The sequence below is a fragment of the Vicia villosa genome, linkage group LG5, assembly GCF_029867415.1.
Source record: "Vicia villosa cultivar HV-30 ecotype Madison, WI linkage group LG5, Vvil1.0, whole genome shotgun sequence".
Taxonomy (NCBI): domain Eukaryota; kingdom Viridiplantae; phylum Streptophyta; class Magnoliopsida; order Fabales; family Fabaceae; genus Vicia; species Vicia villosa.
Window position 1 is genome coordinate 154633851 of NC_081184.1, and position 72089 is coordinate 154705939.

At 35.1% G+C, this 72089-nt stretch overlaps 2 protein-coding genes, 2 long non-coding RNA genes, 5 other non-coding genes and 2 pseudogenes across 9 annotated transcripts; 6 read left to right on the forward strand and 5 right to left on the reverse strand.

Moving 5' to 3' along the window:
- Window positions 1-3548: 3548 nt before the first annotated feature.
- Window positions 3549-4284, reverse strand: LOC131603332 (uncharacterized). Its single transcript, XR_009284304.1, has 2 exons — window positions 4087-4284; window positions 3549-4002 (listed from the first exon to the last, which is right to left on the reverse strand). It is a non-coding gene; the product is annotated as an uncharacterized LOC131603332 (long non-coding RNA).
- Window positions 4285-4530: 246 nt separating this feature from the next.
- Window positions 4531-4691, forward strand: LOC131608527 (U1 spliceosomal RNA). The gene has a single exon (XR_009285780.1). It is a non-coding gene; the product is annotated as a U1 spliceosomal RNA (small nuclear RNA).
- Window positions 4692-5808: 1117 nt separating this feature from the next.
- On the forward strand, window positions 5809-6004 carry LOC131608273 (U2 spliceosomal RNA). Its single transcript, XR_009285549.1, has one exon. It is a non-coding gene; the product is annotated as a U2 spliceosomal RNA (small nuclear RNA).
- A 1313-nt stretch (window positions 6005-7317) lies between these two features.
- TRNAL-UAG (transfer RNA leucine (anticodon UAG)) lies at window positions 7318-7397 on the reverse strand. The gene has a single exon. It is a non-coding gene; the product is annotated as a tRNA-Leu (tRNA).
- A 1247-nt stretch (window positions 7398-8644) lies between these two features.
- Window positions 8645-8839, forward strand: LOC131608291 (U2 spliceosomal RNA). Its single transcript, XR_009285566.1, has one exon. It is a non-coding gene; the product is annotated as a U2 spliceosomal RNA (small nuclear RNA).
- Window positions 8840-10306: 1467 nt separating this feature from the next.
- LOC131608295 (U2 spliceosomal RNA) lies at window positions 10307-10490 on the forward strand (annotated as a pseudogene).
- A 1317-nt stretch (window positions 10491-11807) lies between these two features.
- On the reverse strand, window positions 11808-14828 carry LOC131603331 (uncharacterized). The gene is made up of 3 exons (XR_009284303.1): window positions 14605-14828; window positions 14001-14121; window positions 11808-11822 (listed from the first exon to the last, which is right to left on the reverse strand). It is a non-coding gene; the product is annotated as an uncharacterized LOC131603331 (long non-coding RNA).
- Window positions 14829-28740: 13912 nt separating this feature from the next.
- On the forward strand, window positions 28741-30657 carry LOC131605782 (DNA polymerase kappa-like; annotated as a pseudogene).
- A 5172-nt stretch (window positions 30658-35829) lies between these two features.
- On the forward strand, window positions 35830-35990 carry LOC131608522 (U1 spliceosomal RNA). Its single transcript, XR_009285775.1, has one exon. It is a non-coding gene; the product is annotated as a U1 spliceosomal RNA (small nuclear RNA).
- Window positions 35991-40201: 4211 nt separating this feature from the next.
- Window positions 40202-43671, reverse strand: LOC131603329 (protein MET1, chloroplastic). Its single transcript, XM_058875624.1, has 7 exons — window positions 43137-43671; window positions 42529-42635; window positions 42343-42437; window positions 42109-42185; window positions 41623-41743; window positions 40633-40692; window positions 40202-40556 (listed from the first exon to the last, which is right to left on the reverse strand). The coding sequence occupies exons 1-7, from the start codon at window positions 43535-43537 to the stop codon at window positions 40413-40415; spliced, it is 1005 nt and encodes a 334-aa protein (XP_058731607.1). The 5' UTR covers window positions 43538-43671; the 3' UTR covers window positions 40202-40412.
- A 2789-nt stretch (window positions 43672-46460) lies between these two features.
- LOC131603328 (probable serine/threonine-protein kinase PBL16) lies at window positions 46461-50316 on the reverse strand. Its single transcript, XM_058875623.1, has 6 exons — window positions 49946-50316; window positions 48518-48822; window positions 48282-48417; window positions 47526-47662; window positions 47311-47434; window positions 46461-47121 (listed from the first exon to the last, which is right to left on the reverse strand). The coding sequence occupies exons 1-6, from the start codon at window positions 50004-50006 to the stop codon at window positions 46736-46738; spliced, it is 1149 nt and encodes a 382-aa protein (XP_058731606.1). The 5' UTR covers window positions 50007-50316; the 3' UTR covers window positions 46461-46735.
- Between the last annotated feature and the right edge of the window lie 21773 nt (window positions 50317-72089).

Genomic DNA, 72089 nt, shown 5'->3' on the forward strand with positions numbered 1-72089 from the left:
ACGCACCTCCGATATTTCCGCTCAGGAAACCTGGCAGTCTCCTAGTTGGGCTTGGGGATCCAACCCAATAGCGAGATCATGGCCCAGCGCTGGGGGCTATATATACCCTCTTTGATTAGAGGGTCAGGTATTCAATTCTTACTCACTTTTAGCTAGTACTTGCGCTCCTTTGCTCGTCAACTTACTTTGGCATTGGAGTACCTTGCAGGTACACCCCCCCTTCTCCTTCCTAGAAGATCCAGTCCGAGCAGCCTACGACGATTCTTCTGATCAGGTACGATCACCACCCTTTATGTACTTTAGAGACTTTTCTTATTTATTTTTATTTTAGATATTGCGACGTGGTTTTAACGTCACAACGTGCCTTTTAAAAAATTATTCTCTGACTCCCCTTGCGTTATCTTAGTTTTGATTATTATATATTAAAAAAATATAGTGATGTGTTATCCACGTCGCAACAACAATATTTTTGCCACATGCTTCCCACGTCATAATATTATGTCGCTGGGGACACGTTTTCTTGTAGTGCTAATTGCATTCAATTCAAAACCAATAGTACTATACTGGAGGTGTTCATGGTTCATAAACTGCACTAAATCCAACCACATTTATGGTTCAGTTCAGTTTGCAAGAACCACTTAAATAACAATTCAGTTATCTACTAAAATGATTTAAATTCAATTTAAAACCAATTTATATTTATAAACTAGTTTATAACCTGTTCGCAATTTTAAACCAATGTGATATTTTCAACTCTTTTAAAACGAATTCTTTTAATTTTATAAAAAAAATTCTGAAAAGATAATTTGTTTCAAACTTTTTTTCTTTCTGTTTCTGGAAAAAAATATTTTTTGGAAGAAAATATATATTTTTTATTTTAGGAATTTTTTTTTAAGGAAAATAAATATATTTTTTATTTTAAGAAAAATATATATTTTTTATTTTCAATTTTTTTTCTTCTAGAACAGAGAAATCTGTTTCTGGATTTAAAACAAGTAAACTTGCACGCAACTATTCTATACTATCTTCATCTCTTTTTTAATTCATTCAAACAAATTATTTTCAATATAATATCATTTTAGATTTTTCTGTTTCACTTGGATTCAACATGAAAGAATCTGAATAATGTTAGGGGTGTACGTGAGTTGGGTTAGACTGAGTTTGGCCTAATCCGTTATTCAACCCGTTCAAACTTTAATGGGTTGGTTCACTATCCAACCCGCAATTTCATTATCAAAACTAACCTGTGCATTTATGCGTTGGGTTGAGTTCGTGGGTTGTATTTTAATTAAAATAATAATAAATTTTTTCAATTTAAACATATTGTAACACAATTCGATACATTTATACTCATTTCTAACACACAAAATGGATGAAGCACATCATATATATAATATCTAATAATATTTATCAACATGACATAACACTAGATAATAGTATAAAATTTCACAAGACACATTATTTTTATAAAATGCGTAAGTTGAAAATGATACAAAAGAAAATAAGAAATAAAATTTAGTCTTAGAATTACGTAAACTCATTTATTTAATAATAGTATTGATGGCGAATAAAACTTTTTTAGAAAAATTATGGTTAGTACTGAGATAATAATTTATATTTTTATTTAAAATAATAATAAAAAATAAGAAATTACTAATATGTGACATCAATGGGTTGAGTCAACGGATTTACGGGTTGCAAAACTCAAACCCGATACTCGAACCTAAATTATATGGGTTGTTGTGGGTTGGGTTGGATATACCCGTAAATGAACGGCTTCGAATAATTTATGGGTTGGTTCAGTTTGGGTTAGCGGGTTCGTAGGTCGACCCGCACCCAAGAACACCCCTAAATAATGTTATTAGTTATTACTTACCTAACAATATTCACATGCATGCTTTTTGAGAAAATCTGTAGCATGAATTTTGAGAAAAATCAAGATAAATATTAAAAATTGTTATTCTCAGTATTAGTAATTTTATGAAATATGTTTCTCCTATTTCAATATTACTTCACGAATTTTTTATTTTAACAAAATTAATAACACATCGAAGAGTGGACTAAACTCTAGCAATGATAAAGAGCTGACTCACTATATATTTGGTGTACATTTTTTCGGTTTCTTTTAGTTTTTTGCATTATATCGTATGCTTTTCAAAATTGTATATCTTTAGAATGTCATTTAGATTTGATCTTGCTTATAGTGTTTTATAATATAAGTTTAAGTCTGCCATATATCTAATTTTGTGACTATTTGGTATCTTGATTAAAATTGTAATAACTCTAAATTTAGATTAATCAATCATTATATCTCAATTTTGAGGTAATGACCAAAATTGTATTATAATCAATATTGAATTGCTTATTAAGGCTACTTCTTTTATCTTAGTTTGTTTCAATTTTGATTGAATTGTGCTTGTTAGGAGAAAGGAAACATATAATCCTTGAATCCACCCGCTTTATCTTGCTTCCGTTTATCACGTTTACTTTTGTTCACTTAATTCTGATTTTGCACAAGAAAAAGTTTTTGAAAATAGTTTAAGGAGATTGATCTATTCAACCTCCTCCCCTTCTAGACCGATTAATCTCCATATTATCGCCCAATACATATCATATGATTAATGGTGCCAAAATCAGTGACCAAATTCCGAGAAGTAAATGATAAACATGCAGTAGGATTATTTGTTTGTACAAACGTGGATATGAAGGAATATGTAAATGGCTGTTGTGAAAGCTGAAACTTTGTGTATATGTTAAATTCTTCATCACCAATAACTATCTAAAGCCATTCATTTTCTGGATTGAAAGTAACAGGTTGAGAAAGGGTATTAGGGCACCACAACCTTCATTAACAGGACTACAATCATAACCATCACGAGCTCCTCTACCTCTATTATAAAAACCACCATGATCTTCAAATTGGACAGTTAAAGTTGTGCAATCAGAGGAAACACTTATTTGTAACATGATTCTACAAAGAGGACTGCATAACTCAAAAGAATACATTAGTAAGATTATCCACTTTACTAAACAAAATCTGAGTTTCTTTAAAATCTTTTCGACATATTTACTTGCTAGAAGTGTGGTCATCTCCTCACAACATTTCTTAAACTCCAAGTAATAATCCATCAACTTACACTTATCTTGTTTGAGGCGTAAAATCTCTTAAAAAAGAGTATAAATGCGATTCAAATTATAAGCTTACCATAAATAATTTTTTTAGAAAATCCCACACATCTTCACAGTCTTAGTGAGTAATAATATACCGAGTTCACCTATAAATGTACTTATATAATTTTGACGCTGCAGGCCAGGCAATCTATAGAAAATGAGAGCCGCTACTCATCTTTTTTAAGCATAAAATAAATGTGAAGTATACAATCTCCCTCTTGGTTTGGTCTATGTTACATAAGACCAAGCAACATCATACTTGTGTTCACAGGAACTCTAATTCAAATGATATCATAATATCCAAGGGTGCCAGATCTTAGCTTTGGTAAAGAAATGACATTACAAGCACCTCCAAGAAACTACTCAAAAACAAATACTGATCAAAAATAGCAAAACAACAGTGCTATATGGTTCAGAAAGATTGTATCAGTAGTTCAGTACACTCCAAGACTTGCACCAGCTAATCATATTCATGATTACATCTTTTACGAGAAAAAACCATATTAAATCCATTCAAAAAAATGATCCCGAATTCCTAGTCTCAAATTTGTTTACTAATGTTCTAAAATCCTCCATTTCTATACAATCCTATAGATATGAAAAGATTTTATGAGAGAGGGTAACCATTCATTACATATCCATAGCCAAAAAGCTAATGCCAACTATGCATTGGACATATCCTCACTCTTTGCAAGCATTACTGTTAAGATGAGAGAAACCATTGCAGAGCACACAAATGCTTAAGTGTGTGACCACTGACAATATGATAAGTTGCTGCATAAATCAATCTATCAGCAGCAGTCTCTTGCAGCATAGCTAGAGGATAAAATCCTGCCGAGATTTAATTTGAAATTAAGGAGCCATTTAAAGGAATGTTGAATAAAACAGGTTACATGTCATACAAAAAGTACAAACCTGCAGCCCATAGCCATTATATTGAATTTGTGTACATTGGAGGCAATGGATGATACAGTTTGGACCAGAAGATATGGACGGACGTCACCATAAAACCTGCAATAAAAGGTTATGGCAATGCATAATACTCTGTTGTTTCATGGTTACTACTGCTATTGAATGGAAACCATTGATCCAAGGAGAATACTAGATTCAAAGAAACACCTTTCATAGTGCATGTAATATGTGACAGATTTTCTCTCCAGTGTTCCTACACGTGCTCTGCTGTCTCCAACTCCAAGTTACACCGCCAACAATCAGTACCAGCGTGCACCCTTTTGTCGATCAATCTCACACAAGTTGGGAAATATATTGCCTACTGATAGTTGAGTCCCACATCGAAAGAAGGGGAAAGGTATTGAGAGAAGCAAGAGTATAGAGGAACTTGAATAGCTCCATTGCAACATACTTACCTGGATGGGGTCAATGGTTGATCATGAAGGACCATGGCCTAGGAGAGTGACCTCCATTGCACTTAGGAGGGGTGCTACCCTAAGGTCTACCCAAGTGGTGGAACCTACATCATAATTTGTTGCTGTGGTGGCCTGCGTTCGCGCGGCCCCCTCCTATTCTAATATCAATTTTTTATTTTTACATGATTAGTAGATTGCTCACTGTTCCATGCATATACTTCTAAGACCTAGTTAAACCCTGAAATAGCTTAAAAATCTCAGATCCATTTCCAGTCACTCTGGAGTATTTTCAATAAGGTATATTGAGTATTGACTTGGTAAGTACATAGAATGACATGATCCTCTTTTGAGAAGAATAACAGATCATGTTCTAAATATGTAGTCTGTTTTTCAAATAATGTGACTCATAACTTACCATGCTGAACACGTGTGTTTTGATCTTACTCACAATTGCAGCTCACAACAGTTAGTGTTGTATCAACTGTATGCATTGTATTTTACCATATTATTAAGACCCTCGGCTAATTCAGGAGCAATTAGATCCAATCCATCTATAAACAAGCATGCTTTCTTAAGATGAAGTATTTCCCTCCACTGTCTTAAGATCCATAAGCAGAGGCTGAAAATGTTATGGCTTTCATAGCAAATAAATAACCAAATGATGTCCTTCTATGACCGTGGGTGTTTTACTTGCACACTACATTTGCAACTGATATATGTAGTACCTGTGATGCTGTCAGGTAGGCAAATGGAAGTGACCAGAATGACTTATTGATGTAATTATGATAGAAAAATTGTTTTTCTTAAATACACTATGATGAAAATTTCTGTTATAGATAGAAAAGAAGAGGGATGTGATAATTGGAATCATTATAGAATAGAACCTAAAATCTATATCTGGACAAAGTTGGTTGTGCTTGCAGCTTACTACAATACATGCTTGTTTTTTGAGTAATGTTTCAACCAACTCTACAAATACTTGTACACCTAGCCATTAATATCAAAACCTCTAAAACTCCTCAACTTGTCCTTTGCATTAAGGATGTTTGACTCACCATTTAATTGTTTACCCCTAGAACTAGACATAACGAGAATTGCATAAAATATTTAGAATCAATAGAGAGATCTCGGACTTGCGTTGTGATTTGTTATGAAAGGAAAGGGAAATGTAGTCTCCAAGTTGCTGCATAAGAGTACCACCTCGGTTAGTGAAGGAAGAAGCATAACAGATGTCAGATATAAAAAACACAACAAGCATAGATTTCAACTCATACCTTTCTCGGCCTTTTGGCTAAGATCAAGTGTAGTATCTGTTCTTATCAGTTTAATATCTGATATGTGGGCCAATGGTCCACACGATATTAAATTTATTTCTTGAGGGGGAGAGTCCACCACAATAGCTTGCTATTGGGTCTCTCATGTGTCGCTTTTGCGTTGCACTATTGCAATAGCCTGGCACACCCCACCAAAACTATTTCTAACTTTTTGTCCTAGCTACCACACTATAATAATGATAATACAAATTTACTTTTCTTATACAATGTTAAGTTACTTCTATACAATTTTACTTTTCTTATACGAATGTTAAGTTACTTCTGCAGAGTGCAGGTGCAAGAAATTGGTGAACTATCATACCTTTGAAGCCATAAGATAAAATAATCTTCATTTGAGTGGACAAATTCAAGCTTTTCATAACCAACCCTTTTGGCACCCGCATGCTATGAAAACCAACATGACCAATTCCAACCCAATAAGTTATCATTCAATAAATATTCCAACCCCATAAGTTATCATTCAATATATATATGAAGTATATTCATAAATTATCATTTCACCCACAATTGGAAAGAAATGAAACACTACTACAAAAATAAATGTGACATAAGCATACTGCTAAACTGTATGCTTTATTGTGCCTAACTTTGAAATTTTTAAACGGGTCGAAAGTGCATCTTAAAACTCAGTCTGTATGCTTTATTGTGCCTAACTTTGAAATTTTTAAACGGGTCGAAAGTGCATCTTAAAACTCAGTCTGTATGCTTTATTGTGCCTAACTTTGAAATTTTTAAACGGGTCGAAAGTGCATCTTAAAACCCAGTCAGAAATTCATTATTACTTTACTATATGTATTTTGTAGATAAACAAATGCCATTGTATCTTAGTATTTTATCCAACGCCCGATTTTGAACACGGGTCTTCTAACTCCTTTCAACTCTTAACTCAAACATATTTGAGGTAAACAATTCTCTCTACTATATTGAAAATGCTTAATTGTTAACCAATGGCTTTCCATTTCTTTAGATTATAATTTAAGGTGTTTGCTACATTTAAATAAATTGATTATCAATAATAGCATTAGCAACCTTAAGCAATAAATTTTACCGGTGCCTAACCTTGACATAAGATATATGAGTGGCAAGACATTGATTAAAGTATATATTTTCCAAGATAGCCTGCATCTGTCGACTGTCTGCTTCCTCCGCCCCAACTTACTTACTGAGACACTGTATGGACAAATGATTTTGTGTTGTTATAAAATTTTAGTCACGTCAACTATTATGTTGAATGTATTTTATATACCGCGTTCATGTATTTGGAGAAATTGTGATGTTCAAATAATACTACTCAATCTTAAGTCAAAATGAATCATTTCCCGCTAGAGAGAGAATGTTATAACACTAAGAATGTTAAGCAAAGTTGAATCCTACTTTCTATGCTCCAAGTACTAAGACCACACCTTAAATTAATCACTTTCTTTGCTTTTAAAAAAAAAGAGAAATGACAGCTGTGGGATTTGAACCCACGCCCTTTCGGACCAGAGCCTAAATCTGGCGCCTTAGACCACTCGGCCAAACTGTCTTGATATAAGTAAATTGTCTTGATATATCAAAACACCACTTAGTCTAACATTTTTATTGAGTACTTTGAAGGACCTTCAAACTTTAAAGGAATGATTGGAAAAAGACTATACTTAAGATTGTCAGGAAGATGCCATTAATTCTTTGGTCCTAATCTACATTACAATTTCATATGGCAAATGTTATTTGTCTTACATCTCTATCTAATTTTTACAAGAAAAAGGTCACCAATCCTATATTCCTTATTTCAATATTGTGGACTAGAGATGCAACATCCTGTGTTCCCTCCACTCTCAGGAGTAGGAGGTGTCTGCTGCTATGTGAAACCAGCCTCACACGGTACCCTCGCAGCTCTTAATAAATTTGTAAATCTCCATTATTAATAAAGTATTTTATAAGATATGTCAAAACATGCATTAAACAACTTATAGACATGTGATATGTTGTTTCCATCAATCCTTCTAAACAGTCTCATCCAAATAAATACGCTTAAATCCACAATCTAAACAAACCCTAAACCTTCAATTCACAAGCTGGCGCTACTCAGCTCGGTAAACATGTGAGATATTCTAGCCAATGCAGAATTTAATGGATATAAATTTGCATAGTATTAAGTTGGCACATGATTTCTTGAATGCCATACTTTGTACCAAGCACTCCAAAACTAGTTTTGACATGTTAAAACACTAATCCAAAAATGCTACAGCCGATATTGCAACCATATTAGGCATGCAAGGATTCAATCAAGTAGCAGTTTACTTCAGTAGAATGCAAGGGAAAGAAAGTAATTTGGAACCATACCCTTGAACCCTCCTTCATTCTGGTGTCTGCAAAGCCAATTCAAGTTTTTCATAACCAATCCTTTTGGCACACTATCACTCCATCACAATACAATAGAACCTAAAATATATATCTGGACAAAGTTATAGAATAGAACCTAAAATCTATATCTGGACAAAGTTGGTTGTGCTTGCAGCTTACTACAATACATGCTTGTTTTTTGAGTAATGTTTCAACCAACTCTACAAATACTTGTACACCTAGCCATTAATATCAAAACCTCTAAAACTCCTCAACTTGTCCTTTGCATTAAGGATGTTTGACTCACCATTTAATTGTTTACCCCTAGAACTAGACATATCGAGAATTGCATAAAATATTTAGAATCAATAGAGAGATCTTAGACTTACGTTGTGATTCGTTATGAAAGGAAAGGGAAATATGTAGTCTCCAAGTTGGTGCATAAGAGTCCCACCTCGGCCTTTTGGCTAAGATCAAGTGTAGTATCTGTTCTTATCAGTTTAATATCTGATATGTGGGCCAATGGTCGACACGATATTAAATTTATTTCTTGAGGGGGAGAGTCCACCACAATAGCTTGCTATTGGGTCTCTCATGTGTCGCTTTTGTGTTGCACTATTGCAATAGCCTGGCACACCCCACCAAAACTAGTTCAATTTCTTTATGATTTTTGTTGACTTTTTACATATTTACATACTTCTACCCTTATGTGTTGTGGGCTGGAGGTAGTGTGTTAAGTTTGATGTTACTATACATGAAATGCAGCACAAGTGTTGCTGTTGATGTTACAATACATTTATAACCACTTAGAAGTGTTGATGTTGCAATATATTGATAACCACTTAGAAGTTTAGCTTAGAGTAACAACTTGTAATCAGGAAGATACCATCAATTATTATTATTACTTTTTTTATCTTCGTAATTGAAGCATTTTTTCCTCTCAAACTAGGTGTTGCAGATTATAATTTCTTATGGAAAATCTATTGTTTCTGCCATGCTTATGTTGTTTTTACTAGGACAAAGTCACCAATCCTATAATCCTTATTTTAGTAAGCAAATAAGTAATTAAGGAATAGATTAACTAAATCCAGCACAATGATTTTTGTATGTATGCATGTTTATATGTTGCAAATGCAAAACTAAATTTCATAAAATGCACAATAATGACATATGTGAAATGGCAATTCTAGAGAAGAAATTGCACTTAATCTCTATTTCAAGTTGAAGAATATACTGCCACTCTTAAATGCACAGTAATGACATGTCAAGGGCAAGATAAAAGAAGGAAAATTGTTCAGAAAAATGAAAAAAGGACATAGAAAACAATTGAGTCTGGTAGTTTTACTTGTATAATAAGGACTTCTCAAATCATTTTCCCGACGCTCTGTCAATTCATTTTTCCTTAGACAGTTTTGCATCCGAAAATTTTATCATATCTCAAGCATTTTATTCTTCCATATTCTGCAACTGGCCAAATTTTGTTCCCAAAAACAGCACTGTTGATGTTACACATTATGACTTAATCATTATGGATGAAACAAAAGTACATGTTTACTTTTCAAAAAAAGATTTTGAAGTTTATATTAACAAAATGACAGACACCTCATGTAATATACACATGACAATAATTTGATCATTCAACCTCTAAGAGTACCAAAGCCATTTTCAAAATTGAGATTATTCATCATTATATGAAAACTTTCCAAAACGTAGCAGATTTTGTTTAAATAATTGATAAACCCACGGATATAAACATGGTGTTCACTTCAACCGAACTACCAATTAGGAACATTATTAGTATAGAAAACATTATAAGCCAACAAGCTAATATACAAAGTAGTTTTGCTGTCAAACATGAGTAATATCTTGATGTTGAATCCTAAGTCAAAATATTTAGAATCAAGAGGAAGAAAATGAGAGTGTAGAGATCTTCATCTTGTATTCTGATATAATAGCAAGTCTGCAGTTATGAAACTTAATGTCTTTCTAAGTGAAGGAGAGGGAAATGTAGTCTCCAAGTTGTTGTATAAGAGTCCCATCTCGGTTAGTGAAGGAAGAAACATAATAGATGTGAGATATAAAATACAAAGCTAGCATATATTTCAACTCATACCTTTCTCGGCCTTTTGGCTAAGATCAAGTGTAGTATCTATTCTTATTAGTTTAATATCTGATATGTGGGCCAATGGTCCACACGATATTAAAGGGGGAGAGTCCACCACAATAGCTTGCTATGGGGTCTCTCAAGTGTCGCTTTTGCGTTGCACTGTTGCAATAGCCTGGCACACCCCACCAAATCTAGTTCAAAAAATCTTGCTTTGATTTATTCATGTTTTAATTGAGTATATAATGTTTTCATGTTGTACATGTTGCTAAATTTAATTGAATGGTTGAATATCTTTAGTATGAGTTTGGGTTCTCCATTTGTTTCTATGTAAATTTTGAACCAATTGCTAAATATATGGAAAATTCAGTAAAAACTCTAGTAACTATGAAAATTTAATGAAGGTTTTTAATATTGTTTGTTTTTCATTTATGAAGAACATTGCAAAACTTGAATGAAATGATGCAAATAAAACTGTAAGTGAAATTCAGTTTTAGAAATTTAATCTAAATATATTCATTTAGTCATGTATTCAATGAACCCCACTACCAAAACTTGAATACAAATAAAACTGTAAGTGAAATTCAGTTTAAGAAATTTAAGCTAAATATATTTATTCATGTACCCTCCTACCACTACCAAAACTAGATGGTTCAAGGGGCTAGGCTCACCAGGTGTTGTGGGCTAGAAGTGCAGCGGCCCGTGATCCTTCCACTGCCAAGAGTAGGAAGTGTTCGCTGCTCTGTGAAACCAGCCTCACGCTGTACCACTACCAAAACTAGATGGTTCAAGGGGCTAGGCTCACCAGGTGTTGTGGGCTAGAAGTGCAGCGGCCCGTGATCCTTCCACTGCCAAGAGTAGGAAGTGTTCGCTGCTCTGTGAAACCAGCCTCACGCTGTACCCTCCTGTCTAAGACACACATGACCCATGCCTTCGTACAAGTCCCATGGGTCAACTCGCAACTTGGAGCGGGCAGGCCAGCATGGTGCAACAACCAGACCAACCTGTTGAGCCTTAGCCATGTTCCATCAACTTAATGCCCCCACATGGGTCACAAGCTAACGCTACTCAGCTCGGCGAACTAACTAGCATGTAAGACATTTATAAACACTTGCTTATGTGATGTTCTATCCAACGTGGGACTGAAATGATCCCAAATGGAACATGCTTAAATGTTATAACACTCAAAAATGTTTTGGTTGATGTTATAATGCATATAGGGATTATTGAACCGAATTACTCACAACATATATAAAAGGATTAAATCTATTAAGAAAGTTATACGCAGACTAAATACATTCAGCAAAATGATCCAAAACCAATGAAATAGTGAAATGCATACCTGGTTTAGCTTAGAGTATCGACAAGCAACATTATAACTTGTGAATGCTGCTTCTTCAACTTCTGGCTTTGTTCCCAAAACAGAATCAAATTTCTCTACTGCTTCCTCGTACTTAGCATCCCATCAGCATTTGAACATTAAGATTATTGCCCATTTGCCCTTAATTCTCTTGTCCTAATCTATATCACAACATCATATGGAAAATGTGTAAGACATGAGATACTTTTGAAACTAAAAAAACAGTATATTGAAATTTCTTGTTGAAAGCAATATCAAAACATATCTGGAGCAATATAACCATGTGTGTCAACAAAAAAGCTATAACCCATCTGAGATTTTTCAGAAACACCAAAATCAATAAATTTTGACTCATAATCTTCATCAAGTGAGATGCTGGTAGATTTTATATCCCTATGAATAACAGGTTGAGAACAATCATGGTGCAAATAGCAAATCCCTTTTGCACCTCCCAATGCAATTTTATACCTCTGATTCCAATCCCAAGCAACCTTCTCATCTTTTATATTTCTATCAAGTTCTTCAAAAAGATTACCATTTGGCATATACTCAAAAACAAAAAGATTGGTTCCTCCATTAAAAAAAAAGCATAAGTTTAAGCATACTTCTCTAAAATCTACACTTCAGCGGCTAAAATTCTTCCTATTGACATTTTTGTAACTTTTTTGCTCTTCGAATCATGAATCTTCTACACGTCAAAACCACGGCGATGAAGATAAGAACAATGACCAAGAGCATTACATATTTATAACCAAAGAGAATTCTTCTATGACCATGATTTTTATCACATATCTTCAAATCAAAATTTATTGAACTTTTTTGGAAATTTTTTAACTTTTGTTTCCAACAAAAACAGCACTGTGGATGTTGAACATTTTGATTCAGTCATATCAAACATTATGGATCATACATAAAGTACACTGTTTTACTTACCAAAAAAGAATTTTGCAGTTCTTATATACAAAATGACACCTCATGAAATGTATAATAACTTGATCATACATTCTTCACTAAATTAGGCCTCCAATTACCTGCTTTGAGCATGATATGATATCACTAGTCTCAAAGTACTTAAAGTCCTATATATATTCAAAGAGGTTATTATTCTTCTCAAAAATATTAACGCAATATCAAACTCCACAATCATAAGCTCAAAGAGAGAATAAGAAATTACAATCCCGTGTCATTACATAAATAAGCATCACACAAACAAAAAATAATACAAGGAAAAGAATATAACATGCTCAAACCATGTCCATGTAACATTACCATGCACACTCTTTTATTCAAATTACGGGTGGCAAATTGGATGGACCAGATAAAAGAGGCTTGAATTTCAAGTCTCCCATACATGTCTTGGGGTCAGAGTAAACCAAACAAACAACATATAACAAAATAGAAGACAGAAAAAATTATTAAAAGTATTGATGGAAATGGACAACGTTATTGATCATAAGTTTCTTATATATCTTACTAGTACATAAAACAAGATCCTGCAAAGGTGGCAACAAAAAAATTGAGTCCTATAATTAACTACAAAATATACATGGCGAAATCAAATGTGATGGAATCATGCAATTCCTTAGAACTAAACCAATTGTTTTCTTGTGTCTACAACCAAAAAAAGAGATGGTTCAGAGGCTAGGCTCACCGAATCATGCAATTCCTTAGAACTAAACCAATTGTTTTCTTGTGTCTACAACCAAAAAAAGAGATGGTTCAGAGGCTAGGCTCACCAGGCATTTTGGGCCGGAGGTGCAGCGGCCCGTGATCCCTCCACTGTCAGGAGTAGGAAGTGTTCGCTGCTCTGTGAAACCAGCCTCACGCTGTACCCTCCTGTCTAAGACCCACCAGACCCGTGCCTTCGCACAAGTCTCGTGGGTCAACTCGCAACTTGGAGCGGGCAGGCCAGCATGGTGCAACCACCAGACCAACCTGTTAAGCCTTAGCCATGTTCTATCACTTTGGTGCCCCCACATGGGTCACAAGCTGGCGCTACTCAGCTCGGCGAACCAATTAGCATGTCAGACATTTATAAAATCTTGGTTGTATGATGTTCTAGCCAATGTGGGACTTAATGGATATAAATTGGTAAAGCATATATACTACTAAGATGGAAAATGTTACAAAACTAAACACTGAAAGATGCGGTTGAAAAGGTTTTTTTAAATGGCTTACTTTGACATGTTATAACATTAATCATTGAAAAGATGTGGTTGAGGGATTTAATCTACATATATAGATATTACCGAGTACTCAAAAAAATAATCCAAAACCAATGACACATTTTTAGAACACAGCACATACATACAATTTGTAAAGTGAAGAAACATATATACCTGGTTTAGCTTAGAGTAACAACAAGCAACATTATAAAGTGCCATTGCTGCTTCATCGGGCTCTGGCTTTGTTCCCAAAACAGACTCAAATTTCTCTAATGCTTCCTCGTACTTAGCATTCCTTCAACATTGAAACAAGAAAGTAACGGACATTAGGATTATCAGGAAGATACCATTAATTCTTTTTAACCTAATCTAGTTATACTCCTAGCAAATTGGATGGTTTGAAATTAAAGCAATCGAGTAATAAAGGAAAATATTTACTTAACCCAGCAAAATATTATGGTTTTTGTATGTTTACATGATTAAATGTTGCAAACAAAATTTCATAAAATGCCCAATAATGACATGTGTGAAATAACATCTCTATAGCAGATTGAACAAAATACTTCCATTCTGACAAGTGTTTATTCAAGTAGATGAGCTTCAATAAATAAATTCAAAGAAACAAACCCTAAGCCTTCAATTGAAATTACAAATAACTATGTTGAAGATGACATAGCAAACAAGGACGTATCAACCAGTTGAAGATGAAATTTCAAAGAAACAAACCCTAAGCCTTCAATTAAAATAATTGTCTGAAAATAAAATGAAGAGAAGAAACCTGTTGGCAAGTACTTTATCACCAACAGTGAAGACTTTGGCTTTATCAGCGTTGTGAAGACTTTGACTTTCAGGTTGTACAATCTCTACCTCACACTCTTCTGACCCAACATCGGATGAAGCTTTAACCACAAAAAGGAATGCTTTTGATTTTGACAAATGGGTTTTGTTGAAGAAAACCATTCGGTGGTGGAAAGAAAATAAGAGCGAGAAAGAGCTCTACGACTTTCCTACTTCCTTTACCCGCCAATATTTTCTTTTTTTCAATTTTATAATTAATCTATAAATCATTTATATCATTTTTTTTAAACTAATTATTTTAGAGAATATTTCAATTCACCACATAATACTCTTGGGCATTCGGCGCTATTATATTTATGTCTTATGTTTCGTAGATACATCTTCAGAAGTATTTTTTTTCTAAAATGTGGGTTTTTTCGGAAATGCATCTAGGAAAGTATTTTAAATTGTGAAATTTTTAGGAAAACTCTCAAATAATCCAGTTAAAAAAGATTTCGTAGATATATCTAGGGGTGTTCGCGTTGCGGATTTGCCGTTTTTGACGAAAAAAATCATCCGAACCGCAAGAGAAAAAATAGTGCGATTTGGTTTGGTTTGGTTGGCTTTTAAAAAAAATCCGAACCAAACTAATACGGTTTGGTTCAGTTTGGTTTGTTCGGTTTTTTACAAATATTTTATTGAGCTATACATACACATATAGATGACAACATAATTTTGTATTTAGACATTCATACACTATCAAATAACAACAAAACTCGTCATATTTTGACAACAATTTTCCATTTAATATGTAAAAATTAAATTAGACAAAAGTGGAATATTAAACATAAAATAATATAAAAATTATTATAATGAAACAAAAAATAGCAGAGACGAAAGATTAGTGAAGGTGAAAAAGAAAAAAAAAGTGTTGAGAGATTAGAGAAGAAGATGTGCGATAAAAACGAAACTGAAATACAGAACATTTACATAAAAATGAGAAAGTGAAAAAGAAAGAATATAAGAGAGTAGAGATTATAGAAGAAGAGGGAAGATGTATGTGGCAAATCAGGAGCGATAACGTTATTAGAGATTTGAGAAGATCGGGACTGAAATTATATGTGTAAGGATGAGAAAATTGTTCGTAATCGTAAGGCTAATGTAAGGATCAAACCAACAACCCTTGGATGAGCAATCTATTTTTCAAATAGAGTTGCTTTCTGAAAATGTTGATGATATTTGTACCGATTCGTTTGCAGATGATTTTCCATCATTGTCTGGTTTTGATGATGTTTACTCTTGTGATGTTTGTACTGACACTAATATTTGCTCTGTTTGTGCTGAAATTGAGCTTGCCTTGCAAAATGATATTCTTACTGCAGATGAGGTTGCAAATGAAGTTGTTCATGTAGATGAAGCTCTCGACACCCCGGCTGCCTGGAACAAACCATCCATTGAACAACCACCTTCCCGAGAGCTGAAACCAATTCCTGAAAATCTTAAATATGCTTATTTAGAGATGAATGAAAAACTTCTGGTTATAATTTCTTCTAAACTTTATTTTGATCAAGAAAGTAAGTTTTTGCAGGTTTTGAAGAAGCATAAGAAATGAATTGGATGGACCTTGGACGACATTCTCGATATTAGCCCATCTATGATTTTTTTATAGGGTCTTAATTGAAGGGGAAGATGAAACAAAAGTAGTGAGACAGCCCCTCAATCTTTTGATCTCTGATGTTGTGGAAAAGAAGATCACGTGCCCATTCAACACTTTTACTTATCGAAGATTCTTCTTTGATCCTGGAATAAAAGGCGAAGACACTAATATAAATTCCAAGTTCAATGGGAATTACCCAAAGCTACTCCATGAGATCCCCACTCTGGAAGAAGAGAATGTAGAAGATATCTCTTTGGGAAAGGCTGCTTATGTGATCACTTATCCTCCATAACTCCTCGGGTGTGTTCTTTCCTTTCTCTCACTCTTATTTTATATTTATGTTCTTTCATTGAGGACAATGTATGTCTTAAGTGTGGGGGAGAGTGTAACACCCGTATAATTTTAATATTAATTTAATTGGATTATTGAATTAATAATTAGAATTATTAGGGGTTTTGTGAAAATAATGATTAAATGATGGTTTATGGCATTTGGGCCATATGAGTAATTAGTAAAAGAGGGAGGGGGGTTTTATAATCCTTTTTACTAAAATATTATTATTTTCATAAGCAATTGGGATTTGGGAAGAAGAAAGAACGTGAAAGAGCAAAGGGACTGAGCACACGAAGAACTGAAGGAGATCTGTAGAGGGAGAGACCAAAGATCAGGATCAAGTATCTGAGGTAAGGGGGGACTCTCCATTTAATCTCTATTATCGTGTTATGAGTAGTAATGTTGATTAGGAATATTGTTTGGTTGATTGATTCTAATTTCTGAAATATTCATCTGTGTTCATCATTGGGTTTGAACTGTTAATCCCTAACAATTGATAGATTTAGGGTATGATGAACAGAATTGGTTAGAGAATCATATGCTATGGTTTGTGGATGAATTCGTACACTGTTAGATGCATTTTTCTGGTTTTTGGACTCAATTTCGTGGACTGGTATGAGTGGGAACGAATGGGTTTTTGGACTGTGTCGAATTCTGCAGGTTACTGGGCATTTCTGGTGTTTCGCGTATGAAACAGTGCCATACGCGTATGGCATGAGGCTGATACGCGTATGGGGGACACTCCCAAGGGGCTATACGCGTATGATACGCAGTTGCCCTGTCCCAAGAGCCATGTACTGGTGTGTTGCGTATGAGAGCGTATGAGGATGCTCATACGCGTATGGGAATAATTAAAGGGGAAAATTATTCTGGTGATACGCGTATGGCAAGGCTGATACGCGTATGGAATTGTGGAAAGAGGAAAATAACTCTGGTGATACGCGTATGACAAGCTGATACGCGTATGGGTTGGTCTCTGGTCCATTTTGTGTTCTGGTGATTTGCGTAGGATACGCGTATGAGGTAAGGTGATACGCGTATGGACGCGTATGTGTCGTGTGATACGCGTATGGCTGCGTGTGTGTGAAATTTCTGTTTTGTGATTTTTCTGGAAAGTTCGATGATGTGTAACTTTCGATTGGTATGCCTGTTTGTGTACTGTTGAGTGCTGTGTAAACCTTGTGATGTGATTCTGTGGTTTACTGAATGATTGATTATGTTGAATGATGTGATATATATATGAACATGCTTGTTATTGATGATGATGATGATGAAATGAGTATAGTTGATGCTACTCATAGATTGGTAATGATGAAAGTATGTTATATATATGTTACATGCATTCATAAACATGAGTTGAATCCTATATGATGAGAGGATTCATCGAGGGGCAGAATTCCCATTGTGTGGAATTGGTGCTGGCAGGGCCGTTTCTGAATTGATGATAGATCGGTCGGTGGATGATTCCACTGGTGATGATTGGTACCACATGCATAGTGTCAGTTTTCATACATGTGCATGATTTGCTATAACGTGATTATGTATGTTATGTATTGATTGTTGGTTTGTCTGTGGACATATGATTGGTGATTGTCTGAATATGAAACGGTTGGGTGAATGATATAACTATGATATGTTATTATTTATGATGTGATAACATTGGTTAACTGTGATGAGACTCACCCTTACTTGTTGTCATTTTTCAGATTGAGGATAGCGGCGTGACTTGATGAGGATTAGCTCATAAGTCTGTTTTTGGTTTTAGTGTCGGTGTCATGCTCTGGTAGATGTAACACTGGGAACACGTTTGTGTATGAGTTTGATTATAACTCTGTTTGGTTGTTGAATGAGTCAGACACATTAATGATGAATGTGGACTCTTTGTGTTTTTAATTCCGCTGTGTAAAACATAATCTTGTTTAATGAGTTATAAATTCAGTTGTTTTCAGTGAATGCATGACAGGTACCGACGTGTGTTTTATTATTTATGAATTGTGATACCCCTTGCATGTCTACTCTGATTTATTAATTGTTTAATTGCCGCGGGTTATTAGAGGGGTGTTACAATAGTGGTATCAGAGCATAGTCGGTCGTTGTGACCAGAGTCTTGTGTCAGTCTTTTGTGTATGCGACTAATACGAGTTATTGTCGATACTTTTGTTCTGACTGGGTTATTTGTGATTAAGCAGAACAATGGCTGGAAGAGGAAGAAACGATGATGCTCTCGCTGAGGCTTTGGGCATGATTGCTGGTGTGCTTGGAGGAGGGACTGTAGGAGCAGGGATTGGTGCTGATAGGCAACTGGGGAATTTTCAGAGAAACAATCCTCCAATGTTCAAAGGCACGCATGATCCAGAGGGTGCTCAGAAATGGCTCAAGGAGGTTGAGAGAATTTTCCGAGTCATTGACTGTGCTGAGAACCTTAAAGTGAGGTTTGGTACTCACATGTTATCTGAGGAAGCTGACGACTGGTGGTTGTCAACTAAGGCTGAGCTGGATGCTGGTAATACAGCAATTACCTGGGCTGTATTCAGGAGGGAATTTCTGAGAAGGTATTTTCCTGAGGATGTCAGGGGAAGAAAAGAAGTTGAATTTCTGGCACTGGTGCAAGGCAATATGTCGGTGCCGGAGTATGCTGCCAAGTTTGTGGAATTGGCAAGGTACTATGTGCACTATAATGAGGACGAAGCCAGTGAATTCTCGAAATGTGTCAAATTTGAGAATGGTCTTCGTGACGAGATCAAGCAAGGTATCAGGTACCAGAGGATCCGGAGGTTTGTTGACCTGGTGGATTGTAGCAGGATTTTTGAGGAAGATAGCATCAAGCTGAAGTCATCTCACTCTCGCGAGTTAGTTGACAGAAAGGGTAAGAAGCCTATGGATAGAGGTAAGCCATATGGTAGGGGTAAACCTGTTGATTGGAAGAAACCCAGTGGGGGAGATTCCAGTGCTCGTATCAGGTGTTACAATTGTGGCGAGATGGGACATCGTAGGAATGAATGCAAGGTTGATCAGAGGAAGTGTTACAAGTGTGACCAAGTGGGTCATATTGCTGCTGACTGCAAGAAGAGGATTGTGACTTGTTTCAACTGTGGAGAAGAAGGTCACATCAGTCCTAATTGTCCTAAGCCAAAGAAGAACCAGTCAGGAGGAAAAGTTTTTGCTTTGACCGGGTCAGAGACTACTCCAGAGGACAGGTTAATTAAAGGTACGTGTTTCATTCATGGCACACCTTTAGTTGCAATTATTGATACTGGAGCAACTCATTCTTTTATTTCTTTGGATTGTGCTATGAGATTGAATCTTGAGATATCTGATATAAATGGAAGTATGGTTATTGACACTCCTGCGTCGGGTTCGGTAACTACTTCGTCTGCATGCTTGAATTGTCCGGTTGACATTTTTGGTAGAGAATTCGGGATGGACTTAGTGTGCCTTCCGTTGAAAGAACTTGATGTAATCCTGGGAATGAACTGGTTGGAGTTCAACCGTGTTCATATCAACTGTTTTACGAAGACGGTAATTTTTCCTGAAGAGGTTAGTAATGGTAATCTGGAGATGACCGCTAGACAGGTGAATGAGGCTATCGGTGATGGTGCAGCAGTGTTTATGTTGTTTGCACTGATGAATGTAAAGGAAAAAGTGGCGAGTGGCGAATTGCCTGTGGTGTGTGAGTTTCCAGAAGTCTTTCCAGAAGACGTGAATGAATTACCACCGGAAAGAGAAGTGGAGTTTTCGATTGAATTGGTTCCGGGAACTAGTCCAGTGTCGATGGCACCGTACCGTATGTCGCCGTCTGAATTGGCTGAACTGAAGAAGCAGTTAGAAGAATTGCTTGAGAAGAAATTTATTCGTCCTAGTGTTTCGCCGTGGGGTGCGCCTGTGTTGCTGGTAAAGAAGAAAGAGGGTTCAATGAGGCTGTGTGTAGATTACAGACAATTGAACAAGGTTACTATCAAGAATCGGTATCCATTACCGAGAATCGATGATTTGATGGATCAACTGGTTGGAGCGCGTGTATTTAGCAAGATTGATCTGAGGTCTGGGTATCATCAGATACGTGTGAAAGATGACGATATTCAGAAGACTGCTTTTAGAACGAGGTATGGACATTATGAGTATTCTGTAATGCCGTTTGGGGTTACTAATGCACCTGGTGTTTTTATGGAATATATGAACAGGATCTTTCATCCTTATCTCGATAAGTTCGTGGTGGTATTTATAGATGATATTCTGATATATTCTAAAAATGAGGAGGAACATGCAGAGCATCTCAGAACTGTGTTAGAATTGTTGAAAAAGAAGCAGCTTTTTGCCAAACTGTCGAAGTGTGAATTTTGGTTAGAGAAAGTCAGTTTTCTTGGACATGTAATTTCTAAGAATGGTATTGCTGTGGATCCTACAAAGATTGAAGCTGTGTCTCAGTGGGAAGCTCCGAAGTCGGTATCAGAGATTCGTAGTTTTCTTGGTCTTGCAGGTTATTACAGAAAGTTCATTGAGGGATTTTCAAAGTTAGCATTGCCGTTAACTAAACTGACTAGGAAGGGACAAGCCTTTATTTGGGATGCAAAGTGTGAAGAAGGATTTCAAGAGCTTAAGAGGAGATTGACTAGTGCTCCTATCTTGATTTTGCCAAATCCGACAGAATCATTCGTAGTTTATTGTGACGCATCACTGATGGGTTTAGGTGGTGTATTGATGCAGAATCAACAGGTGGTCGCTTATGCGTCGAGACAACTCAAAGTGCATGAAAGGAATTATCCGACTCATGATTTGGAGTTGGCAGCTGTGGTGTTTGTTTTGAAGTTGTGGCGACACTATTTGTATGGTTCGAGATTTGAAGTGTTCAGTGATCACAAGAGCTTGAAGTACCTCTTTGATCAGAAAGAGCTGAATATGAGACAGAGAAGGTGGTTAGAATTTCTGAAGGATTACGATTTTGGTTTGAATTACCATCCGGGTAAGGCAAACGTCGTGGCTGATGCATTGAGTAGGAAGACTTTGCATATGTCTATGTTAATGGTGAAGGAATTGGATTTGATTGAACAGTTCAGAGACTTGAGTTTAGTGTGTGAAGGTACTCCTACTAGTGTTAAATTGGGTATGCTGAAGTTGACCAGTGGTATTCTTGAAGAAATCAGAGAAGGTCAGAAAGCTGATGTTGGATTGATTGATAAGTTGACTTTGGTTAATCAAGGCAAGACTAGTGAATTCAGAGTTGACGAGAATGGTATACTAAGGTTTGGTGACAGAGTTTGTGTTCCTGATGTTGATGAACTCCGAAAACGTATTTTGGAAGAAGGACACCGTAGTGGATTGAGTATTCATCCTGGTGCTACTAAAATGTATCATGATTTGAAAAAGTTGTTTTGGTGGCCGGGAATGAAGAGAGAAATTGCTGAATTTGTGTATTCTTGTTTGACTTGCCAGAAGTCGAAGATTGAGCATCAGAAACCATCTGGGTTTATGCAACCGATGTTTATTCCTGAGTGGAAATGGGATAGCATATCAATGGATTTTGTTTCGGGTTTACCGAGAACTGTCAGAAATTGTGAAGCTATCTGGGTTGTGGTAGATAGGTTGACGAAGTCTGCACATTTTATACCGGTGAGAATGGATTATCCGATGGAGAAGCTAGCTCAGTTGTATATTGAGAAGATAGTTAGTCTTCATGGTATTCCATCAAGTATTGTGTCGGACAGAGATCCGAGGTTTACATCTAAATTCTGGGAAGGTTTGCAGAAAGCTTTGGGTACTAAGCTGAGATTGAGTTCTGCTTATCATCCGCAGACTGATGGACAGACTGAGAGGACGATTCAGTCGTTAGAGGATTTGTTACGTGCTTGTGTGTTGGAAAAAGGAGGTACTTGGGGTAGTTATCTGCCTTTGATTGAATTTACCTACAATAACAGTTATCATTCGAGTATTGGTATGGCTCCGTTTGAGGCTTTGTATGGTAGGAGATGTAGGACGCCGTTGTGTTGGTACGAATCTGGTGAGAGTGCTGTGATTGGTCCAGAAATTGTACAACAGACTACAGAGAAGATTAGAATGATTCAAGAGAAGATGAAAGCTTCTCAGAGTCGACAAAAGAGTTATCATGACCAGAGGAGGAAAACACTTGAGTTTCAAGAGGGGGATCATGTGTTTATGAGAGTTACTCCTATGACAGGGATTGGTCGGGCATTGAAGTCGAAGAAGTTGACTCCGCGTTTTATTGGACCATTCCAAATTTCTGAAAGGGTGGGAGAAGTGGCTTATCGTATCGCTTTACCGCCGATGCTTGCGAATTTGCATGATGTGTTCCATGTATCTCAGTTGAGGAAATACATTTCAGATCCGTCCCATGTGATCCAAGTAGATGATGTACAGGTGAAAGATAACTTGACGGTTGAGACCTTACCTGTGAGAATTGAGGATCGAAGGCTGAAGCAATTGCGTGGCAAGGAAATAGCTTTGGTCAGAGTAGCTTGGGGAGGACCAGCTGAGGGAAATGTTACCTGGGAGCTTGAGAGTCAGATGAAGGACTCTTATCCAGAACTTTTTACCTGAGGTATGTTTTCGAGGACGAAAACTCTTTTAGTGGGGGAGAGTTGTAACACCCGTATAATTTTAATATTAATTTAATTGGATTATTGAATTAATAATTAGAATTATTAGGGGTTTTGTGAAAATAATGATTAAATGATGGTTTATGGCATTTGGGCCATATGAGTAATTAGTAAAAGAGGGAGGGGGGTTTTATAATCCTTTTTACTAAAATATTATTATTTTCATAAGCAATTGGGATTTGGGAAGAAGAAAGAACGTGAAAGAGCAAAGGGACTGAGCACACGAAGAACTGAAGGAGATCTGTAGAGGGAGAGACCAAAGATCAGGATCAAGTATCTGAGGTAAGGGGGGACTCTCCATTTAATCTCTATTATCGTGTTATGAGTAGTAATGTTGATTAGGAATATTGTTTGGTTGATTGATTCTAATTTCTGAAATATTCATCTGTGTTCATCATTGGGTTTGAACTGTTAATCCCTAACAATTGATAGATTTAGGGTATGATGAACAGAATTGGTTAGAGAATCATATGCTATGGTTTGTGGATGAATTCGTACACTGTTAGATGCATTTTTCTGGTTTTTGGACTCAATTTCGTGGACTGGTATGAGTGGGAACGAATGGGTTTTTGGACTGTGTCGAATTCTGCAGGTTACTGGGCATTTCTGGTGTTTCGCGTATGAAACAGTGCCATACGCGTATGGCATGAGGCTGATACGCGTATGGGGGACACTCCCAAGGGGCTATACGCGTATGATACGCAGTTGCCCTGTCCCAAGAGCCATGTACTGGTGTGTTGCGTATGAGAGCGTATGAGGATGCTCATACGCGTATGGGAATAATTAAAGGGGAAAATTATTCTGGTGATACGCGTATGGCAAGGCTGATACGCGTATGGAATTGTGGAAAGAGGAAAATAACCCAGGTGATACGCGTATGACAAGCTGATACGCGTATGGGTTGGTCTCTGGTCCATTTTGTGTTCTGGTGATTTGCGTAGGATACGCGTATGAGGTAAGGTGATACGCGTATGGACGCGTATGTGTCGTGTGATACGCGTATGGCTGCGTGTGTGTGAAATTTCTGTTTTGTGATTTTTCTGGAAAGTTCGATGATGTGTAACTTTCGATTGGTATGCCTGTTTGTGTACTGTTGAGTGCTGTGTAAACCTTGTGATGTGATTCTGTGGTTTACTGAATGATTGATTATGTTGAATGATGTGATATATATATGAACATGCTTGTTATTGATGATGATGATGATGAAATGAGTATAGTTGATGCTACTCATAGATTGGTAATGATGAAAGTATGTTATATATATGTTACATGCATTCATAAACATGAGTTGAATCCTATATGATGAGAGGATTCATCGAGGGGCAGAATTCCCATTGTGTGGAATTGGTGCTGGCAGGGCCGTTTCTGAATTGATGATAGATCGGTCGGTGGATGATTCCACTGGTGATGATTGGTACCACATGCATAGTGTCAGTTTTCATACATGTGCATGATTTGCTATAACGTGATTATGTATGTTATGTATTGATTGTTGGTTTGTCTGTGGACATATGATTGGTGATTGTCTGAATATGAAACGGTTGGGTGAATGATATAACTATGATATGTTATTATTTATGATGTGATAACATTGGTTAACTGTGATGAGACTCACCCTTACTTGTTGTCATTTTTCAGATTGAGGATAGCGGCGTGACTTGATGAGGATTAACTCATAAGTCTGTTTTTGGTTTTAGTGTCGGTGTCATGCTCTGGTAGATGTAACACTGGGAACACGTTTGTGTATGAGTTTGATTATAACTCTGTTTGGTTGTTGAATGAGTCAGACACATTAATGATGAATGTGGACTCTTTGTGTTTTTAATTCCGCTGTGTAAAACATAATCTTGTTTAATGAGTTATAAATTCAGTTGTTTTCAGTGAATGCATGACAGGTACCGACGTGTGTTTTATTATTTATGAATTGTGATACCCCTTGCATGTCTACTCTGATTTATTAATTGTTTAATTGCCGCGGGTTATTAGAGGGGTGTTACAGAGAGAATCATTTATTTGTTTTGTTTTCTTTCAATTTTCTTTTTTTTTTGTTTTCTTGTTTTGTTTTCAGTTTAAAAAAATATAAAAAAAATATGCATCGTTTTGAAAGTTTTAGGCTATAGACTGATTTGAGTCGAGTTTGCGGAGACTTGGGAAAAATTCACAAGATCGGTATCGTTTTAACACTGTAAGTCTCCTGCATATGCAAATTGATTTGAATTTTTTATTATGTTTTAGCCTTAAATTCTCATTCTCTGACAGCTCTTGAGTAGTTTATTTCAGCAGTCGGCACCATCTCTCACACACTTTACGCAGAGAAGCCGATGAATATAAGTGAGTGTTCCAAAAGAAAAAAAGAAAAAGGGAATGCACCTTCTAAGTTTGGTGACCCTCACCCGGTCACTTAACCCAACGGTTGTGGAACCTTCAAAAGAAAAAGTTTTTCAAAACTCTTTTTTAGTTGGTTCAGCGGTTTCTGGTGCTGAACTTGGTAGGGAGGATTACGGTCCGATCCCCCGCAACTACAACTGAGTAAACAAAGGGTTATGCCACGTAAGTACCAGAACCCCGTGCAGAAAAGGATCAGAGTCACTAACCGGTCGTCTTGCTATAAGTGTGTGGAGATAACGGGCTTAATGTGATTGCGCCCGAATGAAAAAGAGCCAAAAGGATCAGTAAGTTAGGCTATGGTATAATAATATGATTTGAATTGATTTGTGTATTTAGGAGGCTTATATCTGCATAATTGTGGTTAGTGTTCTTACGATATCCTTAGTGTGCAAGATTAGTACCTGTCGATGCAAACTTACCCGAAGAAGACTTGTAGCCTAGGATGAGTAACTGTTGATGTATTTCTGCTTTCTTTGTTTTGTTTTTCATTTTGCTCGGAGTGCAAAAGTTCAAGTGTGGGGGAATTTGATCAGTGCATTTTGATGCACATTCCTCTACGTTTGTACTTATACATTTCCATGGTTTGCTTGTCTTATTTTTGTATTTTATAATGTTTTTATATTTTAAATTATTTTTATTGTTATTTGATTTTCGTATTTATTTTTCAACTTTAGTAGTCTGCACGGAAACGATCATAACTGGAGTTCCGGGAGTCCGATTGAGGCGTTCTAATAATCGCCGGAAAGCTAAGAGAAAGAGCTACAACTTTTATGTTGGAGTCAAAGTCAGATTCGGAGCACATTTTTCCAGAATTTCGTTTGAAGCTGCAGGCACTAGTTTTATAAGTTTTGGGTCGTTAGTTTTGGGTCTGGGTGATGTTTGTTTGACCCAGTTGGGTTATGACCCGAATTTCTTTTTGTCTTCTCTTTAGTCTAGGTCTGGCCGTACAGCTACTTTTGCACTTGACACTATTCACGAATTTGGAGTTTGCTTTGTATGATCATGAGGAACTAATTCATCAAGGATCAATCTGCTGTGACTCGGATTCCACTTTGAGGTTTTTATAATTCCAATTATTTGTTTCCTTTGAATTCTTCCTATAATTCCAATTATTTGCTTAATTTGATTGTTGCTATAGGATAGATTTCTTAAATTCGATTGTTGATTGATGATCCTGAATCAATTTCGTGTTAACATAGCTTTTATATTATCACGAACGATCAAAGTTGCGTTTGCTTAATTCGTAACAGTTTTAATCCGTTTGCTTAATCCGGAATTCAGGAACATCTGCCGTATAATTTCTATTGCGCTTGTCAGTAGTTGTTATAATCGAATAGGAACGAACGAACCCGTTAGGGAATTGGGATTTTATAAATCGATGATAAGTTGGGAGTCGAAACAGTAGGTTGATTCGTTTTAGCTTAATTATTAATCAGTTATTTTCATAAACAGCTTATTTCCAGAATCACTTATTTTAAGAACTTTTTATAATTCGACCACCAAACCAACCCCCCCCCCCCCAATTCGATTTCAGTTAGTAATAACCAAGAGTCCTTGAGAGACGATATTCGAGTTACCGTTACCGTCGTACTACAGTTTTATAAATTAACTCGTTTTTGACCCGCGCGCGACAGCGGATCAATGATTGTCTTCTTAATTTCACAAGATTTTTGTCGGAATGCTTTATTTTATATATATATATATATATATATATATATATATATATATATATATATATATATATATATATATATATATATATATATATATATATATATAACAACATGAAAATTCTATATGTATATGAAGCACCAAATTTACATATACCAAAAATCTACATATATAGAATTGATGATATATACAACAACAACAACTTGAAAATTCTAAAATGCTAAATTGATGTTAAAAGTACATATTTATATCTTCGAGAATTTCTAAAAAACAACAACAATGAACTTGTTAGCTCTATCTTCTACATTTCCACCTATAACCTGGTGCAAAGATTTTCCTGAAACGAAGGCTTTGTTTGGATTGATGGAATCGGATGGAGCGGAGCGGAATGGAATAAAATGATATTCCGTTGTTTGGATAATTTAAAAACGGATGGAGAGGAGCGGAAAGGAGTGGTATGGATTCCATTCCATTCCATCACTTACCACCATACTCCTTCCCCTCCGATTTGGGCGGAATGAATAATTTGTCTTATTCCATTCTAAAATTTCCAAACAATGGAATGGTACATTCGTTCCGCTCCGTTCCACTCCGCTCCATCCCACTCCACTCCATTCCATTCCGCTCCGTTCATTTCGTGATATCCAAACATACCCGAAGGGATATAAGTTAAACGCAGTTAGTTATGGCATTTCGTCGAACAGTTGATGTGCACGGAGAGCAAACTGGCCTTCATAGTTGAGGCGACAGCAAATTCTAAATTAAACTATGACAATTATAACAAGAACCCTAAATCTTAAATCATTAGCATTGCAGATGATGACTATGATGAAGATGTCGGCGAGAATCGAATCCATGAAAAAGTAAGTGTCTAGAAGAAAGTGAGTATGATGTGGTAACGGTGGTGGTGGTTACGGAGACGGTTGTAGGTGACGAGTGCTGGTGAGAGCGACGAAAGCGAGAACGAATAAGAAGGTTATAGGATGTTAGCATTTATCGTGAAGAAAAATAGGAAGATCGTGATTCACATACACACGTTGAGAGAGAGAGAGACAAAGAAGAATGAACTTAGGATTTTAGGGTTTTGAGAATAGAAAGAATGAAGAAAGAAAGAATGCATATAGTCTATTTTTTTAATTTTAATTTTAAATGACTTTAGGCAGCGCTTCTGTAAAGTGCTGTCAAATGTGGGCCTTTTAGCAGCACTTTTCCACATTTTCGTACATACTTTTCGTGTTTTATTTTTTATTTAACTTATAGCAGCACTTTTGGAAATAAGCGCTGCCTAAGATGCGCTGCCTAACGTCATTTTTGGCGTAGTGCCATTCCGGCACAGAAGAATAATCATTCCCTTTCTTGGTTTGATTTTGTGATTCCACCGAAACCACCAGATCAAATCGGGTTCGGGTCTTTGTATTATGCAACAAGTGACTATGAAATTGGACTCTCGTATGTTACCCACAATGTGTTTGTTGAAATGCCCCTGCCATCCATTTCTAGAGTCCCCGATTGGAGCGGTTTGCATTGTTCTTCTAAGGATGTTGAATATGAGGTAAAAGATGCAGAAAAAGAAGTTCATGAATTGCCCAAGACTCAAGATGTTTTAATTAAGGAAGTGCATTCTACTGAGACTATGATTGGAACTGTTGATAATGATAATAATCAGAATGATGCGAGTTTAAATGGTGATGATACTTGTAAATGTTCGAAAATCGATGAACATGAGTCGACCCAGGTTGTCGAATCCCAGCGTGTTGTTGGTAAAAGCCAAAATCAGCAGCAAGGTAGCAGTGCTTCGTTGAAACGAGCTTCTTTATCGGTGGTGTTTCCGGCTAGTATGGTTTATGGAATTGAGCCTTTCGTGTCGTTTAATGATGTTCCGAATGGAATGGAGGGGGTTGACAAGGAGAAAGTACAAAGGGTAATGTATGAAATGAGCAAAGGATCCAAATATTTATAGAATGAGGAACGGAAGGAGGCTGTTATCAAACAAAAAATCGACAACATGCGACCTCAATTCGCAAAACTTTCACATTCTGATTTATCGAATTACCAGAAGGTTGTTGAAAAAAGGATTCTTGAGCTGGAAGCTTCGTGTGACCTTTCAAGGATCTAGTTACATGCAGATATGGATGTTGTCTATGCAGCAGTCGAGACTTTACATAACCCTACTTTAATGGGCAAGCCAATGGCTGTTGGTAGCATGTCAATGTTATCCACTACTAATTATGAGGCCAGGAATCTGGGGTTCGTTCTGCCATGACTGGGTTCATTGCAAGGAAGCTTTGTCCATAGTTAATCCTTGCCCCAACAGATTTCAAAAAGTATTCACAATACAGTGATTTGACTAGAAAAGTTTTTTAGAGGCATGATCCCATTTTCATTGTTGGTAGCCTTGATGAAGCATACCTTGATATAAGTGAAGTTTGCAGAGAAAGGAATGTCAAATGTGAAGAAATTGCTCAAGAACTCAGAGACAATGTTTATGAATAGACTGGGCTCCCATGTAGTGTTAGAGTGGCACCGAATCGTTTACTTGCTAAGGTTTGCTCAGACATAAACAAGCCAAATGGATAGTATGTTTTTCCAAATGACCGTCTGGTTGTTATGACTTTCATTTCCTCTCTTCCTATCAGAAAGATTGGAGGCATTGGTAAGGTCGCAGAAGATATTTTGAAAGAAGTTTTTGGAATAAGCACATGTGAGCAGATGCTGGATAAAGGTAGCTACCTGTGTGCTTTTTTTTCTCAATCAACAATAGATTTTTTTACTCGGTGGGTTTAGGTCTGGGAAAGAAGAATTCTCCCCAAGTAGGTTTCCAGAAAAGTATCAGCAATGAGAGGACATTTTCTGCCACTGAGGATGAAGTGTTGTTGCAGAAAAATTGGCGGAGCTTGCTGAAATGCTATCCACAGACATGCAAAAAGAGGGTCTGCATGGGCGAACGTTGACTCTTAAACTGAAAATGGCTTCTTTTGAGGTTCGGAATGGAGCCGTTACTTTACAATACATCAACTCGAGTGAGGATATTCTAAAGCATGCATCAAAATTGCTAAAAGTTGAACTTATTGTTTCAGTACGATTAATAGGTCTTAGAGTATCACAATTTAATGGAGATAAATGGGGTGCTACACCTGATCCTAAGGAGTTCATGAATCTCGACCCGGTAAGGTGGCTAGCGGATGGTTCCAACAATGGATATTTTCACGATGATGTTGATTACGAAATTTCAGCAAAACCTCCTGATGCTATTTCAAAGATAGAAAGAACATGCACACCTGAAGCATTTAAGAGAGTATGCATATTCATCATTTCTCCACCGCCACTAAATTTTTCATTCTTAGCCACAACCATGGTTCTGACAAGGGAGTATTTACTTGTGAAACTTGTTTAGAAATTTGGATTTGTAGAGGTTCATTTTTTTCGTCCCATTCCGAATGAGTATTTGCACTCAGATGAATTGAAAGATATAATGCAACTTGGAAGTAGTTACAATGCTGTATTTTTTAAAATGCGAGTTGTTCTTCACATATTCTAGTTTGAAACCAAACAGGGATAAGAAACTTGTGTAGCTCTTGAAACACACATAGACGACGTAATGCTGCGCCGATATTCCAAAACACGGTCTTCTTCTACTGGTTCATTAGATAAAGAGACTCTACTTATTTCAAGCCACAAAATTTGGTATTGATTCAAGAATTAAAACAAGTTGTTGAAGAATTAAGTGGTTCATCACATACTAGTGTGGGAGAATACAAGATCTGTTGGTTCTTAACTACAGGTGAGAAGCACTTTAGTGTAGCCATGCTAACTAGCTTGGATATGAATGTCCATTATGGTGTAGAGGAGTTCATTGGATCACTTGGTGGATATACTCTTATTTTTTCAATGATAATGTTTCCAGTAGATCCTTTCATGCTACAAAGAAAAGCATTATCGTTGTCTCTATTCTGCATAGATTTATGGGAATGGTTATTCATTCAAGGCATGCTTCACACATTTTCTTCCCCGTTTATAGAGTTGGAAGTTATATTATGGAACCTAACTTGGAAGATTTGGATTTCCTTAATTACTCACATGATTGTTTTCAAGATTTGTTGTTTGAAAATGATAATAATTGTGAAATGTTGAAAGAGTCGCTATATGCATGGCTAAATATTTCATTGCTCACGTGGAAATTGTTAGTTTCTCTCGATTTAAGACGTGGGATCCTGGAAAAAAACTATTTGGACATTATTTTTACAACCTTGAGGACAAAGTTGATCTTGAAAGAGTAGGTAATGATAGAGAGAAATTATAATGAAATAAATTAGTTAGTCATGGTTGAGTTTATATTATTATTAGTTAGATTTTTATATAGTTGGGCTTTTCATTTGAGCCTTCTAGTTTAGTATCGACTATGGGTACTATATATGTAGTTCTTTGAGACATTGAAGAGAAGGAATCAAATGAAATTAAGTCTATCTTTTATTTAAATTCTCTTAGATAACTTTTAGTGTTCTCTCTCTTATCATTGAAACCCTAGTTTCATAGCTTTGATAGAAAACTTCCTATCAATGTTGAAACAATATTTTTCAAACACACACAATGATAATGTATTAAGTGCAGAGCAGAAACAATAAAGAACACATGTACTTGTTCACCCAATTCGGTATCAACAATACCTACTCTGGGGGCTACCAAGCCAGGGATAAGTCCACTATGATAGTATCAATTTGGAACTAAACTCCCTCGTTTACAACTTCTCACTTAATCACTACCCGTGTAAATTTAAACGCAAATTTTCCATTTTTGTTGACTTTTCCATGACAGGTTGACCACCTGGGGGTGACGACCGTCACTGGTTGGAGGCAGGTCGTTATGACAGCAGAAAGCCTTGTTTTTTCTTTCCGTTTTTGCCGTTTTTCACTGTTTCTTCGCACAGAGACTTCCAACCACTTAATACCTGAAACATGAGCACACTACCGACATAATATTGTAAAAAGACATAAAAACAACACTAAAATACATGCGAATCGACTTAAAAAGTACGATATATTTCAGACTTATTAGTTCCCACCACTTACATGTTTCTGCAATGTTTATTGTCTTTCAAGAACAAAGTCACCAAACCTAAATTCCCTATTTTAACAAAACAAACTGAGTAGTAAAAGAAAATATTTACTTAATCCATGACAACCTTATAGGTTTCTATATGATATATTAAAGAATATACTTCCATTATAAAATCTCAAGGGTATGAAATGTCAAGGACAAGACAAATGAAGGAAATATTAGAAAACTAGAAAGAAAGAAAGAAAACAAAAAAACAAAGAAGGATAGAAAGAATATGATTAAACATTGAGTCTTAGTCTTACTAGTATAGGAGACGTAGTCTTACTAGTATAGGAGAAATTAACTTGCTACCCACTTTTTTATACTTGCCACCCCCTATTTTACGTTATTTTCAAAATGTCCCTGATATTATTTATTAAAACTTTTTATATTTTTCTAGAAAAAAATTACTGTTGCCAAAATCATCAAAAAGTAAATTTACGTTACCGCAGATCAAATTCCCGGTACCTCTTTTTGGTCGATATAGAAAATTCTTTGTTTTTTACAAAATTCCGGTGCAATTTAAAAAATTAAGTCTCAATATTACCGGAAATTTCATATTTCCGGTATTTTTCATATACCGAAAATTTTAAATTTCCAATAATATTGGTGACGTGCACTCTTATGCTGAAAAATTTTATACATCAAACGGAAATTTGCATATATGTACCGGAAATTTCAAATTTCTGGTATCAATTTTAACTTCTCCACATACCGTAAATTTGAAAAATCCGGTACCGAAAATTTTAATTTTCCGGTATGTAGCATCAGACACGGTAAAATTGATAAAATCAACAAAATTTCTGGTATTTATATGAAATTTCCGATATTTTATGGAGATAATTTGGTAAAAATGCCCTATTTAAGGGGGTGACATGTAAAAATGGGAGGTGGCAAATTAAATTCTCCAAGTATAGTAGTAAGTCTTCTCTCCAAATTCAAATCCTTTTATTGGCGCCCTTTCAATTCCCATGAGTAACTGGCCCAATTATTCGCCGAATTGTGTAGTTTGTCCTACTCCTTCCATATTCTACACAGGGACGGATCCAGACATTATATATTAGTGTGGCTAAATATAAAAAACCATGAACTAAATCATACTTAAAATAAGAAATAATTATTTAATGCAATATATTTACAGTGAAAATCGTATATCATCTCTTTTTTTTTGAAATTTGGCTAAAATAAATTATTGTTAATTGTTTCAATAAATTAAGTAGCCAAAATTATAATTAATTTTAGTAGCCAAAATCATAATTAAATTTAAATAATTTAATTATTAAAATAACTTGAATAATTTATTATTAAATTTTATTAATTTATTTGTAACTTAAATAATTTCAAAGTCATATAAAATTCAATTATTAAACTATTATAAGTTTAACAATTTATGTATTTAAACTTCTAATTCATCTATAATTTAAATATTTTTTAAATAAATAACATTATGAGCAAAATATTGATCATATTTATCAATATAACTTTATAATAATTAAACTATATATAATTTTGAAGTTATTTAAAATTATAGATGAATTAATAAAATTTAAATAATTAAACTTTTTAAACTGATAATAAATGATATTTCATAATATTCACTTAAAATATATAACATAAAAAATTGTATAGTGATATAATTAAATTGCAATCTAAAATTTTTTATGAAAAAAGATTTAGAATGTGTGTTTCTTGATATAAAGGACTTGTAAATAATTGAGACTTATTTTAGTGTGGTGGTTATTAATATGCTGTGGTTATTAATATGGTGCTATTAAGCTGCTGGGAGAGCTAGCTCCAATTAATCTAGTATATACATGCATGCTGTAGTTAAGTAGTAGTATTACTAAAATGGTTGTATATAAAAACAAGGGTTAATAGTAGTTCACCCCATGTAATATGAGCGTGTTTCGGTTTACCCCCACCGTTGCCAAAGGTAGGTTTTGGCAACGTTTTTTTTAAAAAAACCGTTGTCTAAAGGTAGGGAGGGGAAAAAAGCAAAATTCGCTAAGGGGGTTGAACTACTATTAACCCTAAAAATAAATATTATTCTGGTGTGGCTATAGCCACACATAGCCTCTACATACATCCGCCCATGATTCTACAGCTCGTAAAATTTCAATCCCAAAAACAGCTCTGAAGATGGTACATTAGCAATAACTAAAGTAATTATTAGCCATTAGCAATGACTATAGTTAAAAAGTCATGTAAGTAGATAATGACTTTGACATGGTGAGAGGGTTAGTAACAAGCATGCCAAACTATTGTTCTTCGAATGTTTGAGTTTTGTCAGTATAACAATCGATGTAATGACAGCATAATATTTCGTGATTAAGTTTTCAGACATACATAGATTAGATTAGTATCTAGCTCAAGTACAAAATCAATACAATATTCATTCCCAAACTCCATTATAGAGTTGATTTCAATATGTGTGTATTTGACAATTGTTCTGGTTATGAGCTAGTGATGACAAATCTCGAGGCATTGTAGCTACGGTTCTTATAAAATGGGGGAGGTATACAAAACACGCATATAGAGATTGTGATAAATGTTCATTCATTAGTAAAAAGTACGAGCTTATACATAATCATATACACAAATGAGTTTATATGGGAAACGATTCAACTTTTACTAGGGCTTTCCTGCTTTAGTTTTTAGCATTTCAGGAAACTCTAAATTCAGTCTTGTTCTAACAAGTGTTATATTTCAAAATTATTAGTTAACAAAATATGGCTGAGTTTTAAACCAAAAAGAGACGACAACAATTGTTACCTATTTTAAAAAATGTTCCCAAATTCCTTGTCGCAAATTTGTAGATAACGTTCAAGGATCCTCCATATCTATACATTCCGAAAGATATGTTTTTTTTTTTTGTTGAGAAAGAGTAACCATTCATAACATCATTCAAATTTTCAAAGTAGCAAAATAAAAAATACGAAGGTTTAAAAGTTGCTTAAATGCATTTCTGTTAAGATGAGAGGAACCATTGCAGCAGACAAATGCTTAAGTGTGTGACCACTGGCAGTATGAAAAGTTGATGCATAAATAAATCTATCAGCAGTCGCTTGCAGCGTAGCTAGGATAAGATCCAGCCAAGATTTAATTTGAAATTAATTAGACCCATTTAAAGGAGTGTTGAACAAAAACAGGTAATATATCCTACAAAAAGTACAAACCTGCAGCCCATAGCCAATACTCCTTTTCTCCTTTGACAGTGCATTTAATATGTGACTGATTTTCTCTCCAATCCTATATAGAAGCAGTCTGAATGCTCTTATAACACTGCAGCAGCACGTGCTTTGCTGTCTGCGACGCTAAGTTACACCACTGGCAATCATCACCCTTTCGTCGATCAATCTTACACAAGTTGGGAAATACATTGTCTACTGATAGTTGAGTCCCACATCGAAAGAAGGTGAAAAGTATTGAGAGAAGCAAGAGTATAAAACAACTTGAATAGCTACTTTGCAACATACTTACCTGGATGGGGTCAATGGTTGATCATGAAGGACCATGGCCTAGGAGAGTGACCTCCATTGCACTTAGGAGGGGTGCCATCCTAAGGTCTACCCAAGTGGTGGAACCTACATCATAATTTGTTGCTGTGGGGGCCTGCGTTCGCGCGGCCCCCTCCTATTTTAATATCAATTTTTTAAGATTTTTTTTTAAGATTTCAAATGTACCAAAAAGTTCTTATTACAATTATCAAGTATTACTGGTATTTTGAATATGAGCTAGTAGGAAAGGGTCCACCCTCGGCCTCTACTGTCTTAAAGACCCATAAGCAGAGGATCGGTGTTTTATGTACACACTTCATTCAATTAATGCCAAAATGTGCTTAACAGATTAAGATGACAACATAGAAAATTTATGTACACACTTCATCTAATTAATGCCAAAATGTGCTCAACAGATTAAGAGGACAAAAGAGAAGTAATTTATCAAAAGAGAGAAGTAATCCTTAAAACTAGTTCTTTGTGGAAAAACTTATGAAACAGAATGAATACATTCTTTAAAGTAGTTAACATTCATTCTTAATAATAGTTCCTAATATCGAAACCAATATTATAAATGAATTGAAATATGGACAAATCAGCATTGGTGGAGCTTATATTGGAACAAATAGATGTAAACAATTTGCTGCCTAGAATAAATATGACTTCCAAATAATATGTTTCATGAGAGAGGAGGTAACATATACGAAGAAAATTTTAATAATTATGCAAAATTAACGTGAAGCAAACATAAGGAATGAGGTAAATGTTGTTTTGCAATCGATATATGTAGTACCTGTGATGTTGTCAGGTAGGCAAATGGAAATGATGAGAATGAGTTATTGATGTAATTTTTCAACGAACTCTCAAGTGTCGCTTTTGTGTTACACTATTGCAATAGCCCGGCACACCCCACCAAAACTAGTTCAATTTCTTTTGTCTCTGAAGTGTTGCTTTTGTGTTGCACTTTTACACTAACAATATCTTTGCATTTTACCTCTCAAACTTGGTGATGCAGATTATAATTTCTTATGGAAAATGTTTTGTTTCTGCCTTGTCTTTACTAGAAAAGGCACAATAATGACATATGTGAAATAACAATTCTAGAGAAGAAATTGCACTTAATCTCAATTGCAAATTTAAGAATATATACTGCCACTTAGAAATGCTCCATAATGACTGTTTAGAAAACAATTTTGAGTCTGGTAGTTATACATACTTGCATAATAGTAAGCCTTCTCTCAAATCATTTTTCTGTCAAATTTTTTTTCCATAGACAGTTCTGCGTCTGATTCAGTCCCAAAATATGGTGTACATTGTTGATGTTGAACACTTTGACTTAATCGGTATGAATCAAACAAAAGTACACTTTTACTTTTTTAAAAAAGGATTTTGTAGTTCATATACCCAAAATGACACCTCATGTAATGTACACAGGACAATAACTTGATCATACAAATTAGGAGCACTAGGTCTAGGATAGAAAAAGGTCTAGGATAGAAAAAAATCACAAGCCTCTAGAGATTGTTAGAAATGATTTTGTTTGAATAAATGATAAACAAGTAGACATAAAAATGGTGTTCACTTCAACCAAACTAGTACAGAAAATGTTATAAGCCAACAGGATAATTTACAATGTAGGTTTTGCTGCAAATGTGAGTAATGTATTGATGGGTTAATCAGTAATTAAAATATTTAGAATCAAGAGAAAGGAAATGACAGTGTAGAGATCTTCAAATTTTATTCAGATATAATAGCAAGTCTGCAGATATTGTTTGCAAGGATATTGTTTGTTGAGTAAAATAGCATATTGTTTGTTGAGTAAATAAATAAATGTATTAATCCCTAATCCACCCCACAAAAAGAGATGGTTCAAGGGGCTAGGCTCACCAGGTGTTGTGGGCTGGAGGTGCAGCAGCCCGTGATCCCTCCACTGTCAAGAGTAGGAAGTGTTCGCTGCTCTGTGAAACCAGCCTCACGCTATACCCTCCGGTCTAAGACACACAAGACCCATGCCTTCGCACAAGTCCTGTGGGTCAACTCGCAACTTGGAGTGGGCAGGCCAGCATAGTGCAACCACCAGACCAACCTGTTAAGCCTTAGCCATGTTCCATCACCTTAATGCCCCCACATGGGTCACAAGCTGGCGCTACTCAGCTCGGCGAACCAACTAGCATGCAAGACATTTTTAAACACTTGCTTGTGTGATTTTCTAGCCAATGTGGAACTTAAATGATCCAAAATGGTGTAGATTTAAGTTGTAACATGCTTTCTTAAATGTTATAACACTCTAATATGTTGTTGCTGATAGAGGTATAAATTGCATAGAGTGATTATTTATGAGACTGAATTACACACAACATATATTGAAGGATTAAATCTATTTAGAAAATTATACACTTAGCAAAATGATCCAAAACCAATGAAGAAGTAATGAAATGCATACCTTGTTTAGCTTAAAGTATCAACATGCAACATTATAACTTGTGAAGCTGCTTTGTTTCCAAAACAGAATCAAATTTCTCAATTGCTTTCTCATACTTAGCATTCCATCAGCATTTAATCTAGCAAACTAATGGATATTAAGATTATCAGTAAGATGCCATTAGTTCTTTAGTCCTAATCTGTATTACAATTTAATATGGAAAATAGTTCTTTTTAGGAAATAGAGTGGATCTCTACTCGGAAAATAGGTTTTGTTTCTGGCATGTCTATCTTATCATTAATTAGACAATATTAATTAGACTTCCTGACTACACGGGTTCGAAATCCGCAAATGCTTATAATAAAATGTCACAAATAATGATTGAGTAAATAAAACATGAGATACTTTTGAAACTAAAAACAGTGTATTGAAATTTCTTGTTGAAAGCAATATCAAAACATATACCTGGAGCAGTATAACCATGTGTGCCAGCAAAAAAGCTATAACCCATCTGAGACTTTTCAGCAAACCTTGCAACACCAAATTCAGCAAATTTTGCCTCATAATCTTCATCAAGCAAGATGCTGTTATGAATAACAGGTGGAGAACAATCATGGTGCAAATAGCAAATCCTTTTTGCACCTCTCAATGCAATTTATACCTCTTATTCCAATCCCATGCAACCTTTTATATTTCTATGAAGAGCTTCAAAAAGATTACCATATGGCATATACTCAAAACTAAAAGATTGGTTCTTCCTTTACAAACAAGCATAAAGTTTAAGTATAATTCTATGTCTGATTTTCCCTAAAATATCCATTTCTGCAGTTGCTTCACAGCCACTACCATCCCGTTTTTCTTCAACGGGACTCGATAAACCTTTTCGTTACCACCACGGCGATAGAATTATCTTCATCCAAATGACTATTTTATCAGCCTCAATAACCACTTGGTAAAAAGCTGATAATTTCCTCTCTTTTTTTACCTGCTTCCTTTTGACCATTTTGTAACTTTTTTGCTCTTCAAATTTTGACGCTTCTACAAATACAAACTGCGGGGATGAAGATAACAGTAATGACCAAGAGGCAAGAGCATTACATATTTATAACCAAAGAGAGTTCTTCTATGACCATGATCTTTATCACAAATCTTCAAATCATAAATTATTGCACTTATTGAATTTTTCTCAACACATGAACCTTTGTTTCCAACAATACAGCACAGTGGATGTTGATCATTTTGATTCGGTCATATCTCAAACATTATGGATCAAACATAAAGTATACTGTTTTACTTTTCAAAAAAGAATTTTTAAGTTCATATATATATAAAATGACACCTGATGTAATGTACAATAACCTGAGCATATAATCTTCACTGATTAGGCCTCCAATTACCTTCTTTGAGCATGAAATGATATCACTAATCTCAAAGTGTATCAAAGTCATATTCAAAATGTTAAGAGTAATCATCATTACAATGAACGTGATTATTAGCCATAAGTCATGACTATAGGTGAAAAGTCATTTAAGTAGCTAGATAGATTATTTGAAAAGCTTATAATGCATTATTTGAGCATGATATGATATCATTAATCTCCAAGTACTAAAGTCATATATATTCAAAGAGGTGATTCTTCTCAAAAATATTAATGCAATATCAAACTCCACAATCATAAGCTCAAAGAGGGAATAAGAAATTACAGTCCCGTGGCATTACATGAATAAGCATCGCATAAACAAAATATAATACAAGGAAAAGAATCTAACATGCTCAAACCATGTCCAAGTAACATTACCATGGACACTCTTTTTTTATTCAAGCTACGAGTGACAAATTGGAGGGACCAGATAAAAGTGGCTTGAGCTGTGAGCCAAAGAAACAACATATAACACAATAGAGGACAGAAAAAGCTATTAAAAGTATTGATTGAAATGGACAATTTTATTGATCATAAGTTTCTTATATATCATATACTAGTACATAAAACAAGATTATGCAAAGGTGGCAACAAAAAAATTGAGATCTATAATTAACTACAAAATATACATGGCGAAATCAAATGTCATGGAATCATACTGCTCAATCAATTCCTTAGAGTTAAACCGATTGTTTTCTTGTGTCTACGCAGATGGGTTATTTTTTATTAAATATTCCAAAAATTGATTTGATGGCATTGATGGCGTTCTCATTGATAAATGATTCATCAAATCTTTTCAACAATGGTTCGAATTCCGGGGATGCCCTTGCATTTGCAAGGTCAGGATCAGTTCTGATTCTCTGTTAAACAAAAACAGCATTAGGCAGCTTATTTAGCAAATATGATATTGTAACTTGTAGAGTTTATAGTTATCACCTTAAAGTCTTCAAAACCAGACTTTAGAGCTTCTTCAAGTGTAGAAAGTGCAGCTTGAATCTGTTTGAAAAATTGGTTACTAGATTAATGTATTGATTAGGTTAAATACATAGAATGTCAGGAGGACCTTATTTAAAAAAAACAACTTTTCTTAGTCTCTGTAATCAATATTAATGAAGTATATTGTTGCTTGCAAGGGCTCATTAGCGCTCATTCCTAAATGATGGGTGACATGGCACCACACAAAAAGAAATGGTTCAGGGGCTAAATGAAGTATATTGTTGCTTGCAAGGGCTCATTAGCGCTCATTCCTAAATGATGGGTGACATGGCACCACACAAAAAGAAATGGTTCAGGGGCTAAATGAAGTATATTGTTGCTTGCAAGGGCTCATTAGCGCTCATTCCTAAATGATGGGTGACATGGCACCACACAAAAAGAAATGGTTCAGGGGCTAGGCTCACCAGGTGTTGTGGACTGGAGGTGCAGCGGCCCGTGATCCCTCCACTGTCGCTGCTCTGTGAAACCAGCCTCACGCTGTACCCTCCTGTCTAAGACACACATCACCCATGCCTTCGCATAAGTCCCATGGGTCAACTCGCAACTTGGAGCAGGCAGGCCAGCATGGTGCAACCACCAGACCAACCTGTTAAGCCTTAGCCATGTTCCATCACCTTGATGCCTCCACATGGGTCACAAGCTGGCGCTACTCAGCTCGGCGAACTAACTCGTATGTCAGACATTTATAAACACTTGCTTGTGTGATGTTCTAGCTAATGTGGGACTTATTGGATATAAATTTGTATAGGTTTTTTAAATGGCTTACTTTGTCCTCCGCACTCCTCAACTATTTTTGACATGTTATAACACTAATCATTGAAAAGATGTTGTTGAGGGATTTAATCTACAGAATTAGAGGGATTACTGGACACTCAAAAAAATGATCCAAAACCAATTACAGAGTAGTGTAAAGTGAAGAAACATATATACCTGGTTTAGCTTAGAGTAACAACAAGCAACATTATAACTTGCCACTGCTGCTTCATCAGGCTCTGGCTTTGTTCCCAAAACTGACTCAAATTTTTCTAATGCTTCCTCGTACTTAGCAGTCCTTCAGCATTTAAACAAGAAAGTAATGAACATTAGGATTATTAGGAAGATACCATTAATTCTTTTTATTCTAATCTAGATATACTCCTAGCAAATTGGATGCTTCGAATTTAAAGCTTTTTTTTTGCCTCAAATCATGTGTTACAGATTACAAGTTCATATAAAAATGTCATGTCTATCTTGTCATGTCTATGTTGTCGTTACAAGAACAAAGTCACCAATCCTTTGTTTCTTTTTTTAATATGCAATTGAGTAATAAAGGAAAATATTTACTTAATCCTGCACATCATTATGGTTTTTGTATGTTTGCATGATTGCAAACCAAATTTCATAAAATGCCCAATAATGACAATTTTGTAGCCTTACTTGTATAAACGTAAGCCTTCTCTCAAATCAGTTTCCCGGCGCTCTTTCAATTCTTTTTTCTTTAGGTAGTTTTGCATCTGAAATTTTTACAAGATTGAGGAATAAAAACGATTGTAACCCCACATGGATATACAGTAGTGACATATTTCAATAGAGAATAAAATATCTTACATAAAAAAGGGTTTGAAAATTTTAAGAATTACAATTTCATAGTTTAAATATGATAAAACTTACTTGAATTTCCCTGAGTTTGTTACTGACTACACCGGAGTTCCTCTCAGCTCTGATGATCTCCTTATCAGTGAACTCACCGTCGGTATCTATCTTTCCTGAGAAGAAATGGAAACCAAGGTTCACGGATCCATGAGTTTAATTCAGAATCAGGGAAACATTGCGAAAATGCATACAAAATAAACGAACCATATCTTTTCTGCATTCTCATGAGTAACGGGCCTATTCTTTGGCGAATTGTGTACATTGTTCTTCCATATTCTGCAGCTGGCCAAATCTCGGTCCCAAAAACAGCACTGCAGATGTTGAACATTTTGATTCAGTCATATGTCAAACACTATAGGCCTCTAATTAATGCACATAGAACAATTTCTTTATCATACAACCTTAAGCCAACCTTCACAAAATTAGGCCTCTAATTACCTGCTTTGAGCATGATTTGATATCACTAATCTGAAAGTACTAAAGTCATATATATTCAAAGAGGTGTTCCATCTCAAGAATATTAATTCAATATCAAAATCCACAATCATAAGCTCAACCTTGACCAAACAAGGCCCTATTTGTATAAACAACTTAAATAAGTGATTATCATAAAATTAGCTACTTTTTAAGCTATCATGGAGAGCAAGTCGAAAACAGCTGAAAACATTTTCTGAAAATGTGATATATAGTTTTCCATAAACCCTTCCAAACAGTCTTATTCAAAAAATAGATAAGCTTAAAAAACACAATTCAAACAAACAAACCCTAAGCCTTCAATTCAAATAACTATTTTGAAGATGAAGTGCAGAAACCTGGTGGCAAGAACTTTATCACCAACAGTGAAGACTCCAGCTTTATCAGCTGACCCACCAGGAGCAATAGCATCAATGTAAGTTCCACCATCCCTTCCTTTCACAAATTTGATTCCATAAGGCTGGTCAATCTCAACCTCATACTCTTCATACGGTTCCTCTTCTCCTCCTTCTTTGGGTGCTTCTGACCCAACATCAGATGAAGCTTTAACCACAAAAAGGAACGGTTTTGAGAACTGGGTATTTGAAAAACTACAAGAAAAATGGTTTCTTGAAGAAAACAACTTAGTGGTAGGAAGAAAATAAGCTGGGTTTTGCTTAGAGTTGATTTGGGTTGTTCTTATTGGCAACGAAAGTGCAGAGTAGTGACCACTGGTGGTAGTAGATATAGACAATGACATGGTTGTTTAAGCTCAAAACTTTGATATTTCTTTGAAGCTCTATGAATTGAATAGAATAGAATTGAATAGTTGAGAGCAGAAAGAAGAAGATGAGAGGTTGTGGCTGAAGTGGCTCTCAAGGCACATCCATTCAATTCACTACTATTATGCCACGTGTATATAAATATATTTTTAGGAAGATAAAAAATGCCATGATTATAAAGTATCACTAACTTAGTATGCTGATAATTTTATGGATAATTGAAATAATCAAATAGATTTTATTTTTAAATATAATTTATTTAGTTGAAATTTTATTTTAATGATAAAGAAATCAAAACTAAAACATTTCTATATTGAAGTTTTAAACTTTTATTTTTTAACTATTATTAGATATTCTAATAAAAATTATTAATTTTTTAAAAAATAATTGTATGTATTATTTATTGAAATATGTGAAATATTTATTAAAGTGAATAGTGACTTATTATTGATATTAATTTGATTTGATTTAATATTGAAATTTAAAATACACATTTATGCATGGAGCAACGGGCTCATGGGAAGGTCTTGGAATAATCTGCACGTGGTCAAATTGATGCATCACTCGCTCATGCAAATAGAGATACTAAGAGATGATCCACATGTTAGTCGTAGTATACGAAAATGACCTCAAACTCACGTGTGTGGCGATGACCACGTAAGGGCAGAATTAAATGTCATCTGGTACTATACGGTCAAGAGAGATTCTGAATGATTCGACTGCACTATTCCCCTGTACGGAATAAATGCGGCCGCACGTGGTCAATCTTCATCGTAGGCAAGCGCAATTTCCCACCCGGTGATGCGAGGGAAGTGAAAGATGATTCATCCCTAAAAATGGTTTGAATGAAATATTAGTAACAAGTGTAACAAATCAATTATGAAAATATTAGAAAAAAGAAATTACCGTAAACAATGTTCACCTCCCTATCATCTGTTTTGTTTTCCTGAGACAATTCTCGCCCAACTTAGAGTACAGGTAGACCAAACAAGTGGTCCCCAGTTGTATCCGTGAATCGAAGTCAGGTTGACGAAATACTTAAAGTACACCACATCAACATATGTTGCATTTTTGTCCACAAACATGGACATGTCAACTAGGAACAAGAGGTAACACCTCAATGCACACTATCGGTGGTACTCAACCTGCATATCATCACCTTCGACATCCAAGGCTCCCTGCAAATGGTCTTTATAAATCTTTTTCAAAAGACTAAACCTAGCATGAGCACCTCTAGTCCCAACTTCTTCCTTGTCGAACAAATGTAGAGCCTAAAATTTACACTTGTTAAGTCAGGTATCTTGTTTAACCGACTTAACAAGTTTTCTGCAATTTTTGAAGCGTTCGTCAAATGCATGGACGAACCTATGAAGGGAAATTGTTTTAGCATTGGTTCACCCAATGAATGGACGAACCTATGAAGGGAAAGTGGCATTTTGGATTTTTTTTCAAAGTGTGGCATTTTTTATATTTTTTCAAAGTGTGGCATTTTGGTGTATTATTTTCAATTGTGTGACATATTGGTAAAAAAATCACACTTACAACTGACATGGCATGAAGGAAAATGCAACCATTAGAACCAAAATTCCCATAACATGTCTTAAATGAGAAGACACATTATCCCTCAATGTTCTCATTCGATAAGGAGTATGCGAGGAGGAAGGATCAAAGAGACATGACCCCTCACAACTCTAGCGTCTCCTGCAAACATCCGAGAACCAAATTGGTGTATCATAAGCACAAATCAAGCAACATAAGAAAAATCTCAAGCAATTTAAGACTATAGGAGACCCCAAAGTTTCACATATCGAGTAGGCAACTCTTATGGTAGCACTATCATTTTAAAGTAAGGAGTGAAGCTTTGTCCCTTCGTGCACAGTGATAAAATAGAGTGAAGAAGGACATCACCCATCTCCTATTTATTGATAAGATTAATGAAGAATCAATACAAAGATGTTTTCAACTTAAAACAATTGAAGAGTATGATGGCAAGACGAACCAAACATCAGTACTTGACTTCATTCAACTTCGAGATATATAAAGCTCCATAAGGCATATGATGTCCTCGAGTTTGTCGTCTTTCCATGCACACTGGAGAGAGTTGTACTCATGTGATTTTCCCACCTCTCTAGGAGGCCCATTGTGTCTTGGAAGTAGGGGGTGTCAAAACGAGTCCGGCCTGCGGGGAAAATATGTTTTGCCCGTACTTTTACGCGGGGCGGGGAAAGGTTTTAGGTCCGCTTCCTTTAATGTGTCCGCCCCACCTCGTCCCGTTTTTTTGCGGGAATTAGCTTTTTCATACAATTTTATTATTTTTAGGCCTAAAAGGTTCAATGCCCGCGGACTTTTCCCGCCACGCCCTCACTTTTTTGCGGGGCTGGGCACGATTTTTGACCCGCACAATCAAATATGTCCGCCCTGCCCCATTTTTTCGCGGGCTTTTGCGGGACGGGTTTAAACAGGGCGGACATGCCCGTTTGCCACCCCTACTTGAAAATAGTAGGTTAAGCATTCTTTCTCACATTTCTCCATTAGCCCCCTAACACATCGAAGATTGACATAAGGAATCTCCCAACTCATTTTGCTTAATCAATGTGAGTTGAATAACAATGACTTATAATTTTATTTTTAATTATTACAATATGTAAATAAACAATTATATCCTTTGATGTTTGCTTCTCGTGACAAAAGTCATTTAATACACTCTAAAAATTGTGTGAGAACATGTTCTCAAAATTCCTTCTAGACACTAGATGGAACGAACTCAATATTATTGTCTGATATACATGTTGGACACTTAAAAATATATTTTTCAAAAATATTATTTTTTTACTTTAACGCTCATTTACACATCTTTTTTAGACAAATCTCACTTTTAAAGGGTTAAACATATATTAAATCAATATTATAATAAAAAATTAAAAACATTAATTTCAAATGAAATATTCTAAAATTTTAAATAATAGATAGATAAATGAATATCAAATCCTATCATATATGTAACAATGTCGGTGTCCTATATTTTTGACATTAACAGTATCCAACCGCCAGTGTCATGTCCCGATGTCGTTGTTGGAGTCTGCATAATTGTTACAAAGTTAAGACGAACCTTCTTTTTATAAGCATGAGAAGGAAAACTTATATAACCTAAAAACAATACCCTCTCTACTTTTAAGTCATTTTGCTTCTTTCTTTTTAACATCAGTTTCAGCAACCTCAGTGATTATAGTAAATGTTTTTTCAATAGGGGCCTCACTATATGTTGTCAAAGGCTCCAATGAATCAACAATATCTCTCATTAGAGGCCTTGCTTTTGGATTCTTGTTCAAACAATGATATGCAAGCATTGCAGCCTTATGAGCTCCTTTTACTGGATAGTTACCGTCTAGTCTTGGATCTATAATATTCAACACTTTCTTCTTTTCTTTGAGCAAAGGAAGAGCCCATTCTGTTAGGTTTTGCTCTCTAGCTGGTCTTAGTTTGTCTAAAGATTTTCTTCCAGTCAAAAGCTCAAGAAGAACAACACCAAAACTATAAACATCACTTCTAGGAGTCAAATGACCTACACAATAAACAACAATATCAAGCACTGAGACAACTACGATAATGACACTGACACGTCAATATTAGTAATAACTTTAAAACTGAATAAATTAAATGTAATTACATGTGTCTGTGTTGGATATTGACACGTGTCAGATATTGAAGACTACTTTGTTCTGAGGTGTCGGTGTTACGAAAGTTAGTTTACCTGTCATAATGTATTCTGGTGCAGCATATCCATATGTTCCCATAATTCTAGTAGAAACATGAGACTTGTCTCCAACTGGTCCATCTTTAGCAAGGCCAAAGTCAGAAAGTTTTGCATTATAGTCCTATTTATGAAGATATGGTTACATAAATATATAAAGTCATCAAAAGAAATAGCAATATAGCATGGTTTCAATAATCTTTAAGTGTGCTGACCAGATCCAGTAAAATATTTGATGTTTTGAAATCACGATAGATGACCGGTTTTTCTGCTTCATGAAGAAATGCAAGTCCTTTGGCAGCACCAAATGCAATCTTCATTCTTATGGACCATGGCAAAGGAAGCAAAATTTCTGCATTATACAAATAACATTCACATTGGATATTATACACACAAAAACAAACAGGTAAATTGAAAATTTTATATTTAAAAAAAATGAAAATAGTAAACTTTTTACAAAGTAAAGAATCCCTTTTTTTAGCTTCCTTAATGCCAAACATAGTAATGTACTTGGGATAATTTGGATTCTCTACTGTTTAGAACTTAATAGTGTTATTATAGAGAACATATTCTTAATCATATAATTACAATGATTGATTACATTGTAGGATCCACCAGAAACATTACCCAATTGCTTAGATTTACACCAACAGACAAAATGTACCAAAGTCACTTTATGTATATTCTCTTTTATTAGTGTCAATATTGTCGGAGACAAAAATTACATTTTCCTAGTCATTGTTTAAATTCCCTAATCCATAATCATAAAAGATACATATTTTCGCAAATTTATTTCAAAATGCAGAAACTGATATTGCTAGGCTGTACGTTAACATCAGAATTCGAACCCAGATACTCACCATGTGTGTGACTTTCTATTAGTCATTATCACTCTGTCTGGTATCAAAAAATAAATACTACATAATTTTCAATATCAAGAAAAGAGTAGGATGGTATATAGTAGTACTTACTTGAGAACAAATTGTTTTCCACACTTCCTCTGGCCATGTACTCATAAACTAGCACCCTATGTTCATTTTCACAGCAGTATCCAATTAATTTCACTAAATTTGGATGTGAACATTCCCCCAAAAATATCACTTCTGCCTACAAACAAACAAACAAACCAAACAAATCAAAATTAATCTAAAATTCTAAATTTTTTTGTGTTACATAAAGTGAGAGAAAATTAATGTATACAATATACCAGCCATTCTCTATGACCTTGATGACTATTGTCTCCATCATGAACCTTAACAGCCACAGGAATTGAAGGAAGGCCTTCTCTTAACTCCTCAGAAATAAAGCCTTTATAAACACTTCCAAATCCGCCACCACCCAACACACGATCTGGTCTAAAATGTCCGGTTATTATCTTTAGTTCATCGTAAGTGAATGCAATCAAATGATTTGCAGCTGAATCGCGTCGGAGATCTTCAACTTCTTTAGGATTTGATGGTAACTTACAATCATCATGTTCATATCTTTCTTTCACTGCTACCTGGTTTTGTTCTTTTCATCAACCAAAATGAGAAACTAATAAGAACAAATCTTACATATTCACATGTAAATTTCTATCCATTTATTCTAAAAAACAAGCAAAAATTCTAACACATCCCTTTAAGAACTATGCATTCACATTATGACTAATTCAGGAGACCAATCTCACCATCCACTTGTTTGTTAACTTGCTCTATATAAGAAAAGTACATTCTCCAATCTCAATTTTTTACCGACTGGCCAACCATTTAGCATCTTTGTCACAGTTAAACCGTGACTAAATACTACCTCATAAAATGATTGTCTCAATTAACCGTAATTAAATATAACATACATTTATCACTATTAAAATACGACAGCAACCAATTATATTTTTGAAACCTACCCCCATTTTTCAAAGAATTAAAAATGTAAAAATATGCTACAAAAGGTGTGATGATGAGAACATAGTTTAAATGCGAAGCAACCAATTACATTTTTGAAACCTACCACCATTTTTTATTAAAAAAGTTATTATATTATACTTAAGATTTAAGAATAAAACAACTACATGCCGACAAACTTTTGAAGCAGACATAAGAAAAAAAAGTGATTACTTCATGCTAGCTAACAGCTCCTATGTTGAAGCAACTTTAGAAAAGTTTCAAACATTTAAAAACAACATCTAACTCTTATATGCAGATTTCTATTTTTAGTTCTTTTTTTCCATTGATTTGAGGTATATCTCACCTTGTTTGTTTCGCAAAAATGTTTTTTTTTTATTTTAATTTATTAAAATTAGAAAAATAAATTTGATATTTGTAATCAATAATTGAAATTAAAATCATCCATGAGTTTGTATATTCCATTAGATTCAAATGATTTAATAACTAGAAAACAAGTGAAAGCCTTATCAATAATATGAATATCCATCAAAGTTAGTAGTACAATATATTGAAGAGAAAAAAGGAAAATGAAAAATAAAAATAAATAAATAAATAATATACATATATGTTTCTAGAAAAGAAAAAAAAAAAAAAAAACAGAAGGAGAGAAACATAGTTTCTAAACAAAGCTCTAACAAAATACACCAAAAATGCTTCAAAATAGAGAAGAACAAAAAGTAACTTTTTTGTTTAGTTTTTGTGAAACCAACCTGGTTTTGCATTGGATGAGACTCTATAATCTGATGATTCCCTAAACCAACAATTTCCCATTAGACACCAAATCCAAATAAACCTTTGAACTTTGCACTATATAGCTAGCTATAGCTCCTTTTACAATCACAAAAACTAGAACTTTCTTTTTATCTCTAGTGTTTTATTTTTGACGCCCAATATTAAAACACATGGTTTAACTTTTAGAGCAAAGAATAGTGTGAATGAGACATGTTGGTGAAGAAAGAAAGAAAGAGTGGGAAGTAATTTTAGTGATGGCAATGATGGGGTTTGAGTGAGTTGAGGAGTTGTGTTGGCTTAGTTATGGGAGAAGAATATGAATGGACCCACATTAGAATGAGGTGTGTTGATTTTGTAGTGATTCACAATATGGCATTATATGCAATTTCATTTTAGTGCGCATATAGAAGGTGCTTGTTTTTGTAAGATAGTGGATTCCCACCAATCTTCTTTCCATCTCTCTCTCCATATATTCAACTTTCTTTCTTTTGAGAATTTGAATCTTCTTTGATACTTGAACATATATCCTCATTCATTCTTGTTGATCTATCGCGTCTCATCGATCAAATTGATTGGTCGATGAACCGTGAAAATCAATATAAAATTGAGAATATAAGAAAGAGCGTAAAATTAATACTGCATCGAAAATTATAATGAATAACAAATATTCTTTTTAATGTAGTATTGTTAAATGTACATAATTGTAGTTGAACACAAGACTTTGGATTAAATATGTAAGAGATTCTTTAACATCACTCTAAATACTATTAGATCATAGAAAATCATGATTCATCTAATACATATTCTATAAGATCAATTTTAATGGATGATTTATAAGAAAATTTATATTTATTTTAATTAAAAAATCCTGAATTTAAACTCAAGTTGTTGGTAAGCAAATAGAAAATATAACCAAGTGTTAATCATAGTTTGCTATATAATCTTTTTTTACAAACTTTTTATGTTTCTTTGTACTTTTTGTCCTAGACCAATAAAAATGGCTATAACTAGTAAAGGGGGTTATTTGCTTATTTAGAAGATTATCTTAGAATTTAGCAACCAGGTAGAGCAAGCACTTCGAGTAATTAATTACTTTTTATTGAATGCCAAAAAAATGTATAATTGTTAATGGGTTTAAAATTGTTGTTAATGTTAGTTGGTTCAGTAGTGATTGACGCTAGATTTGATAGGGGGACTATATTTTAATTTCTGCAACTGCGATCAGAAGAGGGCTGAAACTATTTGATGTCAGAACTAACCCCTAAATCGGACTAAACTGGTGGTGATAAAAAAATTGTTATTTTATTTAACTTTTTCTATATCAAAGTGCACCACTTAGTAGATTTAATTTAATAGTATATCTTTATCCCATGATGACGCAACAATCTAATATGACAAATGTGTAATGGAAGGAGAATATGCCAATAGATGGTGTCCTTGGTGTTATTAATATATATCTGAGATGATTATTAATATGAAAATAATTAAATAAAATCAGTAACATTCTAAATAAAATATGGAGATTAAAATGAATATATATTCTATCATGGAAAAATATCAAAGTAAAAAATTTCTGTCAAACTAAAGAGTCTATTGATACATATCTTTTTCATAAAAGTTTTCTTTAGAAAAACTATTTCGTATACAATAAACTTATAGAAAAAATGTGTTTGTGATTCAAAGTTGCATTTTAAATAAAATATGGAGATTAAAATGAATATATATTCTATCATGGAAAAATATGCAAGTAAAAATTTTCTGTCAAACAAAAGTCTATTGATACATATCTTTTTCATAAAAGTTTTCTTTAGAAAAAACTATTTCGTATACAATAAACTTATAGAAAAAATTGTGTTTGTGATTCAAACATTTTAATAGTTAAATGATTGGAATTACACGCAAAATTTGAAGAATTCCAAATCAATTTTGATGAATAAGAATTAATTTTTTGATTTATTTTGTTTTTTATTTTTCACTATTCACTCGAGTGAATTAATCACACTTTAGTTGCAAGATGATTCCGCTGCACAATTATTATGAGAGAAGAAAAGAAAAGATGAATTAGAAAGAAAGAGAAACTAGAGTTTTGGAGAAAAGGGGAAGAAGAAGAAGAACATTTTTGCACAGTTTCTCTATGCCTTCAAACTGAAGTTTATTCAATATTTTCTCTATGTCACTGCATTATTACAATGAGGATACATCCTTATTTATAGTTTGAGACTGCTTGCACACTAAGCAACCTCCAACTAAGCTAACTCATCTAAAACAAACAAAATAACGCTAAGTCTAAACCCCTCAATGTAAGCTCCTTCGACACAAATACATTTCGATGACATAAGCATTTCGACAACAACAGACTTTGTCGAAATTACTTGCTTTGACACAAAGAATTACACTCTCAACACACCACATAATTCATTGTGTATAAGCTATCTACATTCATCATTGATCTTAGTCTTTTGAACACTTCGACCTGCACACCCTTCGTCATAATGTTTGCAATAATCTCATTCTCAGTTCTGCAGTGTTCTAAGTTCAGCTTCCCTTTTGCTAGTTGCTCTTGAAGATAATGGAATCTCGTCTCGATGTGTTTGCTTCTTCCATGTGCTATCGGATTCTTCGTCAGATTGATAGTTGACATGTTGCCAGTCTTCATGGCAATTGTTCCATGATTCTTCGTTGTAATCTCTTCGACCAAATTCACCATTCACGTTGTTTGACATGTACAAAGAGAAGCAGTTATGTACTCTGCTTCACACGACGATCGTGCTACATACTGGTTATTTTCTTGAGATCCAAGCAACTAGTGCACAACCTAACATAAACACATAACCAGCTATGGATTTTCTATCCTCAACGTCACTACACCAACTTGGATCGGTGTAACCCTCTAGTTTGCATTCTTTTCCTTCGTCATGAAACAAAATGCCATAGTCAAGACTCCCTTTGAGATACCTTAGTATCCTCTTCGTAGCTGTGAGATGAGATACCTTTGACTTTTGCATGAAACTACTCACCATACCTACATTGTATGCTAGATCAAACCTTTTGTGACAAAGGTATCTTAATGCTCCGGTAAGTCTTTTGTATTGTGTTGGATCGACATCATTTTCATCTGAGTCTTTCGATAGTTGTAGTTGTGGTTCAACAGGCGTTGAAGTCGCATTGTCGTCTTCCATCTCAAATCTTTTGAGTATTTCACTTGCATATCTTCTTCGATGCATCATCAAGCCTCAACTACTCTTGTAGAATTTGATACCTAGGAAGTATAAATATTGCCCAGATCCGACATTTCGAACTTCTTACTAAGATCACCTTTGAAGTCTTCGATCTCTTTCTTGCAGCTACCCGTTATTAATAAGTCATCGACATAGAGACACAATATAAGAAATTCACTTTTGCTTCTTCTTACATATACTTCACGCTCCGTTGTGTACTTCATAAATTCTTTTTCCCTTAGAAAACTATTTATTTTCTTATTCCATGCTCTTGGAGCTTGTTTGAGTCCATACATAGCTTTATGCAACCGATATACCTTACATTGTTCTTCACTCTTCACCCAAGTGAATTAACCACACTTTGGTTGCATGATGATTCCGCTGCACCACGATAATGGAAAGGGGAGAAGAAGAAGAAGAAGAAGAAGAAGAAGAAGAAGAAGAAGAAGAAGTTGTGAATTCTGTAGAGAAAATTCTCTGCTCTTTATTTTGTTCACCGCAATATTATGACTCACACTTTACAATAATACGGTACCTCCATATTTATAGGTTAAGACTCCTTGCACACCAAACAATCACCAACTAACCTAACTTAGCTAAAAACACAAAATAAAGCTAAGTCAAAAAATGTTGAGACTGACTCCTTCAACTGTTACAATTTGACAACTATTTGCTGCATTCGAGTCTCTGTCAAATACAACTCACAAAATATTAAAATAACATACTTTGATACAAAGAATTACATTCTCAACACATACTTCAAATAAAATTAAAATTCCCTCCAAATATTTGACTGGAACACTTATAATTTTTTGTGATTGATTTGGAAGACTTAAAAATATTCCGACAATTAACTACATAAACTATACTATATCAACCATAGGTGTAGATCATACTGGCAATGCATATAGCCTTATTTTCTCGGTGTCATTAAGACATTAACATATGTCTTTGATTCATTAAAAAACTTCCTTCTTTTTAAGAAATACTATAAGCTTTTTGTTTTTGTAAGTAAATAATTATAAATGTGATCGTGTATTTAACAAGAGTCGGCATCTGATTATTGTCGGTGTTTTGTTCACATGTCACATTATTTTTTTTAAAAATGGAAAACAAAATTTGAAACCTAGAAATTTGTCAAGATTTCAACTGTTTATTTTCCGTCAGATTTGATTATTACAAATTCCTACCAATCTGGAAGTAGGATAGAATTTTATCCAAACAAACTTGGGAACAACAATCTCATGTTCAACCTTTTCTGACTAAGTTTCTTTAGCCTTGACCTTTGCATACCAAATATTTAGGCATTTAACTATGAAAGTTCTGTTCAATTATGGTAAGAACTAAGAATAGTCCATAGTGTGGGGTGTGCACTACTTTTCTCTCCATGTTTGCATTGTGAATATATTTTATACTTTTTTTATAAATAAATTTATATTAATAAAAAAAGTATTAGGCGTACTCAACCATACAATACAAGTAGAATGTATTACAAAGAATGTTAACTAAATCAAAATCTAAACAAGAGATTAAATCAATGATTCACAAGACAATCTAATGGATTGATACACTAATCAACCCATCTAAAAATATATGCATCTTTGATTTTAACAGCAAACTAATTCCAAACCAACAGCGTGGCCCTCTCAACCATCTCATCTACTCGAATGACAACTCCTTAAAATAAAATATCATTCTTGTTTAACCAAATTGCCCAACAGACTGTAAGTCATACCAATTGACGAAGGTTCTTATTCACTCTATCTTTGAGGATAGAACTAAAATTGCTGAAGTTTGTACCCGATGCATCCAACTCAACTTGAAATGGAATGTCCAGACACTTATAAATCTTTTCCCAAACTTGAAAAGCTAGGATACAGTCGAAGAAAAGGTGAGGTAAAGATTATTCAGCAACAAAACAAAAAGGGCAAAGCAAATTGTGGGATCCATTGACAATCCCTCGGCTAGCTAAAGTTGCGTGAATTGGCAACCGATTTAGCAGCAACCTCCAACCAAAAAAAAGTATTTTGCTAGGCTCATTCTTGATCCAAAGCATTTCCAAAAGATGAATAATACTTTCATCCACCTGCACATCAGTGTCAGACACTGCTTCTATTACTTGATGGCTGCTTTTTACCGAGAATCCATGTTTGTTTCGCCACCACACAAATTAATCGTCCACTTGTCGTTTTATCTGCACATCTTGTAAAATAGACAGAAGAGATTACAGTTCTACTTCTTCATCCTCCTGTAACAACCTATCTTTCATTAGCTTCACATCCCAACTCCACGTATTATCCATCAAATCCCCTATAGTTGATACTTTGTGATTAGGATGTGTTGCTCTTGCAAAGATGAGTGGAAACAAATTGTTAAAAGAATAAGGTCCAAGCCATTTGTTTCTCCAAAATTCAATAGAAAAACCATTTTCAATTTTGCAAGAAATGTTGTTTAAGAACTAGTTGCAATCCTCCTCTTCCATAACACCTACAAGATTCAAATATCTGCATCATATGGAATCACATCTATTGACCAACGACTTAGCATCATCAAGCATTTTTTACTTAATATCCCCATACCTCAATGATAACAATCCCGACCATAGAACATTGATTTAGTTAAGAATGCACCATTTCCACTTGCTCAAGAGAGATAGATTAAACATTTCACAATGTTTTACTCTTAATCCACCTTGATCTTTCGGTTTACACACTAGTCACCAACTAATCCACATCGTTTCCTTTTTCTCTGTATCACCACCCCATAAGAAATCTCGTTGAAGTCTTATAATGTCTTGATCAACACACTTGGGAGCCTTATAAAAGGAAAATAAATAGATTGGAACGGAATTGAGTACAGATTTCACTAAAGTCGCCTGCCCACCAACAGATAGATATTTCCCTTTCAACTTTGATAATTGGTTTTTAAGTTTGTCCAACAAAGGTCTCCAAGTGCTCTATCTCCATGGGTTTGCACCTACTAAAATGCCAAGAAACTGGAAAGGGGACGGTGTTGACATCACAGGCCAGAATTGTTGAGGTTGCCTCCAAAAAAACATTGCTTGAGATTTACGCCAATAACTTTACTCTTACGGAAGTTTACAAATAGGCTTGACGCCAAATCGAAACCCCTTAACGCAGCTTTGATTGTCTAGATATGATCATTCCCCAACAACTATCGTATCATCCGCAGTTGCAGTCAATTGAAATTCATGTCATTCGATACCTTAAAAGGTTGAAACAAACCCAACCAGATCGCATTGTGCATTAACCCTGTTATCCTTTAGCCACAAGCAAAAACAAGAAAGGCGGCAAAGCAAAACCGACATTGAACTTGAGAAAATGCATGCTTCCATCCAACTCATCTATTTATAACCAAAGCCCATTCTGCCCATCACATCTCGTAAATAATCCTACGCCACGCAAATATCTTTTCAAAGTCGACTTTAAACAATAGACAATCTTTCTTAATCCTTTTGGCAAAATATACATGTTCATTTATCACCAAAACCACATCTAACATTTATCTGCCCTGAATAAGAGATATGCACGATGTAGTAACTATTTTAGGGATTCCAATTAAGTTCAATGACACAGTCAAACTAGACATGCATCGCACAAGTTTATTATATTTAGAATACATAAAATATATAATATATTTTATCAATAAAATAAAATTTAATTAACTTAGTTAAAATTAAATTGCACTCCTATATTAGAAAAAGGGAGCACTTAAACCAGGAAGAAGATCAAAAACTGAATAATTTGTCTTAATCAAACTGGATTCAAACTCAGGACTTGAGATGTCTTAATTGATTGGATTCAAACTTAAAACTTGAGGAAATTTCTTTGTGGACCCCCAAACCTTCTTGGAACCTTCTTGGAAATCCGCGGTGAAATTTCAAAAATGTCCCTATAGTTCGGAAGTGCATCTCTGAAATCATTTTTTCTGAAAAAAAGTTGATTTCGGAAGTGCACTTTTGAAAGCACCTTATTTTTAGGGGAAAAAGTGTTTTCGGAGATGCATTTCCGAAAACACTCTTTGTTTTAGGGAAAGGGGATGTCTTCAGAGATGCACTTCTGAATTCACCCCCTTGGAATAATTCGGAGATGCACTTCCGAAATATTATCTGATACATAAAACATAAATCAAGGTGAATCATATTTGAGATATTAATATTCCAAATATTTATTTAATATAATAAAGTAAAACGAATATTAATTATTTTATAATATAATATATATAGTAACATTTAATTGATCGATTAATTTATCAATGGCATATTTGGAATATTAAGATTCTTTTATTTTACGATGTATTTTTGGTTTTTGGTTGAATGTACGGTTTATCACCTTTATTTTATTTAGTTTGTATTTTAATTTATGTGTTAATATATGTTAGTATTTAATTGATCGATTAATTTACCAATGACATATTTGAAATATTAATATTCTTTTATTTTAAACCTTTATTTTATTTAGTTTGTGTTTTATATATTAGCATTTAATTGATCAATTAATTTAACAATAACCTATTTGAAATATTAATATTCTTTTATTTTACTATATTCTTTTATTAAACTTTTATCTTATTTGTGATTTAATTTCTATGATAATATATAGGACCCGTTTGTTTTGGCTTTTTTTAAAATGATTTTTATAGTGTTATCAAATTTGTGAAAAAATTTTTTACAATGAAACTTTTTATAAAAGCTTCAAATGAAAATTTTGTTTTAATAGTTATTCTTAAAATGTGATTTTAGGTATTTCATCTATTTATGGCAAAAAAAAATTGGATATCAAAATTTCAAAAAATCATTTAATTTTGAAGCTATTTCAAATAGATTTTCATAAAAATCATTTTTGAAATTCAACTTTTTAAAAAAATTATGATTTTGACTAAGTTTTGGTCTTCAATTAAATTATGTATGTTTATGGTATAGAATGTCAAATTAAGTGTTTCATTTTAAACAAAAAACGAATATAAAAAAACTTGTAATATTTTGAAAAACAGTTTTAAGAAATCTATTTCTATTTTTTTAAAGCTAAAACAAATTGGCCCATAATAACATTTAATTAATCAATAGCATTTACTTTAATCAATTAATTTATTGATGAAAAATTTAAAATATTAATATTCTTTTATTTTACAAAATACCGAATTGTTAAATATATTTCCAAAACAGGATATTTTTTGGTACTTTTGGCTGGGTATTTTTAGCTTTTCAACATAGATTCTCCCCATTAGAGGATCATCTGTGAAGGAATTCTCAACTTGTGAGGAGCTCGAAAAATGGGCCCTTACAATGGCAGAGCTCGATAAGCCCAAAACTGAAGCCTAAAACATGACTCAATTGTTTAAAAAGTAAGGGTTGCTAAGGTTTTCAATTTATAGACAATGAGTTTTACTCATAGTAGTAGTCTATCGATGTGGGACTAATAAAAATGTATGATAGAATGAAAACTGTTATATCCCATCCCATTGTAGTAACAGTTTTACATTACTTTTAAAGGAAAAATCTGAACAATCTCTCTATACCGTCTTTACAAAAATCATTTGAAGTAAAAAACAATGTCAAAAGTTCAAACTTATTAATTATTATTATTATTATTATTATTATAAGGATTATTTTAATTTAAAAAATAGACAAATCATAATAGACTTGTTTGATTTTTCTCACTTGACTCAAATATTTTTTCTCACTTATAAAAATAAACCATTTTCTTCACTATTCAAATGTTTAAAAAAATAATTAATTTTTTTTATGATATAGAATTATTATTATGTTTTATTAAAAATTAAAATTAAAACATTTATAGACTACGATCCGACCTCAATCCAATCCAATTAGATCCTTAAACCTTAAAACCATGTTCATTCTGATTTAATAAGCGATCCGGTTTTAATTGTAATAAGTGCTTTCAATTTGTTTATTTGTTTATGTACTTATTTATGACCCAAAAAATTATACCAATTACAAATATTTATCCCGTATTTTTTATATTAATCATTCATAATATTTGTTTTAGGCTCGCTAACTTAGGACTTCATGTCAATGATTTTACTTGGTGGGATGTTGTTCATAGAGAGATTCTAATGGAGTTTGCTAAAAACTCTATTGGTCTTCCTTGTTATAGAGTAACTCACTAAGGAGTTTTGGTGTGGTTCCCCTTCTTTTTCTTTTTCTTTTTTTCTTTTCTTCTCTATTGTAACCTCTCTTTTTTTTTTTTCTTATATATTTTGTGGTGGACTCAGTCCACCTTCAGATTAAAAAAAAAAATTGATTTTTATGGTTAAAAAAAAAATTACAAATATTTGTTTATTGTTATTTATAATTTTACATATTATTAAGATATATTTGCTCCAAAATCTATTTATTTAAAATTATAATTAAGAGTATTTGTCCTGCATTTATTTTGTATTAATCAACGGCAAAGATTTGTATCATGATAAATAATATGTTAACCATGACCATAAAATAAATGACAAATATGTTTATGCATTTTAATTTTATGGACTGATTGCATCTTGATTAATTTTTTATTTGTGTAAAAATAATTGTGTATGAATTTTATCCTTCAACAACTTTTTAAGTGACTTGAACAAAATTTAATTGCAAAACAAATTTAGTTAGTGTATTGTAATTTTTCTAATTTTTATTTTCATATATTTTAAAACAGTAATTTTTAATTATTTCATTTATTAAAAATATTTTTCAAATGTATAATTTTTAATAAGATCAATAGTACATTAATAATTTTTATTTAGAAGATATTAAAAAAAAATTAGTTATTTAAAAGAAAACAACTATATGTCCTGTGTATAAAATTTATGTGTAAGAACTTTTTAATAACTTATTTAAAAATATATATTTAAATAATAAAATATAAAACATTTATAATTAAATTGAAATATTTAAAATATGCCAATGACATTTATAATTCACATAGTCTATTATTGTATTTAACTTTTTTATATTTAGGTCAAAAATATTTTTAAAATATTATTTTTAATTAACTCCTTAAGGCACATGTTAGCATTTAATATTTATCTAATAAAAGATTAAACATTGAAAATCTCCACTAAACCCTTCTGGAATGATATTTACATTAACATAATCTCAAGGGTATTATTGACTAGTTGCGTCAAGCTTGAATAATAGAGAGATTTAGCAATTAATGATGTTGATGTGTCATGTTGGGAATGCATTTCACGTACAAGAAGCTGGAAAGACACGTCCATTTTCAAATTTTTCTCTTTGATTATGTGTCTATAATTTTTCTCTTGCCTCGATGGACCTTTCATCTCCTCAATGCATTGAGTGGTGAAAAGTGACATTGAGAAATGGAGTGGGAAACTAATCCCTTAAATCTGATTGCTCTCTAACACCATTCAAATTACTCATTACCTAAATTATCAAACAAAAACTCCTTCTTCCATCTCAATTTCAGCGTACTGTTTACGGTGATTTCCGGTAAACAACCGCTAGTCTTCCAAACTATAAGTAAATATGATTTGGTTACTCGCAGGATCGACTAGATTGATCCTAGGACACATAGTCAAAAAGATTGTTATTAATGGTCGTTCGAACCATATTTATGATTTATCTTTGTCAATAAGAGTTTCTTCGAATAAAACAAGTAAACTTGATAGTGACTTTGTTATATGCAAGTATAACTTCAACAAAAGGGTTAGTAAAAATAAGACATGAAACGAAAACTGTTTAAAGTGCAAAGAATCTAAAATTGCAGAAATATTAAAGACTTCAAAAGTAAATGACATGAAAATAACAGTACAAAAATGTAAATGGCAAGAAGTAAGTGAAATGCAATAATACTGAAAAGATATCTGAAAACGAAAAGGGAATACACATGTATTAAAATGGTGGTGTCATACGTACATTTCTCAGCGAACTCTTTCTCTTTAACACTTGATACTTGAGTAATATCTGAGTGATTTGTACAAAATGAACACACAGAATCCTAACATTAAGACTCCTATTTATACTAATCTCGACCTTAACGGCCCTACGCTAATCTAATGCCACGTTTCTCATAAGAACTCCAGGGATGCCATCTGTTGTTAGACAGTTACGAAACCGTCTTCGAATTTCAAATATTCCCGCCTAAGTCCTTCTTCGACGCGTGGCAGTGTATTTAACATTAAAACACTACGAAAACACGCTAATTAGTAATACTTTAACATATTTCATGAAATTTGCCTAAGTCTTCGAAGACATGCACTCCTATGAGCTTCAGTGTTCATCATCTCCGCTGTGACTTAGAAATCTTCACTCTCGAAGCATGGCCATCAGGAGCCATTTTCTTATCTTCAACCGATGGTCACCAGTAACCATCTCTTCTTCGAATTTTTATTCTTCGAAGAACCATATATTTGCAAAACGAAATCTTCAGCTAACAAATTGCCCCCAATAAATGCCTGTTTCGAAAAAACAAGAGAAATAGGCGTTTCTTGTCATTGTAAGATTTCGTTCCTTGCTACTCTTTGAAAGTTCCAAGATTGCTGACTAACGTCATAATCATTGATGACCCTGTTTTCAAAACGTCTTGTCATTTTCAAAGATGTCTTCTCATAACTTACATTCCCACGTTTTTGACCTTACTTCTTGATCATTATTCCTACATACTAGGAGTAAAGCTAATTTATTTGACCGCCGTTGGATTAAATCAAAACCCGCCGCGTGTCCTTTTGTTTTACCCAAAAGATTTAAAAAGGTTCCCGTTAAACCTTTAAATACCTGGTCTTCACTTTTATACAACTTTTCATTCCTATTTCTTCATCTTCTTCAACAGAATACTTTCTCAATCAAACTTCTCTATGGCTTCATCTTCAAATGTTCTTCAACCTGTTCTAAAGCTCCAAACAACAACGCGGTCTGGGGAACGAGAACACATTCCAAACCCTAACACCGCAGAGGTGCGTGCAATTTACGCTTCTCAGGTACTCATCCCCTTTGAACTTTCTGGAAAACCTCTTGCTTTTATGGGTCCATTGCCAGGTGAAAGTAATCCATCTATAAACAAATTCTTCCCTTCTTATTACAAAACTAGACCCTTGGTTAGTAAGATTAGGATAGATGAAGATGGTCATTCCTCTTTAGGAGAACCTGATAATGCTGAAGAAACTTCAACTGCACCCCCTTTGGCTATGGCACAAATTAGGTTAAACTGTATGACCAACTTTGTAAAAGTATTTAGGTCAATCCCTTTAGCCAAAGATCCTGATCTATACTATGCCTGGTTAGAAAAAGTAGAGAAAAAGAAAGAATCTTTCTGGAAATCATTAGGAATATATGATTTGATTCAATTATCAAAAACAGGCTTAGAATATAACCAACCCATGTTAGTAGCAGCGGTTCATTTCTGGGATGCTTCCCACAACACCTTCCATCTTCCATGTGGGATGGTTACCCCCACTCTCTTCGATATAGCTGCTATTACAGGACTTCGACCAACTGGGGAGACCTTCGACCCCAATGATATGGATATTGATACTATTAGCTTTAATGAATCAACAGTTACTTATACTGCATTCATCCAGAAGTACCACAACACAACACAAGCAGAAGTTTCTGATGAAGAACATATTGCTTTTTTAGCACTATGGCTCTCGCGATGCACTTTCTGCTCAAGATCCATACAGGTTGCAAAGAGGTATCTTTGCATGGCTAATCAGCTACATGCTGGAAAAAAGCTCAACCTAAGCCAATTACTCTTAGGATTTCTTTATGAAAACCTCAGCGAAGCCGCGAATCTTACCAAAAACTACCAAACTGGCACTCTACTTTTTGCTGGTCCTTTTTGGCTACTGCAACTGTGGCTTAACGCTACATTTGAAACTCATCTTCCCTTTCGAAGCAACGTCAATGAAGAAGATAATAAAATTAAGAATCGAACTATAGAAGGAACTAGGTTGGCTTACCTAACGCCAAAAGAAGAAACTGGGAAACTTCGTGAACATTTTCTAGCATATACAATGATGTTCGCCCAGCGTAATCAGTTCGATCCTTCCATGGCTCCGTTTGTACACAGAACAATCGGTCCTGAATGGTTCACCCGAAGGTTCCCATCAACATCTCAGGATCAACAAACTGAGTCTATGGAAATTTGGGAAGCCTTTCTGACCCCAAGGTTGTTTTATCATCGTCTTCGACCATCAAAAAGTCAATGCGTTCTCGTATGCTACCAACCAAATCTGGTCTCGAGACAGTTTGGGCTGGTGCAGGTAAAACCCAAGTGTTTATATGATAAAAGGAACCATCTGTGCTTCCATACCTTGCACCTGACTGAAAAGGAGTGTGAATCAAAGATCAACAAATATGTTGGCGTCACCAATCTTTCTCCTATTTCCTTCGAACCTGCCTTTTACTCCACACCAGACTTTCACCAATGGTGGACGGATTACTATACTTCACAAATCTTTGACGCCGATAGTCTCACTCAAGAACTAACTACAGCTTTTGATGATGTGCAGGAGAATTTCCACAAAGGTACCTCGACTCATATTAAAGAAATCCAAGCTTTTCAAAAATTCTTTGAAACTATCTATCGGCCTGATGATCTTAGTCGGACCGTTCGTGAAGCTGCAGTTATTTTACGCGAAAAGTTTTCCGCCAAACTGGATAAGTTAAAATTGCCCTCGCATGTTCGACCAGAACTACGCTATGAAGTGGCTTTCAAACTTAATCCTCCAAAATTCCCTCCACTACCAAGTGCGGATTTTGGTGTGGCTCTGAGCCCTCCTTTTCCAAATTGGTTTGTGTGTGGCAACGTTTTAAAAGATCTTCAAGAAAGTACTAAAAAACGTGTTGATCGAGTGGTTCCGACTAAGCATACCCTAGATACTTTCAAAGGGCATCTTCATATAGATCTTGAACATGTTCGTGTCTTGACCCCAATACCTGAAGGTTTGGACTCAGACAATCTTTCGACTGACTTTTCTTTTTTCTGTTGATATACTGATTCCAGTCTCAACTACAGCCGTTGCTCGAAGAAAGAAGATTAAAGAAGTTCCTACACAGAAGGACTCTGGGGCATCTAAAAGTAACAAGCCAAGTGAGAGTGATTCCATTGCCACTAGCAAGAAACCCACGGTACATACCCATTTTATATCATTAATCTCATATAATCTGTGAGTAGTGCTTATTTTACTCAATTTTATATTTCCCAGAATTCGAAACCCCCGGTAGGTTCGAAACGACAAGCCTCTTCAACAGTTGTCTCAGATGATGAAGACAAATCTCCTCCTCGTACCAGGCAAGGCCATAGAAAGAGACAGAAAGCTATTACTCCTTCGGGAAAAGAGAAAGGGCTAGGTTCCTCCAAAGTTGCTTCTCCTAGCGACAAGGCGTCTTCTGAGGAATCACCTTTAAAAACTGCCAGTAATGCCTTCGTTGTCGAAAGTCATAACTCAAGTCCAGACAATATTCCACCCAAGGTATTTGGGTTTCAACCCAAAATCATCTCATAATTTTAACTACATGATTAAGTTAACATCTTACCTTGTCATTGCAGGATGATACTGGCACTGCTACTTCAGGTCTTAAGACTTACAATCTCACCATTAATGTCGATAAACCTCAAGGTAATCATAACTCTTTCACTTTCATCGATAAACTTCTCAAGGCCTTATCGTTCTGACCAAGTCTGGTTTGTTTAATGCAGATATTTCCCAAAATAAATCCCATGTTCTCTCACCAGTTTTTGAAGATGCCAGGCCTCTTACCACCATCTTACCTAATGAGCCAGTCGAAGAAAGCCAATCCACTGACGAATCCCCAGCTACTCATCAAGATAAAAACCTGGAAGAAAATCATCCATTCTCAGGTAGTGACAACGTGAATCCACAACCACATGGTAGTGAAGATACTGTATCCGAACAAGATGCTATGGAGGAAATTTCTAAACCAGATAAACACAATCCTCCAGAAACTTCAACTCTTGACACAGAAACTACTCCTGGGGCAACTTCGATGCCTGCCCCTGCGAAGCCCACTCCTTCGGAACTGGAACAGCTTAAGCAAACTGATCCTCTCAGTTTTCTAAAAGCTATGATGAATGTGAATACTACTTCGCCTTCAGAACTTGACATCTCTCCAGCTGTCCTTGTAGAATCTGGTGACAAGGAAGACATTCCTGACCTCCTTCGACAGATAAAAGAAAGATTCTTTGGGGTCAATCTTGTGGATGTTCTTAGTCAAGATCCTATTAAAAGTCATAACTTGAATCAACTCTTGAAGAAAGTGGATTTGTTTCGAGTCTCGAAAGAAGTTTCAGAGGTGATTGTTTTGCTAGGTTCTCTAGTTGAACAACTTCAAGCTAATATTCTTCGAAAACAAAATATCGAAAAGCAACTATCTGAAAAAATAGCCTCTCATGACTCTTCATGGAACTCTGCTGTGGATGCAACGAAACAAGGTGAGGCCCTCAAGCTTAAACATTCAGAAAATCAGAAGGCATATGATAATTATGAGAAGGATATCAACTCCTGGAAACAAGAGATAAAAGCTCTCGAAGAAAAGATAAAGGAAGCTGAGAATTGTCAGGCAACCATACAAAAGGCCAATCAACAAGATCTGCTTGCAGTGGCGCAATTGGGGATTAAACACTTCGAAACCGCACAAAATTTAGTGCCAGAGATTGAAGGATTGAAGAAACACCGGGCGTTACTCGAACTTCGTATGTCTTCATGGGAAACTCAATATTTGAAGATCAAAAATAGTCTCCCTGAGGATTTCAACTAGCTGCTTCGAACTCTGTATTTTGTTGCACTTTTGTTTTGTAATCGAACCTTTTATAAAAATATCTATCTGTATGCTTGACCTCTATTTTTCGTCTATGTTTTCCATATTCGCAAGCACTATTTTTAGCAAATCTTTCATATTCTGCCAAAATATATATCTTCAGATTTTCCACAGTGATTCTAATCAATGCAACACATAACCCCGACCACTCTTCGCAGTATCTTTATTCTTAGACTTGACGTTTCTACTTCTCTAGCCGTAATCATTATTAAACAGTGACGTCACTTTCTTCAAAACGCTCATTTGAGACGTGCGTGCATCAGTTTCATGATTACTTTTCAACTTCCAAGGGCGGGAAACGGCGGAAGCCTTAACTCCCTTTTTGGAATACCAAACCGCAGTCCAATCAATCATTAAAACTTTAAACCACCCTTCATTACCTCAGGTCTATATAAAGGCCTAAGATCGTTTTCATTTCTCCATTCTTGCATTTCCTCAAACACTAACAACAGAAGAGAGAAACCTTTTCTTCAAACTTTCTTTTCAAAAAAAATGGCTGCGCCTCTCTCTTACAACAACATAAAGGCTGTTATCAAGAAGGAGTTCAAACTTTGTGAGGATGAACTTGATAGCAACTTCATCACTCTTGGCAATCTCTTTGCTAACCAAGAACTGGATTTCTATTTTGGAGAAATCCTGGAAGGTCCTGTTTACCCCAACATGCTTGCAAATTTCTGGATGTTTGCGTCTCTACGCATAGATCCTGAAGGGAGGACCACCATAGTTTCTGAGGTTCGACACGCTCATCTCAGCATCACTCCCACCACCATTGCTAACCTGATGAGATGCAACAACTCTGGGGAAACATTTGATGACAACAGCTTCAACATGACTACTCATCTTATGTTGAGGACTCTCATGGACAACGATCCTTTCAGTGCCAAGGTTATCAGGATCTGGCATCAAATGCTTGTGGGTAATTTCCGTCCTCGGAGGCTTGACGAAAACAACATCATGGTCGAAGACTTGGAGTTTATTCTCTGTGGTCTTCGAGGGAAGAAGATTAACTTCCCTTTGATGATTTTCAAAGGGCTTGTTGAGGCCGTTTCTGTGGCTACTGCCGGTCAGGGAAACGTAACCTGTCTTCCGTATGGTAGACTCCTCTCTTATATATTCCTTAAGAAGGGTGTCGTGAGGCGGATGCGCACTTCTGGATCCATGGACATGTTCGAGGCTGAAAGCTTGCCTGTGCTGTCCTTAGAAGGATTGGATCAGAGGATTAATTAGCCAATATTTGCCCTAGGTTTTTATGCTTTCCCTTTTTTTTTTTTTTTCAGGAGTTCCTGGGTCATGTCCCCGGATCTCTTTTTGTAATGCTTGTACTTCTATGTTTCAATGACAAAATATTTTGGTGCTTCTCTGACTCTTTTTCTTAATTTACCATCTATTTTGATCGTAAAGCCATTTTGATCAATGCAACACATATACTTTGGTACATGTCTGACCATTTTGGCTTTCGTAGTCCCCTGAATGTCTACGTTTTTGCAATCTTTACTTCGTACATGCTTGGTTTATATCTCTTTAGATATTTTCCGTTTACTCTCAAGATCCTACGATCTTCTGCTAACTCTTCAATTTCATAAGCATTATTCGAAAATACCTTTAAGATTCGAAAGGGTCCTTCCCAGTGCGGGGACCATTTACCAAGTGCTTGATTCTTTCGATCTATAGGTAAAATAACTTTCCAAACTAGGTCATTACTAATAAACGTTTTACCTTTCACCTTTTTGTTGTATGCTCTGGATACTCTTTCCTTTTGCCTTTTTATCATTTCCAGCGCTCGAAGTCTGTCTTCATCCAAATCTACTAACTCATTCATCATTAACTCCCAGTATACGTTGGGAGGAATATCTGCTTGTCTTTGTACCCTTACTGACTGTAGATATATCTCGATTGGGAGTACTGCATCATGCCCAAACGTCAACTGGAAAGGAGTTGTGTTTGTAGCTTCTTTTGGAGATGTTCGACAAGCCCAAAGTGCTTGGTCCAAAGTTTTATGCCAATTCTTGGGTTTCTTTCCCACATGTTTTTTGATAAGGCCAATTATTATTTTGTTTGCTGCTTCAACTTGTCCATTTGCTTGAGCATAGTAAGGTGTAGAAGTAAATAACTTGAAACCTATTTCTTTGGCAAAGTCTTGCATTTTTCGTCCAGTAAAGACCGAACCTTGATCAGTTGTTATACTTTCTGGGATTCCAAACCTATATATAATATGTTTCTGAATAAACTCAATCACGGCCTCTTGATCCACATTTGCTAGTGGTATTGCTTCGACCCATTTTGTGAAATAGTCTATTCCTACTAATATGTATCTTTGGCCTTTAGACGACTTAGGGTGAATTTCTCCGATCAAATCTAACGCCCATCCCCTGAAAGGCCAAGGTTTCACTATTGTACTTAATTCGTTTGCTGGGGCGTGCTGGATACCTGCATGTTCTTGACATTCTTGACACCCTTTTGCAAACTCTATGCAATCTTTTAACATGGAAGGCCAATACATTCCATAACGAAATAAAAGCCATTTCATTTTGTGTCCTGCTTGATGTGCACCACATGCCCCACTGTGTACGTTCGACAGAGCCAAGTATGCTTCTGCTTCACCTAAGCATTTCAACAATACCCCTTCAGGAGTTTTCTTGAATAATTCGTTTCCCATCAGGAAATATGACAGGGCTCTATATTTTATCTTCCTGTCTGTATCCGTCGAAGGGCTTTTTAGATAGTTTATTATTGGACTCCTCCAATCTGTATCTGCTAATGAGTCTATGTTTAGCACTTCGAATTCTCCTTTGTTGGCGTAACCCAACTGTGAATTCTCCAGATCACTTGGGGAAAGTTTAGTAGACATTGCTCTCCCTCTTACTTCAATCAATTCTTCTAACTTTTCTTTTGATACCTTGTATCCTGAAGCTAACTGCGCCAAGTCGTTTGCCTCTTGGTTATTCATCCTTGATACGTGTTTTAATTCCACATATTCGAATTTCTTGAGTAGCCTATTTGCTATGACAAAGTACATGATCAAATTTTCTTTGATGCACTTGTATTCCTTTGTCAGTTGTTTAATGACCAATTCAGAGTCCCCTTTAATTTCGACTCTGGTTGCCCCCAATTCTAACAAAGCTTCAAGTCCAGCTATTAATGCTTCGTACTCAGCTTCGTTGTTGGAGCATAGCGGACCCTCGATTTTATACTTGAGCTTTGTTGGAATTCCATCAGGAGAAATTATCAACAAACCAACTCCGGTTCCCTCTCTGTGCGTTGAACCGTCGAAGTATAACTTCCAAGGTTTTAAACCCACATACTGTTGATGACTCTCAGCTACTGCATGGTCGACAATGAAGTCTGACACAATTTGACCTTTCATTGCCTTGAGAGGCTGAAATATTAGTGAATATTCAGTTAGGGCTAAAGCCCATTTACCGATTCGACTATGCAGTATAGGCTTGGATAACATATGCTTAATAACATCACAATGAGACGAAACATAAACATCAACTGGCTTTATATAATACTTAAGTTTGATACAAGAGAAATACAAGCAAAGGCAGAGTTTTTCTATAGCGGTATATCTAGTCTCTGCATCATTGAGTACTCTACTTAAGTAATAAATGGCTCTTTCGATGCCGTTCTCATCTTCTTGCGCCAGCATGCTGCCTATTGTTTTATCTGAAGCTGAAATATATAGGCGCATGTGCTTCTTCCCATTTGGGGGAGATAGAATTGGTGGACAAGTCAAGTATTGCTTGATTTTATCAAAAGCTTCTTGATGTTCAGCATTCCATTCGAATTTTCCTTGCTTAAGCCGCAGTAGAGGTGAGAAGGCTTGTGTGCGTCCACTCAAATTAGAGATAAATCTCCTTAAGAAGTTTATCTTTCCCAATAAAGATTGTAGTTCTTTCTTCGTTGATGGAGACTTGGTTTCCATTATGGCTTTCGTCTTATTCTGGTTAATTTCTATTCCCTTTTTGTGGACTACGAAACCCAAGAAATCACCTGCCTGCACAAAGAAAGCACATTTGAGGGGGTTCATCTTCAAGCCATGTTTCCTCATCCTTTCGAATGATTGGCTCAGATGATTGAGATGAGTTACATCTGAGGTGGATTTTACCACAATGTCATCTATATATACTTGCATGAATGTTTCTATGAAGTCATGGAATATAGAATTCATTGCTCTTTGATAAGTTGCCCCAGCATTTTTTAAACCAAACGGCATTACAATCCATTCGTAAGTACCTATTGCCCCTGGGCAACGAAACGCCGTTTTGGATACATCATCTTCTGCAATAAAGATCTGATTGTATCCAGAATATCCATCTAACATGCTCAAATACTCGAAGCCTGCGGCTGAGTCTACTAGCATTTCTGCCACAGGCATGGGATACTCATCTTTAGGGGTGGCTGCATTAAGATCACGAAAGTCTATGCATACTCTTAATGAACCATTCTTTTTAATTACAGGCACTATATTAGCAATCCATTCAACATACCTTGTAGTTTGGATGAACTTGCAGCGTAGAAGCCTTTCGACCTCTGCTTTAATCTTCGAATGAATCTCTGGCGCGAATCTCCTGGGAGTCTGCTTTATAGGCTTCTTTCCTTCCTTTATTGGTAGTTTTAATTCGACCAAATCTCTTCCTAGACCAGGCATCTCGTCATAATCCCAAGCAAAACAATCTTTGTTTTCCTTCAACAGTTTGATGACCGTTGCCTTTAATTCTGGTTCTAGTTTCGCGCTGATATATGTTATTCTTTTTTGATCTTCGTCTCCAAGATTTACTTCTTCGAGTGGATCTTGAGCTAACATCTTTATATTTGGTGCCATTGGATCTTTTTCGAATCCCAAAGGCTCTTCATCGTAAATTGCATCTAACCTTTGACTCGATTCTTCTCTTATGGTTCTTTCGACTTGAAACGAATCTTCAGAAGATTTGGAACTCATATGTATCTCTAAATCTGTGACTTCCTTCTTGGTTAGACCTGTGTCAATCTTCGCATTTGATAGTTCGGCCTCGAGAGCCGCCTTTCTTTTATTCTCGGCCACGTAAGCCGAAATCTTTTCAAAGAAAGAAAACTCAGACATTATTAATGTCATCGTCCCAGCCTGTCGGCCGTTCTGTTGGATAATTCTCCAATGGTGTTGGATCTGCTGGGCCATCCATGATCTCTCTATCCCACTGGAATCCATTTGGGTGTAGAGTTAAATAGTACAACGCATTCTTATTTGGGGTGTACATCTCTTCTGCCGCATGACAAGGACTTATGTTTGCCAAATTCCTATCGAAGTTAGTTTTATTAACCTGGTTAACTTCAGCCATATAGTAGCTCTGATCTCCTTCGATATTCTCTACTATACCGTCTTCCCTCCAAATTGTCACCCTTTGATGCATTGTTGAGGGCACAGCTGCCACTCCATGAATCCATTCTCTACCAAGCAAAAGGTTGTAGTTTGCTTTTGCTGGTATAACCATAAACATAGTTGGCCTCGTGACTGAGCCTACTGTCAAATTGACCTGAACAACTCCTAGTGTTTGTCCTATCTTGCCTTCGTAGTTAGATAAAACCATGTTATGTGGCCTTATATCAGTATCGAACATACCAATTCTTTTTAGCATGTATTGAGGCATTAGGTTCACTGCTGCTCCCCCATCAACTAGGACTTTATTGATGCCAACATTCTCAATTTTAGCCCTGATATAGAGTGGCTTCAAATGATTTCGCATACCTTCATCAGGCCTTTCGAAGAAAGCGTTCTGTTCTTCAACTGCACCGTTATTCAGCACATAATAACACACAGGTCTGTGTTTTGCCATTTCTTCGATGTCAGCCTCCTCGCAGTCTTCAACTTCCGTTTCCTGATTGAACTCATGAGGAAGCACGGACACAACATTGCAGTTGAGGTTTATGGATGACACTCCATCAGAATCAAAGTCATTTGTCATTCGATCTTCTTCTTTCCAAGAACTAGAATGCATCTTTTCTTCTTCATCCAAGATCTTTTCAGCTTCGAATAGCCTGCGTTCCACTGGAGGTTTGTCTGACTTTGCCCCCTGGCGTGGGACTTGGTTGCTACTAGACTCT

What these genes read in the sequence shown, in the direction of transcription:
- LOC131603329 (XM_058875624.1), bottom strand. Translation starts at nt 43,537, where the DNA reads ATGTCATTGTCTATATCTACTACCACCAGTGGTCACTACTCTGCACTT. An exon ending in GAGAATGCAGAAAAGATATG is followed by an intron (nt 42,438 to 42,528) that starts GTTCGTTTATTT and finishes ATTTCTTCTCAG; the next exon opens with GAAAGATAGATACCGACGGT. An exon ending in CTGGTTTTGAAGACTTTAAG is followed by an intron (nt 40,557 to 40,632) that starts GTGATAACTATA and finishes TTTGTTTAACAG; the next exon opens with AGAATCAGAACTGATCCTGA.
- LOC131603328 (XM_058875623.1), bottom strand. Translation starts at nt 50,006, where the DNA reads ATGGGAAATTGTTGGTTTAGGGAATCATCAGATTATAGAGTCTCATCC. An exon ending in CAAATATTTTACTGGATCTG is followed by an intron (nt 47,435 to 47,525) that starts GTCAGCACACTT and finishes CTTCATAAATAG; the next exon opens with GACTATAATGCAAAACTTTC. An exon ending in ACCAGAATACATTATGACAG is followed by an intron (nt 47,122 to 47,310) that starts GTAAACTAACTT and finishes TTTATTGTGTAG; the next exon opens with GTCATTTGACTCCTAGAAGT.